At 36.8% G+C, this 72,089-nt stretch overlaps 2 protein-coding genes and 1 long non-coding RNA gene across 5 annotated transcripts in view; all 3 read right to left on the bottom strand.

Annotated features, from left to right (window-relative positions):
* Window positions 1–282, bottom strand: part of LOC140156347 (uncharacterized) — a 5,309-nt gene extending 5,027 nt beyond the window's left edge. The window contains exon 1 of the long non-coding RNA XR_011859532.1: window positions 151–282. This is a non-coding gene — a long non-coding RNA (uncharacterized lncRNA). The remainder of the gene's footprint in view (window positions 1–150) is intronic.
* A 24,450-nt stretch (window positions 283–24,732) lies between these two features.
* Window positions 24,733–31,329, bottom strand: LOC140157054 (uncharacterized). The gene is made up of 4 exons (XM_072180119.1): window positions 31,225–31,329; window positions 30,648–30,907; window positions 27,027–27,109; window positions 24,733–25,776 (listed from the first exon to the last, which is right to left on the bottom strand). Exons 2-3 carry the CDS (start codon window positions 30,892–30,894, stop codon window positions 27,027–27,029), a joined length of 330 nt encoding a protein of 109 aa, XP_072036220.1. The 5' UTR covers window positions 30,895–30,907; window positions 31,225–31,329; the 3' UTR covers window positions 24,733–25,776.
* A 20,004-nt stretch (window positions 31,330–51,333) lies between these two features.
* LOC140157057 (uncharacterized) lies at window positions 51,334–58,100 on the bottom strand. Of its 3 annotated transcripts, none has more exons than XM_072180124.1 (5): window positions 58,004–58,100; window positions 56,314–56,582; window positions 54,404–54,488; window positions 53,109–53,127; window positions 51,334–53,070 (listed from the first exon to the last, which is right to left on the bottom strand). In XM_072180124.1, exons 2-3 carry the CDS (start codon window positions 56,567–56,569, stop codon window positions 54,406–54,408), a joined length of 339 nt encoding a protein of 112 aa, XP_072036225.1. In that variant the 5' UTR covers window positions 56,570–56,582; window positions 58,004–58,100; the 3' UTR covers window positions 51,334–53,070; window positions 53,109–53,127; window positions 54,404–54,405. The 3 variants fall into 3 exon arrangements, with proteins under 3 accessions (XP_072036225.1, XP_072036224.1, XP_072036223.1); XM_072180123.1 differs by adding an exon at window positions 56,788–56,962 and having other exon boundaries at window positions 51,334–53,127; window positions 58,004–58,028; XM_072180122.1 differs by having other exon boundaries at window positions 51,334–53,127.
* Window positions 58,101–72,089: the final 13,989 nt, after the last annotated feature.

Here is a 72,089-nt window from a genome sequence, read left to right on the forward strand (position 1 = left end):
AAGTGTCAGGAAAATAGTACAAAAGTACACTGGAACAATCAGCCCAGAGCAATATAAACTGTGTCTTTACTCAATGAAAGCAAATTATTGTAACATTTAGCTATTATCAGCATAACGTGTGAAAACCAGATAAATACAGTATGAGCTTACCTCAGTTTCGATTCGTAGAGAAAACGAAGAAGTGTCTTTCGTTCTCGTTAATGCCTTAAGTGATACTCAGCACCAACAGCTTCCCTCAACCAACTTATATTCTAAAGCTCTTCATGGGCCACTACCTTTCAAATTAAAGAGTGGTGTGATGCGCATATGTTTAATTAAAGAGATTAATAACACCGAGCCTGACGGAGGGAGCATCGTCCAAAGTTGCGCCACGAGCCCCTGTGACGCCAAAAAATTGGCGTGAAAACCTTCTTATCTTACAAAATGGATGATATAGTAATTAATATCATTACTTTGCCAATTTCATAAGCAGAGCTCATTTCTTTAAAATTAAAAGGGCAGTGATTTATAGTGCGTTCACACAGGCATCGAGTCAGCAAACGTTACTTTTATCATGTTTATACTCATTCATTTTAAACCGAGAGATAATACCCGTCACCTCTGAGGTTGAGTGCTCCCCGATTTCATTGCACTATATTGCAGAAATTAATTTGTATGTTAATCAGTCGAAATCACCTACTTAATTTTCAGTTTCTATTTAGGAACATATTACGTTAAAATTTCAATTCAAATCTGTCTAGAAGCTTGAAATCCAAGTTTTCAAATGATACGAGTATCACATACGGTATATTACTGACTTTTACCCACCCGAAAATTATCAACACATAATCATGATAATCAAGTGAACCGTCAGGCTTCACACCCAGACAGTCAACCCTAACAATGTTTCTTATGGCGTCCGATCACATCCCGAAAAAAATATTTCACCTGATGTTCCCATGTCGTCATTGGCTAAATAAGTTTTTATCATGACGAAAGGACTTTATCGAGAATGTGTGTTGATTAAAACGAGCATTTACTTCTTAAAACAAATAAATGTTTTTGTTTTTTTCAAATCACTGTACTTATCTGGAGCTAAATCCGAAAAGTGTACTCAGATACCAAATAAAAGTGAATTAATTTTGGATAAGGCACATCATCTTTTTTGGTCCTATACGCCGTAGAAGTGACGTCATAATCGGATTAACTACCATAGCAATAGATGAATACAATTTTTGAATATACCGCGCTGCACTGCAGCAGGTTGAACTCATCACCTGTCTTCAATCATATAATAGATTGAATACAATACCGCTCTTTTCAAATAGACTAATCTTACAGGTGCAATCTATGGTTCAATGCATCGGTACCGCATGAACGTTGTAGTGCGGGGCGATATAGCCAAAATTGTATTCATCTATTGCTATGGTAGTTAATCCGATTAACTACGTCACTTCTACGGCGTATAGCGCTATCGGTGCCCGAAGAGGTACCGATGACACTTTCTGTCGTACCCTGAACTTTGTATAGTGCATTCGTTTTTTATTTAAATGAAAAACAATAGCACTATGCAAATTGTTAATTATTATGCTTGATACAATATATTACATCTCCAGGTAGTGATGTTAAGAGTCATCGGTACCAAACCGGGCTCCGATAGTTCTATATGACCAAATTGGATATGGTGCCTAAGTCGGTTTCACTATTGAAGCAAGACAGCATTGCGTGCAAACTTTTAGGCTACGTGTACTCAAACGCCAACTGTTAATCATATTGCCGGTAAAGTTACTTCACTTTTTATCATTTTGTATACGGATTGAATACGACAGTTGATAAGTTTTCAGTATACTCCGTTACACTAGGAGATAAAAATCTGTGATCGGTTAAAAAAAATCCGTGAAAAATCTATGATCCAACACAAAAAAGTGTCTCCTAGTGTTAATAAGCAGATGCGCTACTATCTTACGATATAATATTTCATAGTAATACCCTAAAGATAGTAATGGAAGATAGTTTCCCATCTGCCAACAATAGTAATGTCATTATATCCATTATAAGTATCCTTCACTTCCTTCACTACTATCGTTTTCATCATAATTGATATGAAAGTGCATGTCAGGAAAATGTTGATTAATTAAAATTGACATGGCATTGTATAACCTCAGCCCTACCGAATTAAACTGCAATTCGCTGTCGAAGTGACGTAATAATCGGATTAACTACCATAGCAATAGATGAATACAATTTTTGACTATATCGCTCTGCACTACAACGTTCACGCGGTACATGCATTGAACCGTATCATTCTAATCACTCGCTCCAGTGAGATAAGTATCTTTGAAAAGAGTGGTATTGTATTCAATCTATGATTGCAGACATACACAGGTGATGAGTGCAACCTGCTTGTAGTGCAGGGCGATTTAGTCAAAATTGTATTCATCCAATCCGATTAATTACGTCACTTCGACAGCGAATATCTATGAATATAGATGAATCTCATTTCACGCATTCCTACACCTCACTGGCAGCCATAACTGGGTCCCCGTCGGCTACAATTGTAGCCGACGGGGACTTATGCACCCAAAATGTGAAATGATTTGGCCTTGGCGGGAATTTTATACTACGTTCCATCACCCGTTTTATGCACTGCGGCAAAAACACACGTAGACAAAAGAATGGTGAAAGATAGAATTCCCTTCGACAAAACACACAGCTTCTACATGGTCTATTGCCTTTTGCGTTCGGTACAAAGAAAATAAAGTCATACACCATATCAAACGCTATTTCAAATGGATGTCTAGTACTTGCGAACAAAATGACTATGCACTCTGAACGCTGGTCAACCGATTCTTTTGTTGGGCAAGCCTCACTCAGTCATTTAATGAGGCAATACAAACGATCGAATTTGGTATTGAAATGAACAAAATTTTGAGTTACACCTTTTCAATGTAAAATTATTTTTCTCGGCCAAATGAAAAGCAATAAGTTTCAATATTGCAGTAAATGGCAGGAAAAACTATAATGCTTGATACTGGTATTAAACTTAGACCTGAAACTCAGTTATTTAGTATAAGATTTTCGATTTTGATAGGCTTCAACTCTGTCCACGAGCTTTTGTTTTGATCAACCTTTTAGCTTTTCAAAGTAATATAGTTCGCTAATGAAGGATGTTTCCCAACTTTAAACGCACATCACCGTAAGCGATATGTCATAGTTTTGTCAGAATTTCCGTTTTGATTTCACCATTTTTTACTGACGGCTGGCGTGCCGTAAGAAGATTGTGGCAAAGCTACAGTGTTGCCAGAACTTCAACATTGGAAATGAAATTCTCAAGCCTAATAATGACACTGACCATGTTGATCACGATGAGGATCTTTCATCACTATTTGATTTCATCATCACCGTGATCATCGGACCAATGTGTTCAAATTTGCCTCTCCTCAAATCAACTTTGCCCAACGTTTGGTAAAGAAATTCAACTATCTTACACGCAATTGAGAAATATTTTAAACAAAACTTTCATTTACAAAACATATATATAATACGCTGTAGGCCTATGTTTTATCAAGCAAACCGTTTGAAACTCACTTCGTACCATCCAAAGACTTTCGTTATTTAAACGCCAACGGTAGCATATCAGCGATGAGCGGCGATGAAAATGTTCCTGATGGCCATAATTTTTGGCCTGTTTTACTGGGACAATTGCGCATGAAGCGCGCAAAACCTTTCCATTTTATACTATTTTAGCACAAACAAAGGTGATATGTTGTGGTAATTTGCAACATTACACTATTTTTGCCCCAAATTAAGGTGTTAAACGGTATAAAAAAAAGAAGGTGCACAGGGCAATTCTGGACAATTTCTGTCCGGTATATATGTTGCGGATTTTCTCGTCCAGTGGCTTTCCCCCACAGTGACCAAAAAATTGGGAGGAAAGGGCGTTGTTCTTGATTTCCCCTGCCAATTGAATGTTTGACTGATCACCACAAACTATACAATATAGGATTTCCCGACTAGATTAGTCTTACTTTGTGGAGGAACTTTTTTAATTTCTTAGTAATATTTCGGGCTGAAACTAGTATAGACATATTTTAATCACGGATTTTTTATTCTCCCTACACGGATTTCTATTCTCACTGCACGAACGTGCCAGGAGGCACGTTAAAATAACCCCTGGGCCCAGAGTAGCCAATGCAATCACATTGAATAACTGCGACGAATCCTTGTTGAGGAATGGAATACTATTCTACAGCAACGTGTGACAGGTTGATGAGCCCAGAGCAGCACGAGGAGGAGGTGCCTGACTATCGTGGCTTCATATGGTTTTTCCACCCGCTATTGGGGTTAGTGCCTAGTGTTACGTTGTTTGAGCACAGAAAAATGGTCAATTTGGCACATTCACAAGACGTGTATTCGGGCGTAAAAAGGGATTGTGTTATATGTGGTGTTATTGAAAAGGAAATAACGTAGCTATCCATTAATATGAAACACAATAATTTATGAACATGTCACAAATAATCTGAGATATAGATGCTTGAAAAAACTTTCTAAACTTTTATTGAGGGGTTTATTTAAAATAAAATGCCATACCTTTAAGGGATCTGGAGCTAAATCCGAAAAGTGTACTCAGATACCAAATAAAAGTGAATTAATTTTGGATAAGGCACATCATCTTTTTTGGTCCTATACGCCGTAGAAGTGACGTCATAATCGGATTAACTACCATAGCAATAGATGAATACAATTTTTGAATATACCGCGCTGCACTGCAGCAGGTTGAACTCATCACCTGTCTTCAATCATATAATAGATTGAATACAATACCGCTCTTTTCAAATAGACTAATCTTACAGGTGCAATCTATGGTTCAATGCATCGGTACCGCATGAACGTTGTAGTGCGGGGCGATATAGCCAAAATTGTATTCATCTATTGCTATGGTAGTTAATCCGATTAACTACGTCACTTCTACGGCGTATAGCGCTATCGGTGCCCGAAGAGGTACCGATGACACTTTCTGTCGTACCCTGAACTTTGTATAGTGCATTCGTTTTTATTTAACTGAAAAACAATAGCACTATGCAAATTGTTAATTATTATGCTTGATACAATATATTACATCTCCAGGTAGTGATGTTAAGAGTCATCGGTACCAAACCGGGCTCCGATAGTTCTATATGACCAAATTGGATATGGTGCCTAAGTCGGTTTCACTATTGAAGCAAGACAGCATTGCGTGCAAACTTTTAGGCTACGTGTACTCAAACGCCAACTGTTAATCATATTGCCGGTAAAGTTACTTCACTTTTTATCATTTTGTATACGGATTGAATACGACAGTTGATAAGTTTTCAGTATACTCCGTTACACTAGGAGATAAAAATCTGTGATCGGTTAAAAAAAATCCGTGAAAAATCTATGATCCAACACAAAAAAGTGTCTCCTAGTGTTAATAAGCAGATGCGCTACTATCTTACGATATAATATTTCATAGTAATACCCTAAAGATAGTAATGGAAGATAGTTTCCCATCTGCCAACAATAGTAATGTCATTATATCCATTATAAGTATCCTTCACTTCCTTCACTACTATCGTTTTCATCATAATTGATATGAAAGTGCATGTCAGGAAAATGTTGATTAATTAAAATAGACATGGCATTGTATAACCTCAGCCCTACCGAATTAAACTGCAATTCGCTGTCGAAGTGACGTAATAATCGGATTAACTACCATAGCAATAGATGAATACAATTTTTGACTATATCGCTCTGCACTACAACGTTCACGCGGTACATGCATTGAACCGTATCATTCTAATCACTCGCTCCAGTGAGATAAGTATCTTTGAAAAGAGTGGTATTGTATTCAATCTATGATTGCAGACATACACAGGTGATGAGTGCAACCTGCTTGTAGTGCAGGGCGATTTAGTCAAAATTGTATTCATCCAATCCGATTAATTACGTCACTTCGACAGCGAATATCTATGAATATAGATGAATCTCATTTCACGCATTCCTACACCTCACTGGCAGCCATAACTGGGTCCCCGTCGGCTACAATTGTAGCCGACGGGGACTTATGCACCCAAAATGTGAAATGATTTGGCCTTGGCGGGAATTTTATACTACGTTCCATCACCCGTTTTATGCACTGCGGCAAAAACACACGTAGACAAAAGAATGGTGAAAGATAGAATTCCCTTCGACAAAACACACAGCTTCTACATGGTCTATTGCCTTTTGCGTTCGGTACAAAGAAAATAAAGTCATACACCATATCAAACGCTATTTCAAATGGATGTCTAGTACTTGCGAACAAAATGACTATGCACTCTGAACGCTGGTCAACCGATTCTTTTGTTGGGCAAGCCTCACTCAGTCATTTAATGAGGCAATACAAACGATCGAATTTGGTATTGAAATGAACAAAATTTTGAGTTACACCTTTTCAATGTAAAATTATTTTTCTCGGCCAAATGAAAAGCAATAAGTTTCAATATTGCAGTAAATGGCAGGAAAAACTATAATGCTTGATACTGGTATTAAACTTAGACCTGAAACTCAGTTATTTAGTATAAGATTTTCGATTTTGATAGGCTTCAACTCTGTCCACGAGCTTTTGTTTTGATCAACCTTTTAGCTTTTCAAAGTAATATAGTTCGCTAATGAAGGATGTTTCCCAACTTTAAACGCACATCACCGTAAGCGATATGTCATAGTTTTGTCAGAATTTCCGTTTTGATTTCACCATTTTTTACTGACGGCTGGCGTGCCGTAAGAAGATTGTGGCAAAGCTACAGTGTTGCCAGAACTTCAACATTGGAAATGAAATTCTCAAGCCTAATAATGACACTGACCATGTTGATCACGATGAGGATCTTTCATCACTATTTGATTTCATCATCACCGTGATCATCGGACCAATGTGTTCAAATTTGCCTCTCCTCAAATCAACTTTGCCCAACGTTTGGTAAAGAAATTCAACTATCTTACACGCAATTGAGAAATATTTTAAACAAAACTTTCATTTACAAAACATATATATAATACGCTGTAGGCCTATGTTTTATCAAGCAAACCGTTTGAAACTCACTTCGTACCATCCAAAGACTTTCGTTATTTAAACGCCAACGGTAGCATATCAGCGATGAGCGGCGATGAAAATGTTCCTGATGGCCATAATTTTTGGCCTGTTTTACTGGGACAATTGCGCATGAAGCGCGCAAAACCTTTCCATTTTATACTATTTTAGCACAAACAAAGGTGATATGTTGTGGTAATTTGCAACATTACACTATTTTTGCCCCAAATTAAGGTGTTAAACGGTATAAAAAAAGAAGGTGCACAGGGCAATTCTGGACAATTTCTGTCCGGTATATATGTTGCGGATTTTCTCGTCCAGAGGCTTTCCCCCACTATTGTCCGAAAAATTGGGAGGAAAGGGCGTTGTTCTTGATTTCCCCTGCCAATTGAATGTTTGACTGATCACCACAAACTATACAATATAGGATTTCCCGACTAGATTAGTCTTACTTTGTGGAGGAACTTTTTTAATTTCTTAGTAATATTTCGGGCTGAAACTAGTATAGACATATTTTAAGCACGGATTTTTTATTCTCCCTGCACGGATTTCTATTCTCACTGCACGAACGTGCCAGGAGGCACGTTAAAAAAACCCCTGGACCAAGAGTAGCCAATGCAATCACATTGAATAACTGCGACGAATCCTTGTTGAGGAATGGAATACTATTCTACAGCAACGTGTGACAGGTTGATGAGCCCAGAGCAGCACGAGGAGGAGGTGCCTGACTATCGTGGCTTCATATGGTTTTTCCACCCGCTATTGGGGTTAGTGCCTAGTGTTACGTTGTTTGAGCACAGAAAAATGGTCAATTTGGCACATTCACAAGACGTGTATTCGGGCGTAAAAAGGGGATTGTGTTATATGTGGTGTTATTGAAAAGGGAAATAACGTAGCTATCCATTAATATGAAACACAATAATTTATGAACATGTCACAAATAATCTGAGATATAGATGCTTGAAAAAACTTTCTAAACTTTTATTGAGGGGTTTATTTAAAATAAAATGCCATACCTTTAAGGGATCTGGAGCTAAATCCGAAAAGTGTACTCAGATACCAAATAAAAGTGAATTAATTTTGGATAAGGCACATCATCTTTTTTGGTCCTATACGCCGTAGAAGTGACGTCATAATCGGATTAACTACCATAGCAATAGATGAATACAATTTTTGAATATACCGCGCTGCACTGCAGCAGGTTGAACTCATCACCTGTCTTCAATCATATGTGACCGTACAGCACGAATGAGCCGTAAATGTCCTCAATTGTATTCTTAGTTACAGTGTAAAATGGGCATGAAGGTCGTATTCATAGGTACCTCAATTGGGTGCTACGTGTACCTCATTTAATGAGATACACGTAGCACCAAATTGAAATACCTATGAATATGACCTTCATGCCCATTTTACACTGTAACTCAGAATACAATTGAGGACATTTACGGCTCATTCGTGCTGTATGGTCACATATAATAGATTGAATACAATACCGCTCTTTTCAAATAGACTAATCTTACAGGTGCAATCTATGGTTCAATGCATCGGTACCGCATGAACGTTGTAGTGCGGGGCGATATAGCCAAAATTGTATTCATCTATTGCTATGGTAGTTAATCCGATTAACTACGTCACTTCTACGGCGTATAGCGCTATCGGTGCCCGAAGAGGTACCGATGACACTTTCTGTCGTACCCTGAACTTTGTATAGTGCATTCGTTTTTATTTAAATGAAAAACAATAGCACTATGCAAATTGTTAATTATTATGCTTGATACAATATATTACATCTCCAGGTAGTGATGTTAAGAGTCATCGGTACCAAACCGGGCTCCGATAGTTCTATATGACCAAATTGGATATGGTGCCTAAGTCGGTTTCACTATTGAAGCAAGACAGCATTGCGTGCAAACTTTTAGGCTACGTGTACTCAAACGCCAACTGTTAATCATATTGCCGGTAAAGTTACTTCACTTTTTATCATTTTGTATACGGATTGAATACGACAGTTGATAAGTTTTCAGTATACTCCGTTACACTAGGAGATAAAAATCTGTGATCGGTTAAAAAATCCGTGAAAAATCTATGATCCAACACAAAAAAGTGTCTCCTAGTGTTAATAAGCAGATGCGCTACTATCTTACGATATAATATTTCATAGTAATACCCTAAAGATAGTAATGGAAGATAGTTTCCTATCTGCCAACAATAGTAATGTCATTATATCCATTATAAGTATCCTTCACTTCCTTCACTACTATCGTTTTCATCATAATTGATATGAAAGTGCATGTCAGGAAAATGTTGATTAATTAAAATAGACATGGCATTGTATAACCTCAGCCCTACCGAATTAAACTGCAATTCGCTGTCGAAGTGACGTAATAATCGGATTAACTACCATAGCAATAGATGAATACAATTTTTGACTATATCGCTCTGCACTACAACGTTCACGCGGTACATGCATTGAACCGTATCATTCTAATCACTCGCTCCAGTGAGATAAGTATCTTTGAAAAGAGTGGTATTGTATTCAATCTATGATTGCAGACATACACAGGTGATGAGTGCAACCTGCTTGTAGTGCAGGGCGATTTAGTCAAAATTGTATTCATCCAATCCGATTAATTACGTCACTTCGACAGCGAATATCTATGAATATAGATGAATCTCATTTCACGCATTCCTACACCTCACTGGCAGCCATAACTGGGTCCCCGTCGGCTACAATTGTAGCCGACGGGGACTTATGCACCCAAAATGTGAAATGATTTGGCCTTGGCGGGAATTTTATACTACGTTCCATCACCCGTTTTATGCACTGCGGCAAAAACACACGTAGACAAAAGAATGGTGAAAGATAGAATTCCCTTCGACAAAACACACAGCTTCTACATGGTCTATTGCCTTTTGCGTTCGGTACAAAGAAAATAAAGTCATACACCATATCAAACGCTATTTCAAATGGATGTCTAGTACTTGCGAACAAAATGACTATGCACTCTGAACGCTGGTCAACCGATTCTTTTGTTGGGCAAGCCTCACTCAGTCATTTAATGAGGCAACAAACGATCGAATTTGGTATTGAAATGAACAAAATTTTGAGTTACACCTTTTCAATGTAAAATTATTTTTCTCGGCCAAATGAAAAGCAATAAGTTTCAATATTGCAGTAAATGGCAGGAAAAACTATAATGCTTGATACTGGTATTAAACTTAGACCTGAAACTCAGTTATTTAGTATAAGATTTTCGATTTTGATAGGCTTCAACTCTGTCCACGAGCTTTTGTTTTGATCAACCTTTTAGCTTTTCAAAGTAATATAGTTCGCTAATGAAGGATGTTTCCCAACTTTAAACGCACATCACCGTAAGCGATATGTCATAGTTTTGTCAGAATTTCCGTTTTGATTTCACCATTTTTACTGACGGCTGGCGTGCCGTAAGAAGATTGTGGCAAAGCTACAGTGTTGCCAGAACTTCAACATTGGAAATGAAATTCTCAAGCCTAATAATGACACTGACCATGTTGATCACGATGAGGATCTTTCATCACTATTTGATTTCATCATCACCGTGATCATCGGACCAATGTGTTCAAATTTGCCTCTCCTCAAATCAACTTTGCCCAACGTTTGGTAAAGAAATTCAACTATCTTACACGCAATTGAGAAATATTTTAAACAAAACTTTCATTTACAAAACATATATATAATACGCTGTAGGCCTATGTTTTATCAAGCAAACCGTTTGAAACTCACTTCGTACCATCCAAAGACTTTCGTTATTTAAACGCCAACGGTAGCATATCAGCGATGAGCGGCGATGAAAATGTTCCTGATGGCCATAATTTTGGCCTGTTTTACTGGGACAATTGCGCATGAAGCGCGCAAAACCTTTCCATTTTATACTATTTTAGCACAAACAAAGGTGATATGTTGTGGTAATTTGCAACATTACACTATTTTTGCCCCAAATTAAGGTGTTAAACGGTATAAAAAAAAGAAGGTGCACAGGGCAATTCTGGACAATTTCTGTCCGGTATATATGTTGCGGATTTTCTCGTCCAGTGGCTTTCCCCCACAGTGACCAAAAAATTGGGAGGAAAGGGCGTTGTTCTTGATTTCCCCTGCCAATTGAATGTTTGACTGATCACCACAAACTATACAATATAGGATTTCCCGACTAGATTAGTCTTACTTTGTGGAGGAACTTTTTTAATTTCTTAGTAATATTTCGGGCTGAAACTAGTATAGACATATTTTAAGCACGGATTTTTTATTCTCCCTGCACGGATTTCTATTCTCACTGCACGAACGTGCCAGGAGGCACGTTAAAATAACCCCTGGGCCCAGAGTAGCCAATGCAATCACATTGAATAACTGCGACGAATCCTTGTTGAGGAATGGAATACTATTCTACAGCAACGTGTGACAGGTTGATGAGCCCAGAGCAGCACGAGGAGGAGGTGCCTGACTATCGTGGCTTCATATGGTTTTTCCACCCGCTATTGGGGTTAGTGCCTAGTGTTACGTTGTTTGAGCACAGAAAAATGGTCAATTTGGCACATTCACAAGACGTGTATTCGGGCGTAAAAAGGGGATTGTGTTATATGTGGTGTTATTGAAAAGGAAATAACGTAGCTATCCATTAATATGAAACACAATAATTTATGAACATGTCACAAATAATCTGAGATATAGATGCTTGAAAAAACTTTCTAAACTTTTATTGAGGGGTTTATTTAAAATAAAATGCCATACCTTTAAGGGATCGTAGGAGCCATATTTTTCAGTGTTAACCATTTAATTAAATAACTGTTATAAATGGTAAAAGACAGAAAAGGCATTTTAACAGTAGGATTTTTTAATGTATATATCCAAGCACTATGTTTTTAACTGACATTACTGAAGAAAAAAAATATTGCTTTATATTTGACCGAGCAAATTAATTTCATAGCAAAAAGGTGTATCTCTGAATTGTGCTGATTTTAACATGTATTGATCGACTTTTATCACGACTATGCATAACAAAAGAATCGGTTGACCAGCGTTCAGAGTGTATGTATGAATAGATGCGACGGGATTACCTGCAGAATTATCTCTATTGTATTCTATTAACCCTCCTCGTCCTTCCATCTTCGCTAGGCGTTTGGTGCAGCGGGGACCCAGTAATGGCCGACTAAATCCTGACCATGACTTGGCTCGTGAGATTCGTCTATATTACAAAACATATACTGTCTTCATTCTTATGAGATATCTATTGACCATTATTCCGTGCAGCAAGATGCAATCTAGCCCTACTATAGGGCCTTTTAAACACACCCGAAAATGGGGAAGCAGTCACTGGGTTAAGCAACTCTCTGAATATAGCCACGTTTTATGATTTTTATGATATAGCATGGTTTTGGATCACCACAGTCAAAAGGCCCTATACTGGTAGGGCTACTGCAATCCCAGATTTCGAATCCGCAATCTGGGACGTAATGCAATCCTCCAAGATGACAACGCTACCCCCTACAGAGCCAGGGTAGTCAACGAATATGGGAGTAGAGGGAATGGAATGGCCTGACCTAAACCAGATTGAACATGAACACCTGTGAGACCAGTTTGGTCGTGCAGAGCAGCGCGAGGAGGAGGTGCATGGCTATTGTGGCTTCATATGGTTTTTCCACCCGCTATTGGGGTTGGTGCCTAGTGTTACGTTGTTTTGAGCACAGAAAAATGGTCAATTTGGCACATTCACAAGACGTGTACTAAGCCGTGAAAAAGGTGATTGTGTCATATGTGGTGTTATTGAAAAGGGAAATAACGTAACTATCCATTAATATGAAACACAATATGAAAAGGTCACAAATTATCTGAGATATAGATGCTTGAAAAAACTTTCTAAACTTTTATTGAGGGGTTTATTTAAAATAAAATGCCATACCTTTAAGGGATCGTAGGTGCCATATTTTTCAGTGTTAACCATTTAATTAAATAACTGTTGTAAATGGTAAAAGACAGAAAAGGCAAAAAGACAGAAGTTATAAATGAGAGAGTTGACAGAAAGTTGTAGTAGTTCGAGTTAGATTGTTATGAACATGATGGGTGTAGGCGCAAAAATGTTGAAGGTCAGATCAGGGTCATCAAAGGTGAACTGAGTATAGATTGTCAGAAAAAATTCTTATTTCTTATGGGGTGGTGCAATAATTATGTGTACCCTCGGTCTGGTGAATTATAGGGGGGGCAAAGATATTTAGGCAGGCCAAAAGAAGGGGACAAGCATTTTTGGCAGGTCGAAAGGGCGGTCAAGCGATTTTTGGCAGGTCGAAAGGGGGGAAGCGTTTCTTTATGGTTAGGAAATTTACCCACTATAAAAATCTAGCGACTAATTTTGTACGTTTGCTAAATAATCGCATGCGGGTGATTGTCCTGCGCATTTTGACACCTCAATCACTACTCTACGGAACTCCTGAGAAAAGATATGATTGTTTAAGTAACACGAGGTCAAAAAATGAAAATTGCAAAAAGGTCTATTCATGTTTTTAGCATAAAAGAACACAAAATACAACAAACATGCAGATAACATTGTTTGTTTAATTACTGAGCACATTTCAGGCATCATACTGCCGCTTCCAACTACACTTGATATTAATCTCTTTCTTTACCAGTCTTTCAATACTTTGTGTGTCCACCGTTGGCTTCCCTTACAGAAGTCACGCGGCGTCTCATGCTCCTAATGAGGAGTCGAATGTTACCTTGCTCAACCCCGTTCTTCTCGTTGATAACGATGCGACGCAATCCCACCAAAGTTGTATATGCCTTTATCTTCTTGTTGACTCGTCTCTTGTGTTGATCCTAAAGGTTCTCCATGAGATTAAGATCAGGGCTTCTGGGGGCCACTCAGGTGTCTCAATTCCTTCTGCTTCCAGGAATGAAGCTGTAATCATTATCTGTTTTGAATCCCTTTTCCAAATCCATCTCTCAAGACGTAAATGTCTTAGTACCCACTCACCTTTGTGTTTGATCATTCATCTGCACAATAAGCAAATGATTATCTCACATGCATCAATTAAAATGCTTTAAATTTAAATTGAAAAGGCGGGAATAATGAAACCGTCTTGGATCAGTGAATCAACTCTAAAACCATTGAATAGGCTTCTTTGCAATTTTCAGTTTTCGACCTCGTGTTACTTAAAAACATGCATATCTTTTCTCAAGAGTGACGTAGGGTAGTGATCGAGGTGTCAAAATGCGCAGGACAATCTCCCGCATGTGATTATTTAGCAAACTTACAAAATTGGTCTCTAGATTTTAATAGTGGGTAAATTTCCTAACCATAAAGAAACTTTTTTTGCCATGATGCAGTCATGTCTACAGTAGAATTCATCTCGACCTTTGCAGGACTTAAACCCCATTAAAAGCTATTAAACCAAGATAACACTCATTGAAACAGCTCAACTGATTAAATCGGATCTTCTCTGGTTGTGCACATGTGTCTGTTTTATATGTGCGGTATCGATATGAGGTGCTATAATACAGCTTCAGTTGGGTAACTGATTATAAAGGAAACGCAAGGAAACAATGGTATGTGGACTTTTGTTCACGAAATGAGACAATGGCCTGCTTTTTGTTAACCAGCATTCTTGAAAATGAGCAACATAATGATTGTTGACTTAACACGGTTTGGAAATAATTTCTTCATATTTTTGGTGTTATCTGTCGTTTACATATCCTTCCTAAAACACAAAAGTGCGACTATTTCCAAACACCTAAATTAGCTAAAAATTTAGAACATGTTACAAAACTATATTTTCTAGAATTTCATAGAATAGTTTAAATGTAGCTTGTACCGTTTTTGTGTGGCATCCTTCAAAACGGAGCGGTCCGTTACCAATATAGCTCAATATTTTCGGTCAAATCTCCATTCAATTAACACGGGGAGTTGGCTAGCTATGAGCTAGCTATGCTTTGCCCTCACTCATATTCTACGAAAGTGCGACTATTTCTGAACATCTAACCTAGCTGTAATTTTAGGTCATGTTAGAGAAATATATTTGCTAGAAGTTTGGAGAATAGTTTAAATATTGGCCGGTTATTTTTCACACAGTGATGTTAACTAGGCAAATGCAATATACTTCTAACATATATACATTTGTAAAGGTCGCGCGTCAATGGTGAGAGCACTGGGTATTGTGTATAGGAAAACGGACAGTAACTGCAGTATGCGTAGTTTATTTGTCGCGGCAGATTGCAATCATGCTTTTGTTGAATGCATTTGAGTAGTCCGCCATATTAGGTCAAATTAGGTCACCGCGTGACCGCTGCATGCGGTTCTCATGAATATAATGCCTATATTTGACAAACAGGCCAATGGTGCTCTAATTGTATTGGCTGTGGGTGTAAATTGGGTGATGATGTCACAGCTCATTATAGTTTGTCACTCTGTCTGTGGTAACTTGTTGTAATGTTTTGTCCCCTGTGAAAATCCAAATATTAAAATATTTTGACCTGTACATCGGAGATAGGTCAAACGGCTATACTTTTTCTGAATCCTTTTGATGAGAGAAATAAAAAAAAAAGATTTGACCAACTTTTTAAATTTCACTCCATGCATAAGCGGCCATTTTGGATTTATGCAAATTATGCACTGTTCCATCCACCACTTGGATTTTCCGGGTCTTTTGATATGTTTTTGTTAGAGCTTTTGGGAGATGTACGCATATGAAATGGATTCTGTTGTAAACATGTAAACAGTGGTAGGTAATTTCATAATTTGACTGAGCTACGCGCCATACCAATCAATAACACTGCTGAAATTGATAGTTTTATTCAAATGAGAATAACTCATGTTTGGTAAAAGCAAATACGACCATTCTTATTTGAGAATTTATCCCGGAATTTATACTAAAGAGTGTACTTCATTTTGACTCAGCCTGTATGTAAGTGATCAGTCGTATAATAATGAAGATGCTATGCGCTGGCGAAGTAACGTAATAATCGGATGAACTACCATAGCAATTCAGTATCGAAGTTACGTAATGTTACTATGCCAACGGGATCACGCACCAGAGTAATGAACTACGATCGAAACAATCACCACACAAAGTATATGGTACTCGAAGGATATCAAAATAGCGTGATCCGGTAACCAAGAGAATTACGTAACCACTTCGATGATGAATAGGTGAAATCAATTTTTGAATATACCGCGCTGCACGGATATGTTCACGCGGTACCTCTGCATTGAACCATATCATGCTGATCACTTGCACCTGTACTGGTCTTTGAAAAGACCAGTATTGTATTCAATCTTTGATTACAGACATACACAGGTGATGAGCGTAACCTGCTTTTAGTGCTGGGCGATATGTTCAAAATTGTTTTCACCTATTGCTATGGTAATTAATCCGATTAATTATGTAACTTCGCCAGCGTATTGCACATGGTATACGCCGTAGAAGTGACGTAGTTAATCGGATTAACTACCATAGCAATAGATGAATACAATTTTGACTTTACCGCCCTGCACTACAACATTCACGCGGTACCGATGCATTGAACCATAGATGTCAAAGAAAGGCTGATCTCTCGCACCTGTAAGATAAGTATCTTTGAAGAGAGCGGTATTGTATTCAATCTATGATTGCAGTTATACATAGGTGATTAGTGCAATCTGCTAGTAGTGCAGAGCGGTCTATTCAAAAATTGTATTTATCTATTGCTATGGTAGTTAATCCGATTATGACGTCACTTCTACGGCGTATAAACACAGAGCATACCTTGACAGGGATCGATATAATGGGATAGGCATCGTAGTATTACGTAACACACCGAAATATGTAGTTTAACTCTAGACAATAGGCGCCATATTGCAGGAGGGTTAGAGTTCATAGAGGAAACGTTAAAGGTTAGTAGATTAGGTCACCCAGGCACATCACTAATGTGTTTCACGAGTTGTAATACCGACAGGTAAAAACATTGATTTTGTAAAATTCTCCCGATTTTTAAAATTACTAAATAAGGTTAGTACTTCAAACCATTCTTTGATGAATCTATGCAATATGACGGTAATTTTTGAAACATCTAAGAATCAATCTTAAACATCTTCATGATATTCATTTTTTTGCGCATGGTCAAAGCATGCTCTTGCGCTATCCACAGACTATCCGGTGGAAACTTCAAAGCAACGATCATGCGTTAATATTTACAAAATGGCGAATGATGTAGTTTAAGTCGAACAATAGCGTGACCGGCGTGACGTAGTTTTTGGCATTGTTCCTATATGCACTTTCACCCTCCTGACCTTGAGAGGACACTTGGCTCATTTGCATGGCAGTCGGACTCTCCATTGTATTTGTTCATTTGTGTATGGAGAGCAATGGCGACCCTTCATTATATTTGTTCATTTGTGTATGAAGAGCCATTCTTGGAGCCCATGGGACTCAGGCTAGGTCCTCAGGTAGAGTCAGACGCTGTATGTACTAGAAACGCCTATTCTTAATTCCGCGTTTATTCAATGTTAGCCTAAATTTGTATTGCCCGGTGGCCCCGCGCAATAGAAAAACCTGAATTTGTTACATAAAAAGAAATGAAAATTAAAAAAAGTCGGGTTCCACCTGAGTACATATTAAATGGGTGTAGAAATTGTTCTCAAAATATTAATTAATTTAGACAAACATACGGGATATAATGAACCTTTGACTTGACAAGATTTTATTAGTCGTTTTATATATCACCTATACCGTGTGTCATAATTCCAGTATTTGTAATTTTATATAAGAACTAATATTTTGCATCATAAATGCGCAGTCCATATGCACAAACGAATACTAATCTTCAAGATATTAAGCTTTAGAAGACTTCAAAATAACATGTCACTAAGCAGGTCATAGGTGCTGGCCTTGTCCTATTGTACTTGTTCATTTGTGTATGGAGAGCTCACTGACCTGAATAGAGGTCAATGGGAGAGCTTCTTTATAAGGCACAACTCCATCGATTTCAGGGCGTAGTTCATTGAACTCAACGGGCTGTTATTTGAAGTGCTTTTATGTTATTGCAAAACGGATCGTGGCGAAAGCTAATAAATAATTCATACCAGGGTTTAATTGATCCTGGGATGCAGACATTTCATTATTCGCAAACAACCGGGATTCGATATACGTTTGCGTTGTAAATAAACATGTGAATAAGAGTGTCATCCCCTCTGGTATAAACCGCGGGCATAACGCCCGCAAGGCGTCAAAATACCCTGATATCTACAGCCTGTCTCAAAAAAAAATTTGCAAGTGAAAAGCGCCCTCTATGGCAATTAGAAAATACCGTTGTGACATGATGCTTACATCAACGTCAAGGGTGCAGTCTTAGCTGTCAACTGCCGTTTGTTTTGTTCAATTTGCTTGTTTAAATCTTGAGATATGTTTAGTTAACAACGAAAGGGTAAAATCACAATTGTGCCACTTTTACTATAGGGAAAGGGCTGTACATGTTTATTAATCAATGATAGCTGATATTGATGCGTCGAATGCACTCCCCCACTTCGGGGCTCGTGCATTAGATGCATCAAGATCAGCGCGCGTACATTATTTTGTCTAATTTCTCTCCAACAATTAATTAATACGCGTTCATTAACCTATAAGTTTGCAATATTTGTCTTTTAACATGTCCTTGAGTGACAAAGAAAACAGTATTTACCATGATAAAATCATTGACATGCACATGTATTCACAATCGTAAAATCACAATTGTGCCACTTTTACTATAGGGAAAGGGCTGTACATGTTTATTAATCAATGATAGCTGATATTGATGCGTCGAATGCACTCCCCCACTTCGGGGCTCGTGCATTAGATGCATCAAGATCAGCGCGCGTGCATTATTTTGTCTAATTTCTCTCCAACAATTAATTAATACGCGTTCATTAACCTATAAGTTTGCAATATTTGTCTTCTAACATGTCCTTGAGTGACAAAGAAAACAGTATTTACCATGATAAAATCATTGACATGCACATGTATTCAATTTTACAGCAGAATGTGAAATATTTAGTTACCTTTTAATCTGTTTTAAGTGGAAAAAGAGAATTATGATACGTGTATCATGATAAAACAGTAAAAACAGTAAAAATATTTTTGTATTGTTGTGTAATTGATGCATTCTTTTGATTTCACGAAGGAACTCTTGATAAACTTGATACTATCATTGATGTACAACACTCTTCCCTAGTAAAAGTGGCACAATTGTGATTTTACCCTTTCGTTGTTAACTAAACATAATTATCTTGAAATTAAAACAAGCAAATTGAACAGAACAAACGGCATGTGACAGCTAAGACTGCGCCCTTGACGCTGATGTAAGCATTATGTCATAACGGTATTTTCTAATTGCCATAGAGGGCGCTTTTCTCTTGCACATTTTTTTTATAGACAGGTTGTACGTCATGCCGCGGTGTATGCAAAGTAGCTATTTTGCACACTACAAAGTATAAAATTTTGATAATAATGTCATGATTATATGCATGTAATGATCCTTAATGTACCGAAATATTTGTTTTGTTGTTGTTTCTGCAACCATAATAAATTTATTCTGGAAGCACTGTAAAACTATTATTTTCAAGCGGCATATTAGTCCCGTTTTAAAATCAAAGCTGAATTCAAGTGTCATATTATACAAAACTTTTAAATGGGAGACTGATAAATAATCGTATAGTCGCCCAAGTTTTGGTTCTAGGACATACCGTTCTTGAGTTATATCCGAAAAGGTCAAAGGTCACGTTTTTGACTCTATGGGGGGGGGGTCAAAAACATCAAAGAGCTCCGATTTTGCCAATAAGCAGCTGTCAAATTGTTCGTTTCAGTAAAACTATTCAAGTAAGGAAAGGATAGGATTGTACCATCTACGATGTTTTGTTACCAAAAACAATCAGGTTTGAAAAAAATTAATCAATTTCATATTATACGCTCTTACATTATTGCTTTAAGGTTATTTTAACAAAAATTGTTGCAAAACTATGATCTATGTATCCAATGAATAGTAAATAAAACAGAGACAAAATATGCTATGTAGGAGTGTCAGTATTACCTTCTGAACCTTCTGAAGTTGTAGTCAGCAGGGCGAAAACCGCAAATCGCTAACTATTTGGTGACCGGCAAGCTAGAGGTTTTTCTTGAAAATATCTAAAGATGTGGCTGATATAGTGGTTTGAGAGAGGGAGTTCCATGCCCTTCCAGTTCTCAGGAAAAATGAGTTTTTATAGACGTCCTTCTTGATGAATGGAATTTCAACATGTAGGTGGTGGTTTCTTCTCAAACCCGCAGCAGAAGAAATTTGAATATAGGCTTCTTTGTTGTTGATTCCTACCAACTCATTTTGGATTTTGTAAAACATAGGTAAACGATTTCTCTCCCTTCTGACAGCTAGAGTGTCCCATCCGAGATCTTCCAGCATTTGAGTGACACTACTTTCTCTTTGGTAATCCCCTGTGCAAAATCTTGCAGCTTTTCTCTGCACACTTTCAAGCTTCTTTATGAGTCCTGCCCTGTATGGGTCCCATGCACAGGCAGCGTACTCTAGGACTGGACGCACTAACGTTAGATATGCAGTAGACTTCGCTTCCCCTGGACAAAACCACAAGTTTCTCCTCAGAAAACCCAATGTCCGGTTTGCTTTGTTAACTGTGTTTGTAACATGTTCTCCCCAGTCCAGCTTGTTATCCAGCTGCACACCTAAGTAAGGATTTGAGTTTGGCTGCTGTAAAACTTGCCCGCAGAAAATATAGTCTCTGTGTGGAGGGTTTCTCTTCAAGGAAATTTCCATGACCGTGCATTTGGAAGGGTTAAAGCTCATCTTCCAGGTCTCCTGCCATGTTTCAAGAGATTTTAGATCAGCTTGTAGAGAGTCCATGTCCCTTTCATCTGACACTGTAGAGTACACCAGGCAGTCGTCTGCGAAGAGTCTTACTTGGTTGCTCAACATGTCCGGGAGGTCGTTTATATAGGTTAAAAACAACAACGGCCCAACACCGTCCCCTGTGGTACTCCTGAAAGGACCTCTCTGGGTGATGAAAAGTTGCCCTCACATGCAACTCTCTGGATCCTATTTGTTAGGAAACTTCTGATCCATTGATGAAGGTTGTTTCTAATCCCATAATGATGAAGCTTATTCAGAAGGCGTTCATGAGGAACCTTATCAAAGGCTTTGGATAAGTCTAGAACTGCCATATGCACTGAATCCCCTTGTTCCAAAGCTCTTGCAATATCATCAACAGTTAAAATGAGTTGAGTTTCAGTGGAGCGCTTAGATCTGAAGCCATGTTGTGAATCAACCAAAATATTATGCTGCTCCAAGTGATCCATAACAAGAGAATGTATAATATGCTCCAGAATCTTGCAGCTGACGCTTGATAACGAAACGTGTCTATAATTTTCAGGCACGGCTTTGTCCCTTTTTTTAAAGATGCCACAAATGTTTGCCTCCCTCCATTGATGGGGGAGAGTCCCTTGATCAACAGAAGCTTGGAACAAGTCTGTAAATATCGGCGCAAGTTTCTCAGCAAACATTTTGAGAAACCATGGAGGTATCTCATCAGGTCCTGCTGCTTTATTCGGAGACAGTTCCTGGAGTTGCTTTAAAAAACCCTTTTCATGAATAGTTAAATCCGGAATGTCTTGAATACTGCTACTGCTAAGTGTAGGAATCGCTTCCTTGTCTTCCCTTGTAAAGACACTAGCAAATTGTGCGTTCAATGCCTCTGCTTTTTCCTTCCCATCGCTAATGATATTATTGTTAACTTTGAGATCTGCGACACCGCTTTCACTTTCACTTTTACTATTAAAGTCAATATCATTTGAAAGTTATGGAATACAAACTAGAAATCCACTGATGTATTCGTTATTTTTCTGTATTTAGCATTTAGGGCTGAATTATTGATCTAGTGATTTTGTCTAGAAACACTGGTATGAGGTAGGCAAAAAAGTCATTGCCATGAGCAAGGAATCACATATTCCAAATATGAAATGATTTGTCCAACCTGGTAATTTTTACACGGTGTCATTCTATTGAAATGTTAGATGTTAAAAGGAAGTCTCCGGCAATCATAACATTATAACTTATTATGTTAGAAAAAATAATTATTAAAAACGAATCACATGGTTTTATTTAAACTCATATTGACCCTAAAAAACTAATGAAAACAGCCGTTTCTCAACACGCGATATATTCAAAGTTCCCGGGCGCCAACTGTCTGGTGCCATGGTTATTTGTGCTCAATTGTCGTTAGCCTTCATTGTATTACTGGGACGTCATTGCACAAGATAATTTCGGTGCCCGGGAATTTTGAATATCGCGTGTTGAGAAACTGATGTTTTTATTAGTTTTTGTGGTCAGTTTTGCTTTAAATAAAGTTAATTTTAAGTAAATTCACGTGATTTGTGCTTGATCAGTTGATAATTATTTTTTTTACATATAAGATATAATGTTGTGATTGCCGGAGACTTCCACACACATGCCAAATCGTTTGCTCAGTGATCTGGTGATACATACGTACGTATGAACGGGTTCTGCCAGCAAACACAAAAACGTTTTAAAACGTTTTAAATAAGTTATATTTTGGCTTTTGGTTTAGGTAAAAACGTTTTAATAACATTAAAATGCCGGGTTATATAAAGGTCATGATAACTTCTTAAAACGTGTTGTATGAAAACACACTACAACAATATTTTTAAATGTTTTCAAAAAATGTTATTGTAAACTATTTTTACAAACATTTTTGCCAAATATTGTGTCAATACTTAAATAACATTATGTTAAAATATTTGAACCCAGCAAACACAGAAATGTTCTTAAAATGTTTTTTCAAAACCTTTTAATAACATTTAAATGTCGGGTTATACAAAGGTCATGAAAACGTTTTTAAAACGTTATTGAAAATATTTTGGGCAAACATTTTTTGCAAAATATTTTTCAACCCCAAAATAACATTCTGTTTAGAATGTTTTGTATCAAGTTTTCAAGAATGTTTTTGGAATGTTATTCAAACGTTTTTATACCCTTTATATAACCCAACATTTAAACGTTTTCTGTAAAACATTTGTGTTTGCTGAGCAGTAGATTATCAAAAAATGTTTTTTCAGGTTATGAAAACGTTTTATACTCTTAATATGCCCTTTATATAACCCGACATTTAAACGTTTTCTGACAACCTTTTATAACCTTTTGCGAATGATGTCGAAAACGTTTTGTGTTTGCTGGGTCTACTCATGACCCATTTTTAAGCTAATTTGTATGGTTAATTTGGAAAATTTTAAACAAATGAAGAGCTTATTTCCAAACCGTGTTAAGTCCACCCACCTTCAAAATTGAGATTTTGATGAAAATGGGTAGTGAGTAACTAGGGCTATCCAGCAATGTGTTTGTTTTTTCCCAAAATTTGTCAAGTTCCGAAATATTGACACACAAAGTATCGATTTTTTTCCAAAACGTGTTAAGTCCAATCCAGTTTTGTAGCAAACTGTGTTTAGTCCACGAACAATGCCCTTGTGGGTAGCTTGTAGGCAAGTAGCACGGCATAGGGCTTCCAATAGTTAATCGCCAACGTTCTTGTTTGGTCCTGAGACTAGTATACATGAATTTGGTCTGCATAAAAAGTTGTTGTTGTTGTTTTTGTTTTATATTAGTAGGCTTAGTTTGTATGGGATTTCTGAAATATTTGATAGATACCTCCAGAAAGACATGAATAGGGTGGGAAGGGGAGAGGGAGAGGCTGTGATGGTACAATTAATGTTAGAGGATGGTGGTAGAGTTAGTTTTTGATATTATTATTTTGTATGATTATCAAAATGTGCTACTAAATTCAAGGTATAATTTTAAAGTTAAAGGTATAACAAAACTAGAGAAAAATATGGTTAGTTCTGTGTTACGTTTTGTGTCAAAATGTGTTAAGTCCATGCCAGAAATTGCGTTTTGTGTCAAAACGTGTTAAGTCCATGCTATTTTTAAAACAAATTAATTCATTTAAAAAAATCAAAAGTCTCTAGATTTTAACTTAACATGTTTTTATGGTCCTATTTATGTCGCCTTCACTTCACTGTAATTTTATAGAAATCGAACTTTTTTTCATTGCCATAAAGAAAATTCCTGATTTTCTTCAAAGTGAATCTTGTGGACTTAACACGGTTTGAAAATAAGCTCTTCAAATAGAAGATTAGTCCATTTTTACTTCATATCTACTCATGACCCATTTTTTTAATTGCCCAATGACCCACTTTTTTAAACAACATTTTATTCTGATAGGCCCCTACTTCCCGACGCCGGTAGATACACACCCGTCACTTTTAACATTTAGTGGGGAACGGATACACGGTCTCTTAGCCGCAATCTGCGGGCAAAGGTTAATGGGTAATCTAGAAAAAAAATCTTTGCCCCCTCCATTTACCATGCTAATAATAGATAACACTAGCTGAACGAATGTGAATGCGGTACGCTGGATGTCACGTTATGGCACTCTAACCAATAGGCACTTATGAAAAGCATCAAATTGACATCATGGGCACGTTCACGGTAGATCACCTAGTGCTGTGAAGTGGTTCTTCTCCACGTCAGTTACATTCATTGACAATGTTTCTTACACCCCCATACCACACCCCCATCCACACACTATGAAAAAAGGCAAAACTCTTTGCAGTTAAAATTTGCGCAAATTTTATTCTTATGGTATTATAAATCAAGTAACTTGGAATTATTTATCTCTTCCAATTCTAGTTACAGCTCATGAATATTGCCCTGGGTATGATTACGACAGGATTCACAGGAGGGGCATGAAGACCAGCACGGCCCTGGTATATTGAATTTTTTAAAGTAAAATGCTAATACCTATCACAATACATCCAAAGGTCCAGTGGCATCGATGAGGTGTCACTGAAGATGGAACATACACGTAATCACACTAAAAAAATAAAAAAATATTTCTCTTTTTTTTTTTATCACAAAACTGCTTTTATGACAATACGGTAACACGAAAGTGACAAAATTGATTAAAAAGGTGTAGTCGTACATTTTGTGTAGAGTAATGATTAAAATTGAGACAAGTTTGCTATTGACCCATGTATATTTATAAGCGCCGCAAGACTTATAGAACACCAAAAAAGTTTTGGAAATTAAATCCTCTGTGGCAAACTTTTAGCATAACTGTCGCTTTCCCAGCATGATATTATTAGGATTATGGTTGATATGTAAAGTAATATTTTAAGCTCCTCCCATTGTAAAAACAGTTGGTACATTGCAAGTGCATTTCAGCTGTGAAAAATGCCAGCCTATTGCTGACGAAGTTTAGGAATATCACCTCAAACCCCCAAAAATATGATAATAACAGGACAATGTAACATAAGGTTCTGGAATTCAGCACCCTTAAAATCCATCATTTTAGGCAAATTTACAACATTATGAGCACCACAATGTAAACGAATGTATCTATCAAACAATGATTTTACACCATCTCCCGACACACTGCAAATAATACTCAACTCGTGCGGTTTATGCAGAACCCTTTCAAGCTAGTCTTGGCACTTCATGAAGAAATATTCCATATTCAATGTCAAATCTGTGTAAGGTTGTAAATGTAACTAATTATTTCTTTGATCAAATAAATTGGGTGTTTTTGTTTTGTTTTGGCGTCGGTTGAGAGAGACTTGGAATGGTACGTTGTAAACTAGGTAGCTTGGTTAACATTCTAGAGAAAAGAAAGAGAAAGAAACAAGATATATTGTTACAAATAGTGTATGAAACTTTATATAAATGCATTCACGCACCCTGCATACCCCAACAGGCAACATGCAACATACACATACGCTCACCCAACACAAACGATCAAATAAGAATTATATTGCACATACATTAAAACATACATTTAGTCGATCCGGGGGGTCTGGGGTTCAAGTCCTCGCACAGATAGGTAAGTCTCGCGGTTTTTCTCAGGTCTTGTCTATGTATGCTATGCTTATATTGCAATTTAATGTTTAGAATGCTCTAGTGCAGTGGGTGATGCGTGGTTCATTCACGCCCGGGGGGGGGGGGCACTCAAGTATGATAGTGTACGCATGCGTGACCAAATGTTATTGAAACACCACCTTAACGAGTTTTACCATACCAGCAAATTTAGCCCCTTAATAATGTAATTGAATATAAAATTTACCCCCTAATGAGTTTTTGGCTAGTAAAAATTTAAAAAACGCATTCTTTTTGGACTTGTAATTACCAAAAATATGAAAAGGTACCCTAACCAAGTTGCTCAGTTTCAGAAAACTACCCTTATTCTTGAAAATCAGTGTGTTTTAGACCCTAAATGCGTCACTCGCGTAACTTGCCTTGCCTAAAAAACACCCCTTTCTACATGTTCTACTTGGTTTTTTTTGGTCCCACATGCGTACAGACCATTTATGTGAGTGCCCTCCGGTTTTTCACGATATTGACAAATGTGTCTCTACTACATGGCTGATTTTATATCTAAACGCAGCTGTGCTCAGGTTTGTCGACTTCAAGAAAGATTTCGACTCCATCACAACGTCCAGGATCTTTCGTGCCTTATATGATCAACAAGTCGGTCATATTTTCAGTGCTTCAACTTTAATACTGGATGCCTAACGTTGAGGTCAGTGCATCCAAGTGCTCTACAATGACAGTGCCACTAGGTGGAAGTATCTCTGAGCCTTTCCAATTAAACAAAGGGTGATGTGTTGGCGCCATTCCTGTTCGTTATTCTGATTCTGGCAGACTACTTTCTGTAGAAATCCTCTTCAAAAGACAACTTATTTACAAACACATTCTCCCATCCCACCCCAATAAAACATACATTCACACCTCCACACCCCCCCCTACACCTACACACAGCCCACACCGCTACACACCCCAGGGACCCCCGTTACTCAATCCCCTTGCCACCCCACACATCCCACCCACACAAACGTATACATAATCACGTACCTAATTGCAACTGGAAACGAATCTCTTGTCGTTTTGTGCGTATTTTGCATTGCAGACGCAGTTATTCAAGGGTGGTGGGCACACTAAAAGAAGAGGGAAAAGAAATTATATAGGTTAACCCGATTTTTACAACACAAACTATGAAGAAGGGGGTTGTTGCATAAATTTTATTCTAAATATCATATGCCATTTTATTTGGTACTTCTATCGAGTAATACCAAACTCTAGTTATACTCATTTAAAGTACAAAAATTCCCACATAAGGAGCTGTGCAAATATTATGAGCCCTGGGGAAGGGTAAAATTATGGGGCAATTATTTTGTGGCCAACAAAAGGGGGAACAAGCATTTTTGGCAAGCTGAGAGGGGGGCAAGAGATATTTGAAATAAAATAAAACGCCCTAAAAAGGCTTAAGAAAAGAGTATGGAAACGCTGATATATGCACATTTTCCTGCTCACAGCGCTCGCAGTATATAACTATAATCCTTATGCCTTCCTCGAGTATTTTGAGATTTCTTATATCCAATTTTTGCAAGAATCTGTTATGCTATTTTCCTTTTTGAAAATGTATACTTTTATATACTTCTCATCAAAAAAATTGGCATGTGAAAAGTAGGCAAAGACTTTTTGGCAGGCCGAAGGGGGCGGAGCAAGCCATTTTTGATTGGCCGAGAGGGGGTAACAAGTATTTTTGGCACGCCGTTTGGAAATAAGCCCAATCGCCATTCTAACTTCCGGTTTTTGAGAGCAGTTTTGGGACACTTTGACCTCTGACATATCGGGAAAATTAACGTAATTATTATTAATTTTCTTATTATTGTCATAATTTTGATCATTAAAAATACCATATAATTAATTTATAAAATACTAATATTTTTCATATTTGTTTTAAATATTGTAAAACATTTTAGATTATATTTTGTACGTACAAAAACCCAATATTTCTGAATTTTCTGAAAGGTCAAAGGACAAAGTGTCCCAAAACTGCAAAAACTGTCCTACAATGCATTGCAAACTTCCAATGCCGATTGGGCTTATTCCCCCTCACAATTATTGCACAGCCTCGAATATCGCTCTAACGTTTTTATGTGAGTATTCCGTCGTAATTTGGAAAATTCTGGTTATGTACAAAAGTATGGATAAAATTGATTTTTGCGAAAATGCGATTTTCATAAGATTTCCTCCTAAATGAATGGAAATGGCTATTTCAACCTAACTGCCACATAAAAAGAAGATTACTCTTGGAATAACTTTACAAGAGCAAAAGGAAAATTAAGCATTTTATTGTTTAAATCTATGGTGGGTCTCACCAACCAAAGTATTCTAGAATACTTTGCACCAACCACCTTCTATGGTAATTTTTAATGGTCGGCCCTACCCCCGGATACAGCGCTGGGGTAATACTTTTATCACTACTATTAAGTGGTTTAGACGTAATCACGAGCGTTAGGCAATAGAAACAAATTAGTTCGATCTTTCGATCGACCATCGATGCTTGGTCGAACCTTATTATTTATGAAATCAATTAATTAACTATTATTAATTGTGATAGGATATGAATCCTAGTATGTATTGATATTATTCTCATTGATTGCACTCATAGAAATGACTTGTTCGCCTTGTTGGCGCAATTCAAAAGGAGTAAGTTTGGACAACTCAAAAATAGTGTAAAAGTTGCCAAAACAAAATTCATTTTAGTTATCCAAACTGAAACTTAAAATATGCTGAAAAAGCTCAAAAAGTTCCGACAACTAATCAACTTTGTTGGCATTACTTAAAAAGTTGATGTAAGTTGTTGCGTCAACTTTTTAAGTAATGCCAACTTCTGAATTCAAGTTCAGGGAACTTAGAAAAATAAACAAGGTTCAAAGAACCACTTAGTTGAGTTATTGTAACTCAACATGTAAGTTGATGTAACTCGCAAAGGTTACTGGTACTTATTGTTTTGAGTTATTCCAATTTGGTACTTTGGTACTTAGTTCACGTAATTGGATCATTTTCTGCACAATTAGCAGTATTCAACTATTTATTTTTGTAATCAGTGCAAAATTTTGTATACTATAGCACACCTCTAGAAAATTATGCTAACCTAGGCTAGTTTCATTTTCTGAGTTGTAACAACTCAATAAAGTAAGTACAAAATGAGTGCGACCAACATAATGATATCGAGTCAGCGTTACTCAAAATTGTACGCGTTGGCATTGCTCGGAAAGTTGACACAACGACTTACATCAACTTACTGAGTAATGCCAACGAACAATTTCTATGAGTGTAGTTATTGGTTTATTAATAACAAGCATCGAAGTGGTACAACTTCTTTCGTAGTAATAGTGTTATTTTAAGTATCAAAGATGTAAAAGAAGGCATGTGTAGCGATCTAATGTTAAATTTTAACCTAAATGAGTTCTTAGGGATGAAATCAACACTAGATATGCGGTTGACCGGCGGTTCTGTCCGGTTCCGCCCGGTTGCTGTTGTTCTAAACAATGGCAACCGGACGGAATCGGACGGAACCACCAGTAGAGTTTTGATGCCACCCTTTATTATCGTTTGATTCCTACTACTCTTCTTATATAAGTTTCAAAAAAAATTACCACAGTTACCACCTGTGCATCTGCTTAAATTCAAATATCAATAAAAACAATAATTATTAAATTGGCACAATTTTTTCCAAGTCATGTTTTCCAAAGTCCGAATTTTTGAGCAATACACGAAAGTCGGCAAAGTGGTATAATTGCATTCGGAGTTACATGTATATTTAGTAATTAGTGATAAATAAAAATAAAACGGCGCTGTTAAGAGTAAAAAGAGGAAACTGTTTGTTAAAATCGGGGGAACGTACGTAAAAAGGGAAAAACTTTTATAAAAATCGGGGAATTAATAATAAAGGATGAATTTAGCTGAGATCAGACACCGTACGATGTTCATCAGCATATATGCGTTTTCCTTTTCAGAACCAATAACCCGCGTTTTTCTTCACACGCATGCTTACAACATTTGCACATCAGTGGTCCTCGGAGAAATGATACTGAGGCAAATTAAATGAGGAATGAATTGAATTGTTTGTATTTATGAAAAACTGTTTTAAAATCACTGCAAACTGCAAAGTATAAAAATGTGCGCATTATTGAGCTTTAATGCTTTGATTTTTTTCTCTCATTGTTTTATATTTTTCTCATTGCAGTGATTATATTCTAATGTGCTTGCAGTGCATTCGTCAAGATAGTCGCTACGATGAATTAGAGTTAAGACCTAAACATGTGCATGTCGGGAACACGGTCAGTTTTATTAAAGAAAAGGCAAACATTGATGTTGAGATGTTGATCGTGTTAGAGACACGTACACGCTTCGTCATACCAGGTGTAACATTGATGAACCACATACTGGTCAGGTACGGATCCAAATTTTGAAAGGGGGATTGGGTCATCATGAAAAACCTATTACGGCTCCTTTCGCTTGCCAAATTTTACGTCAAATGCGACTGGGGTAGAGAGGGGTATCCCGTCGGAATCAACCTTTTTTACAAACATTAGGCTTTAATTCGCCTATTTAGAGGGCCTCCCTGAATCCGGCCATGCACTGGTTTATTGTGATTTTAACAAAAAAATATAATACACTTACTCTGCCACTTGTCCTTGCCCTTGCCCTTTCCCTTTCCCTTTCCCTTCGCACGACGTTTATCCATCAAATCTTCAAATTCCTCTCCTTCTACCCCGGCCTCAATATCGCCACGCTTGCTTGCTAAAAGATTCATCACATCAAAATCGCCGTCCTCGTCATCATCTCCTGCCTCAAGATATGGCGCTGCAACAGCTATCGCAACAAAGAGGCTGAATGCCATCAAAGTGAATAGAAGTTTACTGGCCATCTTCAAGGTGTGTCTGTTAGTGTATAAAAATAAAGCACCTGTTGTATCATTTTAGATATATATATATGATCAGCATGATTCCCACATGTCCGAACTTATTATACACTGGAACAAATAATGAAAATCACTCAACATCATACAACAAAATAAAATAAAACAGCGAAACCTACATCCTGTAGTAAGTCAAAAACTGAAAGCAAGTAATATAGAATTCAGTAGCAAACAAGACAAGCCCAGAGCATAAACTATATCTTCACTCAATAAAATCACATTGTAACATTTATGTCAGCATAAACGTGTGAAAACCAAATAAATACAGTACGAGCTTACCTCAGTTTCGATTCGTAGAGAAAACGAAGAAGTGTCTCTTGATCTCGTTAATGCCTTAAGGGATACTCAGCACCAACAGATTTCTCTCTTCCAACTTATATTCTAAAACTCTTCATGGACCACTACCTTTCAAATTAAAGAGTGGTGTGGTGCGCATGTGGTTAATTAAAGAGATTAAATATCACAGAGCCGTATTGAGGAAGCACCGTCAAAGGTTGCACCGCGAGTCCCTGTGGTGCCACAAAAAGGTAGAAAACATTTTGTTCTTACAATGGAGGATATAATAAGTTACCATTGGCCTGCCAATTTCATAATCAGAGGTCAATTCTTTCTTAAAACAAAAAACATGTACTTTCAAATTGCAGATATGGAACTAAGTCTGATAAATGTACTCATATGCCCAGTAACAGTGAAACAAATTTGGATAAGTCGGTTTCAATATTGCAATATAAGCAATACAGCATTGCCTTACAAACGTACGTAAATCTTAGGTGCCAACTGTCAATCATATTGCCGGTAAGGTGACTTAAGGGGGTACTACACCCCTCGAAAAATCTATTTTTGCATTTTTCTCAAAAACTAATAACACACTTGTAACAAAAGTTATGTATATTATAGGGGCAATGAGTCCAATTACTACACTTGACACAAGACAAGCGGTTCATTATTTATGATAAGAAATAAGGTACCGCTAGGACAAATACCTCATTTCGAATCATATATAATGAACCGCTTGTCTTGAGTCACTGAAATTTCAGTGTAGTAATTGGATTCCTTGCCCAAATATACATAACTTTTGTTACCAGTGTGTTATTATTTTATGAGAAAAATTAAAAGTAGCCACAAATTTACCACAGGGGTGTAGTACCCCCTTAACATTTTGTCATTTTGAATACCTGAAATAAATTATCCATTATAATTCCTGAAATAATTATCCATTATACAAAGCTGAATTTCCGTGTATACGTCGAATGGCTCAGTAGATATCACCAAGTTTCGCAACAAATCATTAATCTAAACATCTCAAAAAAAGTAACTGACCCGCCTTAAATAATGACCATTATTCAAAAACGGGTGATTGTATTACAAATCTGTAAAATACGTTGGAAGCAGAATATATTTCTGCACATTTTTATACCTCATTTATAGCAATTGACTAAATATTGACGTCACAGCGTACATTTAAACCAATGTAGCCCCATATTTGAAAGTTTTGCATTCAGTGTATTATATATGGAAGGAAATCTGTGTAATGATTTCCGAGTGTTTTTGTATTGTAAAAATTTGTATGTAAGTGCAACTTTCAAATCTGGACCTCACTACATTAAATTGATCGATGTTTTATTGTTTTCTGTGCTATCGTATCAAATGAGGTGTCAAAATGCGCAGAAATAAGTTCTACTTCCAACGCATTTTACAGATTTGTAATACAATAGCACTTGTTTGAATAATGGCCATTATTTAAGGGGGGTTAGTTACTTTTTTTGAGATGTTTATATATGCACTGTTTTCAGTGTATTCCGTTTAATAAGCAGATGCGCTACTATCATACGGTATAATGTTACATGGTAAGGAAATATAATGTTCTAATGATGGTAATGTAAGATACTTTCCCATCTGCCAACAATAGTTTTGTCATATATCCATTATATCCTATACCTCTTTCACTATCATCGTTTTCATCATATTTGATAAGAAAGTGCATATTATGTGAATGGATCAAAATAGACATGACAATAGACATGCGCAAATTATATTGGTATTATTAATAAATCATAAATTATAAATTATAAATAAATTAACAAAATCAGAGAATTTTCAAATTTTTGTACCCTGTGGAATCCAAATTTTGACATTTGACCTTTTCCCCTATAACTCAAGAAATGTACATTGTAGATAGGTCAAGCTATACTTTTTCCGATTCCTTATGATGAGAGCAATACATTGGTTTGAGAGCTTTTGACAAGATTTGACCAACTTTGAAATGTCACCCCTGTTTTAGCGGCCATTTTGGATTTATGCAAATTAGGCATTTGCATTGCGGAAATTTTGTTATAATGGTATTATTAATCAATAATCTTGCAATTATTTCAATTCCAGTGACCTTATGCATATTCGCCGCAGAAATGATGATGTAAGAGGATTAACTACCATAGCAATAGGTCAACATTTTTGACTATATCGCACTGCACAAGTACGTTCTCGGGGTACCTCTGCATTGAACCATGTCAAAGACGTCCTGGATCGTAATTCTATAGAATATTCATTTCATTCTGATCACTCGCACCTGTAAGATTTGTACCTTTATAAAGGCGGTATTGTATTCAATCTGTGATTACAGACATACACAGATAATGAGTGCAACCTGCTTGTACATGTTGTAATGTTGTAATACAGGGCGAAATATTCAAACATTTTAACTACTATTGCTATGGTAGTTATTCCTGTTATATCATCACTTATACGTAAGATGAGCACAGGGTTCACAGGGGGGCATGAAAACCAGCACGCCTCTGTTTTATCATCACTTCTACGGCGAATTGTCCTGGGTAGGATTAGGACAGGGTTCACAGGGGGGCATGAAAACCAGCACGCCTCGTATCTGTTTTATTGGTTTTTTCAAAGTAAAATGCTAATACTTTGTATTTTTTATTGAGATTTAGGTTTTGGGCTTTGTTGACGTCTGAAGATGTCAGACGTGAGAATTTTGTGTGGTGTATCGAGAAAAAATAAAACAGCGGATAAAACTGAAATTTACTCAATCCAGCGGGAATATCGCGAAAAAAAAAACCCCGGGCGATTTTACTAATACGCACGGGGGCTTTGGGACGATTTATTACATCAAGATGGCCTTAGCACTCTGAATACTAGATCATCGGTTGATATTTGAATCGGCGGAAAGTCTTGAAAATGAGGGAGTTTCGTAAAATTCTTTTATTTCAAAAATGGAGCGGAAAATTGTCAAAGAGTATGTGATTGCTGATTTATTCCTTAACCACACCAAGTATCTAGTTATGTTTAGTTGTGGCGTTAAAATATCCAAACAATTAAGTTCCCGACGATACAGTTCTTTTAGGGACACCCTGTATGTTGTACATTTGATGGATCAAATGGAAAACAAGTTTACACTTTAATAACCTATAAAATATATTTATAAGCGCCACGAGATTTTTGAAGCACCAAAACAAAATTGTTTGAAATTCAGTTAACCGTTGCAAACTTTTAGCACTATTACATTTCCATGATATTATTAGGATTTGGGTTAGATTTTAATAAGGTTAGAATTAGAATTACAGGGGAGTAGTGTGGCGACCACTTTGCTATAGTTGCTCTATATTCCTGTGCAGGCTTTTAAATAACCAGCATTAGTGTGTTTGCCCGCTTCCATTTTGTCAGAATTTTCTGCTACCCCACATGTGTTGCATGGGGGGGGGGGGTAATTTTGGTTTTATTGACTTTTTCAGCATCTCAGTATTAGTCAAATGTTGCTTCACTGCTCGAGGATGAAATCAAGTGCAATATTTTCATTTTATTCTGAATATAACTCACAAATCTGTTTTACCTTTTAACATATTATTTTTGATGTCTCATCTGGTTATCTATGTGGTTTTGATGCTTATGATGTATGTGCAATAATATTATATTTTTCATGTATTATTTAATCTGAAATTGTATGCTTTTGTTATCCATGTTGATTATAAATGTTTCTTATTGTTTTTGGGTTTTTTTGTGAGTGAAATAAAAAATACAATTGCAAATATACAAATACAAAATTTACAGAGAAAGTTACAGACACGAACTCGTTTGTAAGTGAATCTGATCAATTGCCCTCAGTTGGATGAGCGTAATAATATCTGCAGGAGATCACGTGTCAGAAACGAATACGATTGACCAATCTCACCAACATTTTATTACATTTACTTCTTTATAATCTTATTAAGATATAAATATAACTAATTGTTTCTTGATCAAATAAAGTGTTTGGTGTTTGTTGGTAGCGATGGAGATAGAATTAGAATGGTACATTGTAAACTGGCTAAGCCTGGTTAACAATCTGGAACAAAAGAGAAAGAAACAAGTTATTTATTATAAAATTGTGACATATAATGTGTATGGAATTTACACATTTGCATGCACCCTTTACATAGCCCAACATACATCATATAGCATACACACGTCGCAAATAATCAAATAAGAATTAAATTGCCCATACATTAAAACATACATTTAGTTGATCCGAGGGTCTGGGGTTCAAGTCCCCGCACAGGCATGTACATCTGGCGATTTTGCTCAGCTGTTATCTGCCAATGCATGTTGTATTGTTACGACAGTATTGACTATATTCTTGATCTTTTACTGAGAAGCAACCAGGCTGGTTTTGATCTAAACGAAGCTCATGTGGGATTCTTAGTCAGTGGCTATGGGTTAGCTTGTTAGCGCTGAATTTCGTTGGTTTCTGCATGCCGTCTATCACACGGTAGACGGCAGCATACTCGCGTCGTCACGAAAGCGAGTACGAGGGTATGCGCGTTCTATAACAATACGCGGACGAGATCGCAGTATCCGCAAAATATGTAAAGGTTAGACTACAAAAACGATTCTCTTATAAATGCATCTACGCATAGTTTCCACCTCGATACACCCGAGCAAACAGTTATTTCCTGCACAGTCTAGTCTCTGTGTTGATACTACACGGTTGAGTAAATAGCATCATAAGAGCTGTGGATGATCTAATGGAAAATAGGCATCTGTGATTAGTTTTTGTCAAACCTCAAGTGTTCCCTTCATCCAATCAGAAAACGTTTTATATCGAACAAAAGCTAACACTTCCCCTAAAAACACGTTTTTTCATTAGGTCAACAGATTCAATGTTTATAGCAAGGCGAATGTGGGAAATCTCTTGAAAACGACCTATCCCAGCACAATTTTTGACCAAAAAAAGTCAAAACCTGAAGTGTTCCTTGTGCAAAAAGTTACTTTTTTCGCCTGTTTTGTCCTACGGTTGTAAATTCAATGAACTATGACTTTGTTAAAGAGCGCTTACAAATTGATATGCTAAAACGGTAAATTTTCGTTTTGTCAGAGAAGGGTGAGTTTTAGTCATGACGGTAACTTTAATTTTTGCTGAATAAAAAAATAATAAATTAAAATAATATTTAACTAACTAAGATTGAGAATAAACGATAGAAATTGTTGATCTATTCTTACTATCCTCTACCGACTAATATACGGCAGGCAGGTCCAATATTTTATAGTAGTGCAGCCGGCATCCGCTACTTAAAATATTGGACCTGTCTGTCGTCTATCACACGGTAGAGGATAAAAGAGGTAGAGTATAGTTGAGATTATGACTCCATCACACCAGCGGACAGCGTCAAGCGCCTTTCATACCTGAGGCGGTCAACACTGTGTACTTTCATTTGAACATGCCTACCTCATAGAAAACTAAGGGGCGCACCATTAGATTTCCAGGGGGTGGCATGGGAGTTTTTGAAAAAAAAAAACTTCGCCCACTCAAATTTTTGCTGCTCTCGGAGGCGAAAAAAAAATCAGCCGGCTTCGGCGGCGAAAAAAAATCTGCCTGACCCAAACTCCCATGCCCCCCTGAGAATCTAATGGTGCGTCCCTAAGTCCCAAAGAACACCAAATTGCCTCAAGTTGTCGTATAGTTTTTACCAGAACTCATCACCATTGCACTTTTGGCACATTGATTTGGGGTAATACGCCCGTATGCTAAGTAAAGATTTGTTCCAAGTCTATCAGGTTTTAATACAGATAATAATAATAATAATAATAAACTTTTTAGACTCCGACAAGTCTCCACTAAAACATTGCATCTGTATGGATAATGGTTTGGAAATTCAAAATCATTTTGCCACACAATGTGAATTTAAAAAAAAAATGGACTTAATTTTGTTCAGAATGTATACAGTGTTGATTATATTTTCATCACTCCAACATTACGGCATAAGGTTGTGGTCAGTGCCATGCATGTGCTCTACAATGACTCTAACCATATGCCTTGAAGGCCTATACTCCAACAGTATCTTTGAGCCTTTCCAAGTAAACAACTGGGGTTCCAGAGGGGGAGGGGTGTTGGTACCATTCATGTACATTGTTCTGGAATTCCAAAACACACTCACCCCTGCACACACATCCCTCCAAACCCCATTCACCTAAACCTCCTTGCCACCCCATTCCTCCTCAAAGCACTCACACAAACTAATAAATAATCACGTACCTTAACAATTGGAAACGTATCTCCTGTCGTTTGGTGGGTATTTTTCATTGCAGACGCAGTTGCGATTGTGTGGGCAAACTAGAAGAGGGAAAAGAAATTATATAAGTTAACTCTTGTTCTACTAAGCCACTTTTGTTTAAAAAATACGAAGAGGTTATAAATGTCATATGCCATTTTATTTGGTACTGATGTAAAACTATGTGTCCTCTAAGTTATCCAGTGATCCCAGAATAAATACAAACATTCCCCACATAATGTTGCTCTGACAGTATAATATGATTATGCCGTCACAAGATTGGGAGATTCTGGTTATGTACAAATTAGTATGAGCAGAATTAATAATGTGCCCCTCTCTGACGAAACCCGCCAAAAGTCGCACTCGGCCATTTCGAGCTACGGCGCGCGAGTCAAAGTTGGTAAAGGGGTGAAAAACTTTGCAGATTTCGTTTTTCAGTTTATATTATTTTTTGATTCCTTAATATGTTTACTTTAAGCTACCATTGAAAACAAAATATTATTTTACGTCCAAAGTACCCTAATCTAGCATTTTCTGAGTCAAACCAAGTCCTTAACATGTCATTTTACAACTTTAAAGCCATTTTCTTGCATGTGCCTTTTCTTTATATGTCGCTTCCTCCTTCCCGTTGACAAACCGTAGAACATGGACCACATGTCATAGAAATATAATTTGGGTATCAAATTAATGAAAGCTGAAGACCTATACTAAATGATGATATCAAAAACTCAAAAGAAAATGAAAATCGTGGACTTTATACTGTAGAAACCTATGGTGGGCCTCACAAAAAAAAAACTCTGGTCATTTGTGATGGTCGGTTCTAAAATTAGTGCAAAGGATGGATCTACGATCTGCTTTAAAAGGGCATTTCGTATTCCACAACCTCATTCCCCCCCCCCTCCCACTTTTTAAAGAAAATAAAGTGCATTTTTTATAACACTGGAAACCTCTGGCTATATAACTTTTATGTACAAAGAATTGTATTCTTTTAGCAAAAATATCGCAAAATCTGGATGACGTTCTGGTACACCAGAACGAAGTTAAAACAGTGGAGCAATGTAATACACATAATCACTGCATAACTCGCAAACGCAAAATCGGGATCAACTGAAATCTTGGGAATAAGCTTTTTCGTGGATATCTACTGAAAATGTCATAAAAAGAGGATGCTGGGATCACAAAATACTCATTTAAGTCGTTTAGACATAATCATGCCGGACGAAAACCCTCAAGGGTGGTACAACCCCCTTCCGCCCACAGAGACTCAAGACACATTATTCATTGTTGGAACTAAGGCGCGATGGCCATAAAACTTTGGTTGTAAATGTACAGATAGTGGATGGAGCACAGAAGAATTGTGATCGCAAGGATCAAGAAAGCGCGCGGAGCGCACGAAAATTTTGCATTATATATTATAAATTTTTGAGTCACCAGCCCTTAATAATTGTATAACCCAGTCCCCCTATTTTTGGTTTAAAGAAATTATGACCAGTGGCGCGCGGCATTTCAGAGGGGGCATTGAGGGGGGGGCAAAGTGAATTTCAGGGCCGGAAAATCAACAAAATATTTGGGGAAAATTCCCCCTTGCCCCCCCCCTAGCACCGCCACTGATTATGACCGCCCTATTTTTGGTTATAAAATTAATTATGACCCCCAGCATATTGATAACCCACCCCCTTCCAAAGAAAATTACAGCCCCTTCTTGTCCTGACGTGCAAACATTATTAAATAACATCATCGGCAGCTACAGAGTTCTGACCTTAATGCCCGTAAGAATATCGTCTGTATTACAGACCATGTACCTATATTACCCATAGGGAAAGAAACTAATGGTTAGTACACACTCTCGGAAGCCATCGCCGCTTCGCGGCTCGCACTCACCGCTCACCCCTTCTCGATCGCGAGTAGTCTTTGACAAAGACTAGTAAGAATCCCATTACGTCATTGATATGTCCTATTGGCACAAAACAATGAACGTTTTCATATCAGCTACATCTAGCTTTTCCGTCGTTAATAAATAGTTTATCTTGACACTAAACATGCTAAATGCCACTATTTTGCTGGGACAATTTTCCTTGCAACCTGTCATTTACTTTTGTTTTACATGTGGAGTTTTAGTATATATCCGGATCTTTGACTATGGTATGGCGACTTGTAGATGTCACGTGCGTATTTATAAAAGCATTATTATTTATTCATTTATAAATATACCCAAAGTACACTACTCATTGCTTTATATTTTCTTGAAATGTTACCATAATTAATCCGCATTGTAGTTGTTAGATTCTCATATGATTGCAGTGCATTCGTCAAGATAGTCGCGACTATATAATTATGAATTGCCGGTGTTTGCCGGAACTCGAAAGGCCCAAGTGCATTTCGGGAACACGGGTAGAATATAGAAAAGGCAAAAATGTATGTGAAATGTGCTAGCGACACACGCATCTTCACACCAGGTATTTATGAAGCACATATTGTAAAAATACTCGTCCATACTGAGCTTTACTGCACTGGTCCGGTGACGGATCCAGGTTTTGAAAGGGGGAGGGGTGCTCATGAAAAATTTATTACGACTCCCTACGCTTGCACAAAATTTATAGCAAATGCTACTGGGGTAGAGAAGGGTATCCCATTGGAATCGAATTTTATTTCAAACTTTGGGATTCAAATCGTCAAAATTTTTATTAACAATACGGTAAAGGTAAAGGAGTCGAACCTGTATATAAAAAGTGAACGGAGTGCCCATCTCTCTTTCATTGGCAATTAGGCCAGACTCCTCTATGTAATGCTGTTGTGGGGGATCGCTATACCTCCTCCACAACGAGTCTGTTACCTTCCTAGCATGCCGGTACCCAATTATACACCTGGGTGAAGAGGAGTAAGTGAGATAAAGTACCTTACTCAAGGACACAACACGATAGCGTCGCCGTGGCTCGAACCCGCAACCTTCCGATTATGAGTCGAAGCCCGTTCCGCTCGGCCACCGTGCTCCCATTATTAACAAAAATAACATAATAAAACACTTACTCAGCCACCTGTTCCTGCCCTTGCCGCTGCCCTTGCCCCCCTTCGCACCACGTTTATCCATCAAATCTTCAAATGCCTCCCCTTCAAAATCGCCGTCCTCGTCATCATCTCCATCATCAAGATATGGCGCTGCAACAACTACCGCAACTAGGCTCAATGCCATTAAAGTGATTAGAAGTTTACTGGCCATCTTCAATGTGTGTCTGTGTTAGTGTACGAAATAGAAACACTTCTTGTATCATAATAATAATTATCAGCATGATTTCAACATTCACGAACATGAACTTACTTTTACTGGTCCCTGTGGGTTATGAACCAATAAAGGCTAAATTCTAACATTTCCATTCAAAAATGGGTTTTTATTATTTTCACAAAATGATACTTTTAACTATCAGATATTTTGTCATTAATTTAAAAGCCGAACAAAGAAACTCGCTATTTCTACCATCCCAGCGCCTATCACCAATGCGTATATCCGGTCCGTCGCTAGTTGATGAGGTCGGTCAACCTATTTTAAACTATTCCGATTTGTTAGTTCACAGCATCTTGCAAATGGTAATTGGCCTTGTCAAAAATTGGACTTATCATTTCATAGCGAGAATTCAAATATCACAGATATACTTTTGTAAGTCCTGTGGTTCTTGAGTTACCGTAAACGTTCGCCTAATGGTGCACCTGGGCTTCTTTGCCTTGTGGTAAATTTCATGTACAAAGAGAGAGCTCCCTCCTCTAAAAATCCTAACAAGAGTTAAGGGTATGTGCCCTTATTTGTTGGTGGCATTTTTACGGGAGGGCACTTTTAGTTTGTGTCTTAAATTCATGTCAAGGGAGCCGATAACGCCATTAGGCGAACGTTTACGGTATGTTGTAAAAAGGGCTGAAACAACAACACTTTTGTAAAACGTACATAACCCATTAACAACGATAAATCAAGCACGTTTTCAAAGTATTTGATGTGTAGAATGGACTTTTGCAAAACATCAAAATGTTATTTTTCAAAAATATATTGATTTAAATAATAAAAATTGATACTTTTTTGGTTGTTTCGACCAATTTATACGCCGTGTTTTGTCAAAAAAAAAAAAAAAAAACATTAATGTCATATATCCATAATATCCTAACCTCTATCATTATTATCGTTTTCATCATATTTGATATGCAAGTGCATGTCAGGTTAAAATGTTGATGGATTAAAATAGACCTGACATAAATATAAATTCAGTCCTACCGAGTAAAACCGCAATATCTACGAACATAAAAACATACACTTTCTTTCATACACATCTTATTTCTTGTGAGATATGTTCTACTCACCGCGAAGTCAAAATCCATAATCTTCAAAATACATGTTTTATAGGCCTTTTATTATTAATGGTTTTTCAATTTCATTTTTATTGAAAGTTCGTAATCTAGAGTAATGTGCTGGCGACAATAACTAATAGCTGGTGATAAAACAATACCGTGGTAGCTAAGGATAACGGTCTCTGTGTAGCAACGAAAAGAATATAATAGACAACGTATAAACATTGATATTAGAGAGATTGCGAAGAGGCGTTCACTGCAAACGCCATACGGGTTACGTATTACGACATTGTGCGGTAGAACGTCATAGTGCCGTTCACATCCAAACTAGTCTCCTACACAGCCAGTTTGTGTCGGTCCTAACGCTCGTCGTTCCTAGTATGTTCGTGATAGCCTCATAAAGTCTGACTGGAGACCATATCTAAACGCAATTGCAATAAGCTTATGGTGGCGCTATGCTGAGACAAATATATCTAAAGATATAGGAAGCACCAACGCTCTGCAGGGTCTATTGTTCTATTGTTTCCGATTAGAGCGCTGACATATTGGAAAATGTTGCCAATCAATATTCATGAGAGTGTACATTCAACGTCCAGTTTTCGAAATTGGGTGACTTGTGTTTGGCAGGTGTGAAATACATCTGACTGAGCGTTTTAATTAAGTAACGAATACAGGCATTGACATCATCGAATGGCTGCCCAGTGCTGTTATGTGTTTAGTTATTATATAGGCCTAATATTATTATTAAATGTAGTCATCATTTATTTCTTTTCCCTTCTTTGTACTTATTCTTTCCTTTGTCTTTATTATATCTCTTCATGTCTTCCTCTTTCTCCCTTCCTCCAGCCCTCTCTCATTCTCCATATCCCCTCTTTCCCTCTTACTCCCCCCTCACTTCGCAAGACTTCTCACAGGGTGAATTTGCCCCTCCCCAACCCCCTCCTCTCTTTGGGTACGCCACTATTTCCATACCAATCTCCTTCTTATATATCAATATTAATAATAATCAAAAATATTAACATCAATATATCAATAATGATCAAAAATATTATCATCAATATCAATAATAATCAAAAATATTAATATCAGTATCAATAATAATCAAAAATATTAACATCAATATCAATAATAATAAAATATCAATGATAATCAAAAATATTAACATCAATATCAATATCAATATCAATAGCAATAGCAATAACAATAAAAAATATTAATATATTTTGATTATTATTGATATTTATTTTTATATGAAATTAAAAATTGCATCGAGCCGGACAGTCTATTGAAATCAAACTGACGTCAAAAAAAGTAAAAAGTAAAAAAGTTTAAGATAGTGGACCATCGTTTAAAAATCGTAACCCATCGCAGACCACCGTTTCAATGCCGCAGGTACTCGCAAACGACCCGCCATCAACAGTCAACATCCGTCACCCTCCAGACAAAATTCGCAAGTCACTGTCGCACCAAGATCGTTACAATTTCGTTACTTGCCACAATGTGTCGTCAGGGTTCGAGATGTGACGTCACTTGCCGTTGTTTTTTCGTGAATGGTCGTTGACATTGCTCGATTAAGGGATCTAGAACGAGCGTTTATTGCGTTTCGACAGTATTTTTTGTGGGACATGAGAGTACCTCAGACCTATCGAATTGCATTCTGAATACGAAGCATGTCTTTCTGATATCAAATAATTTTCATTTTTTTTAAATCACAATATAATACAAATTTTATGACAAATTATGAAAATTTGATATTTTTCAAATTTTGATATATAACAGTCCTCGAAGTAAATTATATAAATCTAATGATATATTCTTAAAGTGTATGTAGCTGGGAGGAAAAGCCGACGGTCAATTGAAAATTTTGACCTTTCATATTGAAGATATGGATTTTTTCCCAAAAAGACCTAATTTTTTTGGTGTTTTTGGAAAAAAGTCCATATATTCAATACGAAAGGTCAAAATTTTCAATTGATCGTCGGCTTTTTATCCCACCTACATACACTTTAAGTATAAATCATCAGATTTATAAAGTTTACTTCAAGTACTGTTAAATATCAAAAATATCAATTTTTAATGATTTGCCATAAAATGTGTATTAAATTGCAAATTTCAAAAAATCAAAATTATTTGATATCAGAAGGACATTCTTCGTATTCAGAATGCAATTCGATATGTCTGATGTGCTCTAATGTCCCAAAATAAATACTGTCCAAACGTTCATACCCCAGCCCTTAACTACCCACCAAACACAAATATATTACAGAAAACGGGACATGTCGGGTAAAAGGGTATATGAGGGTCAAGGGTTTTTCTTTCTTTTTTTTCAAAAAACGTTTTCTTCAAAACTTGCTGCATAATAGACTTTTTAGTGTGTACTTAAAAGTACACACTATGTTTGGCAAATGATATTTTACTCTAGCATTTGGAATTTTTGTTTAAAATGTTGTATTATTTTTTCAGTATAACACATTAAAAAAAAATTATAATTAGAGAGGGCGGCCTATCTGCTGTGTCATAGCATGACATCAGTCAATATGAGACAATAAATATTAAATGCGAGGATCCAGCGGATACATGCCTGAGAAAATATATAATAATTACAGAAATGGAGCTCAGACAAACTGGCATTATAATAAAGGAGAGAAAAAATCAGAACCGTTCGGATTCGAACCAGCGTGCACTAACGATTACATGTCGTTGGCTCACCACCACACGCCATAACAGCTCATGGCGGATCAGCCGGCGAATTGAACATGTAATGATTTTATTCTCTCGTAAATGTCGCACGGCCAATGTAAATTAATTATAATTAGAGAGGGCGGCCTATCTGCTGTGTCATAGCATGACATCAGTCAATATGAGACATTAAATATTAAATGCGAGGATCCAGCGGATACATGCCTGAGAAAATATATAATAATTACAGAAATGGAGCTCAGACAAACTGGCATTATAATAAAGGAGAGAAAAAATCAGAACCGTTCGGATTCGAACCAGCGTGCACTAACGATTAAAAGCTCACCACCACACGCCATAACAGCTCATGGCGGATCAGCCGGCGAATTGAACATGTAATGATTTTATTCTCTCGTAAATGTCGCACGGCCAATGTAAATTAATTATAATTAGAGAGGGCGGCCTATCTGCTGTGTCATAGCATGACATCAGTCAATATGAGACATTAAATATTAAATGCGAGGATCCAGCGGATACATGCCGCTGGACATTTAAAAAAAGAGTTTTCATGATAAACCAAAATTGATATGTTATCAAAATATTTAAACTAAAACCAAAAACATATTCATGATCATGTTTTAAAAACATTTTGGTGTTTGCTGAATAGTATCCATAACCAAGCACTTTGACAGCTGTTTAATGCAACAAAATAGCAATGGCGAAAAATAACGTTGCACGAACTGCTGTCACCCGTCCAAAACAGATAATTCTACCGCATTATGTCGTAAGACGTCACGATCTTGCCTAAAACGCCTCTTCGCAAGCTGAATTTTGGACGGCATGCTTTATAATGCGTTGAAACGTCATTTTGCTACCAACCGCAACGTAATCGCCTAACGGTAATTCCACGATTGACCAATTCACAATAGATTTCACCCTCTAGAGGGCATACTAACTGATTTTGGACTAATGTAGCTTGCCGTTGGCGTTCCCGCATCACGTTTCACGTAAAAATCTCTCTATTATTACCTGAACTTTACTTTAAGTACCCACCGAGTCCAATTTAGAAGAGCCCCGCACCTAGGTATTTGACCTTATTGGTCTTGTGGGTCGCTTCTAAATTGGACCCACATCACATGCAGGGCGCACACCACTAAATAATCGTCCCATTGAAATACACAGCAAAATAGTAAAAGAAAGTAACTTTGTTTTTCTACCCCATGTAACAACATTTTTAATATTTTGATCAAACCAACGTCTTAAATAAAGATTACATTTTTATTTAAATTTGATTTTTTGCGACAAGTTAAGACAAGCTTGAGAGATACGAACTCCTGAACAGCGCCCTCCCGAATTTCAGCCGACACTCTCGCCTCCTTACCAGTTCCGGTCATGATATTGTACCATGCACATTCGATTCGGAACATTTTCTGAACCGATTTGTAATGTTGAGCTCCTATTCTATCGTTTTTTATCAAAACAACCAAGAGTCACTCAAATTTGGTTACTTCGGGACGCCGATATATTTCGCATAGGCGCTATTTTTACCGGAACTATGAAGGGTTACACCAAATGCGGAAAGATTTAGTGTAGTGCACCCAGCATTAAAGTAATCAACGAGTTGCGGGCTTTCTCTAAAGGAATTAGCATTTTTACGTTGACTAAATCCTGCCTAATCTTAACGCATTTACGTTGTGTAACCTTAATGTTGGAAGCATTGTTGGAAATACGCCAAACTGAGACCCTCATAGTGAGTAGCCTATTTTGTTGGGGGGATGTGCTGTAGGAAACTAAAGACGAAAAATACGATGCACTTCACGGGGACTCGCTATATAATAATGAGGTTCTTATTATATGTTATCTGTTGTGCAGTTCAATTTAGTAAAATTGAAATTGAGAACTTTTTTTAAAGAACTCTTGAGGCCCATTTTGAGAGCGTGGTGTAGCCCAGATATATATACTCAAAATCAAACTTGCCATACAACTTTATATTTCATCTGAAATAGCACTAGCCCAGTCAAATTAAGAAAAATGAGGGAATAACCCACTTGCAACAAAATCTATTTAATCACCTTTAATTTCAGAGAAGCATTATATAACACAACAAAAGCCCCCTAAAAACCAAGCAGTAGAACAGTACCTAATTTGCATTAATCCAATATGGTCGCTTATGCAGGGATGAAATTTCAATGTTGGTCAAATTTTGTTGCTATACCAATATATTGCTCTCATTAAGCATGTTAAGGATTTCGAAAAAGTATAATTTGACCTGTTCAAACGTACAGTTCTTGAATTATAGGCAATTTTTTCCAACTGGTCTCAAATTGTTCCTTTGGCAAAAAATAAATAAAATGAGAAAAGTTGCATTGTTTTGGATGTTTTATAACATAGGTAACATCACAAAATAGGTCAATATCAACAGTGCGCAATGGATTTTCTTTGCCATGTCACCAAATTTTGTCCCCTGTGAAAATTCAAATATTAAAATATTTTGACCAAAAACTGTCAATCGGAGATAGGTCAAACGTCTATACTTTTTCTGAATCCTTTTGACGAGAGAAATATAAAACAAGATTTGACCAACTTTGAAATTTCACTCCCTGCTTAAGCGGCCATTTTGGATTTATGCAAATTAGGCACTGTTCCACCACTTGGATTTTCGGGGTCTTTTGAGCTTTTGGGAGATGGACGCATATGAAAGGAGTTCTGTTATAAAAAAAAGTGCTGGGTAAGTTTATAATTTGACTGAGCTACACGCCATACCAATTAATAACACTCCCAAAGTGTGTAGTTTTGTTCAAATGAGTACAACTCATATTTGGTAAAAGCAAATACGACAATTCTCATTTAATTTAAACGTTCATACTCTAGTCTTTCGAATGATATTTTCATTTACAGCGAATTCCTTATATATTTTATACAAAAGGGTGCACTTCATTTTAACTCAGACTGTATGCGTGAGATTAGCCGTATAAAAATGAGGATGCTATTGTACATGGCATAAACATAAAGGCTGATTTCTACCGAATACCGCGGTGTATTCAAGTTGACTATTTTCAACACTACAAGTATAAAATGTTGATAATAAAGTCATGATATATGTAGTGATCCTTAATGTATCGAAAAATTAGTTTTTTGTTGTTTCTGCAACTATAATATTCGTTTCGGAAAGCACTGAAAAACAATTAAATTTAAGCGGTATGTTAGTTCCATTTTAAAATCAAAGCTGAATTAAAGTGTTGCATCATGCGGTTATTGTTATCTACATGTATGCACACAACACAGGGGCACTCACAATATGTAATTGAACCCTACTGGTAGCGATGTGTTGTAGATATAGGAGATGAACTAGTTAGCGTCATTGATCAAAAAGTATAAAAGCTATGATTTTAGTACTTGCTTTATGTTTCAATTACTTATTTTTTTCAAAATATCTGAATTTTCAACCCGGTAAGTTTTAATAACGGGGGACCATACAATTTTATGAGAAAAAAAATCCTACGATCTATCCAAACTCCCGTGTTATTCCAGTGCACATTTTGCTTCACCGGGCTTGGTCGTATTTGGAAGATTGGTGTCACGAAACCGTAATAGGTACAAATTTAGTACTTTCTGTCAATCAAGTATGGTTTGTTCTCTACATGTCAATCTTTAAACAATTAGCATAGTCCTTATAATAACGGGGGACCCGCCTTGATGAGTAAATGACAGCAAACCAGCAACACAAGGGCACTCACAATATGTAATTGAACCCTACTGGTAGCGCTGTGTTGTAGATATTGGAGATGAACTAGTTAGCGTCATTGATCAAAAAGTATAAAAGCTATGATTTTAGTACTTGCTTTATGTTTCAATTACCTTTTTTTTCAAAATATCTGAATTTTCAACCCGGTAAGCTTTAATAACGGGGGACCATACAATTTTATAAGAAAAAAAATCCTACCATCTATCCAAACTCCCGTGTTATTCCAATGCACATTTTGCTTCACCGGGCTTGGTCGTATTTGGAAGATTGGTGTCACGAAACCGTAATAGGTACAAATTTATACTTTCTGTCAATCAAGTATGGTTTGTTCTCTACATGTCAATCTTTAAACAATTAGCATAGTCCTTATAATAACGGGGGACCGCCTTGATGAGTAAATGACATCAAACCAGTGAAAAATACCCCAAAACTCGGTCAGTGGAGCTCCGCTCGTACATGTCAATAGCGTCATTATTCGATCGCTCATTGGATTAGTATTATCACGTAGTAATAAATTTGCATTGGACAAAAGATTACTATAATGGTACTGCATATAGTATATATATATATATATAGTACTGCATATATCGGTTTAATCTTCACTAAGCGAGTTTATGGCTGGAAAGGTCACGGTAAATTTGTCGTGGACATAACTGCACTATGGTATAATTGAAGACCAAATTAAAAAGACTAGTTTGGTTGCTCACCTGCGCAGTACAGCAGTTTTTGGTGTAGTTGACAGGACATCATATTTCTTCATTGACCTTTTTCTAAAATATATGTGGGTCTGCATGATGTATATTATAGTCCAATAGATTACCGTAACCATCGCGCAAATCATGTTAAATTTGCCATATTTGGCGGTACTTATTGAGCTAATCATTATAGGGCTATGGAGCCATTTCAGCAACACCCATATTTTGTGGGAAAAGGTCATTGGACCTTTACACGGTGGTCAAGTTCAAAATTGATCGGACTTGGTTAAAAACAACAATAATGTGTTCAACTGGTCATCAGGATTCAGAAAAAGAATAGTTTGACATATCTACGACGTGTGGTTATGGAGTTATGGGCAAATAGGTAATATTGTGACGTCATAGATCGCAATTTGGCTTCACAGGGGCGAAAATGAAAACTGCTCCGATTGTTTTGCCATGAGAAATCAGACAAAGAATAGTTTGTCGTATGCAGGATGCTTTTACCTTTGTAATATAGCAAAATAGGACAATATCCACTGAGTCACATTGAATTCTAAATCAATTTGACCTTGACAACTGTTATAATGATAATTGTTATATTATAATGATATTATTAATAAATCATAAATTATAAATAAATTAACAAAATCATAGAATTTCCAACTTTAGTACCCTGTGGAATCCATAATTTAACATTTGACATTTTCCTCTATAACTCAAGAAATGTACATCGTAGATGTCAAGCTATACTTTTTCTGATTCCTTATGATGAGAGCAATACATTGGTCGAGCTTTTGACAAGATTGACCAACTTTGAAATTTCACCCCTGTATTAGCGGCCATTTTGGATTAATGCAAATTAGGCAAATTTTATTATAATGGTATTATTAATCAATAATCTTGCAATTGAATATATGAATAGACCACTTGACAGCAATGTTTATCAACAAAGGCGAGGGATTGGTCTTTCGATATGCTCGAACGAACCGCTTCACTGTTCAATGGCTTTCTTGTACTGTATGAAATGTGGTGGGAGATTTAAAATACACATGCCCTGAGCAAACTACGATGCGCACGCACACTGCAGGGCAAAGAACAATGGAAAGTGCCATAATGCGTGCGCATACTGTCGGCACGCATGTTGGTCTATACAAAACCCACCCAAGTCCTTACGTTGGCCAAAGTGAGTTAAGCATGGACAAGTGTTGCTATACATAGGCCTGTCATATGTATGAAAGAACAACTCAAATTCATCATCTGTGTCTATTGAGCATGTGAGAAATAGCATGTATGAAAGAATCACCCAATTCCGTTATTTGAGTGTTGTAACACATTGATTGATATCCAGTATGTATAATAAAAGTCCACTTGTAACACATTCATTGCTGGAGAGTGACTTTTGAAAAAAAATGGGTTTAATTAAGGAACGTGTGTGGTTTATATTACATGGCAGAATGCTTATCAACATAATACATACCTGTGTGCTTTATTTTGTATTATCTTACGAGTGGTAATCTCATTCCAACGTTGTTGTCTTTGTATATGATTAAAAAAACCACCCAAGTCCAAAATTTAAAATGAACCCTACAAAGTCCCTGAAATGCTAATCGTCATACTTTATACAGTTGAATACACTCATTTGCACGTAAAACTTACCATATTGACCGGATAAATCTAACTTAAGGAATTAAACTGATACACAGGTTTTTCTCTCAAAATCACTTCCCATGGACTTGGGTGGGTTTTGTATTCATGTATTCAATTATTTCAGTAACCTTATGCATATTCGCCGCAGAAGTGATGATGTAAGTGATGATGTAAGAGGATATATTACCATAGCAATAGGTCAAAACAATGTTTGAATATATCTCACTGCACAAGTACGTTCTCGCGGCACCTCTGCATTGAACCATATGTCAAAGACCAGAGATAAAGTCATGGATCGTAATTCTATAGAATATTCATTTCATTCTGATCACTTGCACCTGTAAGATTTGTACCTTTAAAAGAGCGGTATTGTATTCAATCTGTGATTAGACATACACAGATAATGAGTGCAACCTGCTTGTACATGTTGTAGAACAGGGCGATATATTCAAACATTTTAACCTATTGCTATGGTAGTTATTCCTGTAACATCATCACTTCTACGGGGAATTGTCCTGGGTAAGATTAGGACAGGGTTCACAGGGGGGGCATGAAAACCAGCACGCCTCTGTTTTATCATCACTTCTACGGCGAATTGTCCTGGGTAAGATTAGGACAGGGTTCACAGGGGGCAACCAGCACGCCTCTGTTTTATTGGTTTTTTTTTATGTAAAATGCTAATACCTAATGCATCCAAAGGTCCAGGGGAATCAATGAGGTGTCACTGGAGCAGATAATAACAAGATACATATACTCACATTTAAATTGTTTAATTTTTTCATAAAACTGCATTTGTGACAATACGATAACACGAAATTGGACATTCTATTAAAAAAGTCAAGTACATGGTGCCCCTGAATGAACTGTATCGTCGGGACTGATTTCTGGGTATTTTAACGCATAAACCAAACGTAACTAAATAATTGATAATGTTGAGGAACATATTAGCTATCACATACTTTTTGAATTTTGACAATTGACCGCTCCGTTTTTTTAATAAAAGAATTTAACGAAACTCCTTCATTTTCAAGCCTTTCTATCAATGACAACAGACACATCATGCGCTGAAATTGCGCAGTGATTAGGCCTTCTTAATTTTTAATCTTAATAGTTCGTCTCAAAGCCCTTCCCAAGTTAAAACCTAATACGGCATGTGGTTTTAATTTATTGATTTATTTTTTTTAACTTTAATTTTGTGTATCTGTGGCAAGAATATACCACCTTTTCATCTCTCAGCATGCTCGCTCATCAGGAAGGTTGCACTGTGGTCAAGATGAAGTATTTTTTTTATTGAGATTTAGGTTTTGGGCTATGTTGACGTCTGACGATGTCAGACGTGAGAATTTTGTGTGGTGTATCGGGAAAAAAATAAAACAGCGGAAAAAACTGAAATTTACTCAATCCAGCGGGAATAACATCATAATGACCTAGCACTCTGAATACAAGATCATCGGTTGCTATTTGAATCCGCCAAAAGGCTTGAAAATGGGAGTTTCGTAAAATTCTTTTCTTTCAAAAACGGAGCGGCAAATTGTCAAAATTCAGCCGATTTATTCCTTAACCACACAAAGTATTTAGTTATGTTTAGTTGTGGCGTTAAAATATCCAAACAATTAAGTTCCCGACGATTCAGGGACACCCTGTATGTTGTACATTTGATGGATCAAATGGAAAACAAGTTTACACTTTAATAACCTATAAAATATATTTATAAGCGCCACAAGTTATTCGTTGCAAACTTTTAGCATAACTGTTACCTTCCCATGATATTATGGTTATATTTTAATAAGGTTAGAATTAGAATTATAGGGGAGTAGTGTGACGACCACTTTGCTATAGTTGCTCTATATTCCTGTGCAGGCTTTTAAATAATAAGCATTAACGTGTTTGCCCGCTTCCAATTTTCTGCTACCCCACATGTGTTGAAGGGAGGGGGGGGTAATTTTGGTTTTATTGACTTTTTCAGCATCTCAGTATTAGTCAAATGTTGCTTCACTGCTCGAGGATGAAATCAATGTGCAATATTTTCATTTTATTCTGAATATAGCTCACAAATCTGTTTTACCTTTTATTATTATTTTTGATGACTCATATGGTTATCTATGTGGTTTTGATGCTTATGATGTACCGGCATGTGCAATAATATCATATTTTTCATGTATTATTTAATCTGAAATTGTATGCTTTTGTTATCCATGTTGATTATAAATATTTCTTATTGTTTCTTTTTTGAGTGAAATAAAAATACAATTACATTAATACAAATACAAAATTTGCAGAGAAAGTTACAGACGAACTCTTTTTAGAGTGAATCTGATCAGTTGCCCACAGTTTGATGAGCGTAATAATATCTGCAGAAGATCACATGTCAAAAACGAATACGATTGACCAATCTCACTAACATTTTATTACATCACCTCTTTATATCTTGTTAGGATGTAAATGTAATTAATTATTTCTTGATCAAATAGAGTGTTTGGTGTTTGTTGGCAGCGATTGAGATAGATTTAGAATGGCACAATGTAAACTAGCTAGCTTGGTTAACAATCTGGAACAAAAGAGAAAAAACAAGATATCTATTAAAAATGGTTACGTATAGGTGAGTTGATCTCAATGTTTATCAACAAAGGCAAGGGACTGGTATATTGATATGCTTGAGAAAACCCCATGCAACCACTACATTGTTCAATAGCCTTATTGTGATGTGGCGGGAGTTTTAAAAACACGACCCCTGAACAAAATATGATGCGCGAGCACACTGCAAGACAAAAAACAATGGAAAGTGTGATGATGCGTGCGCATACGATCAGGCATTGATGTCTGAAGTCTACTCATCTATAGTGTATGGAATTTAGGGGCTGTGCAATAATTATGAGCCCACACAGCCCCTTACAAATTTGTATGCACGCACCATACACACCCCAACATACAACATATACATACGACACAAATAATCAAATAAGAATTAAATTGCCCATACATTGAAACATAAATTTACTTGATCCGGGGGTCTAGGGTTCAGGTCCCAGCACAGACAGGTACATCTGACGATTTTCCTCAGCTCTTACCTGTCTTACCTGTCCATGCATGTTGTATTGTTACTACAGTATTGACCATATGTTTGATCCTTTACTGAGGAGCAACCAGGCTGGGTTTGATCTAAAGAAGCTGTCCTCAGCAAATACACATCTTGAGGAGGTCATGGGGGATTCTAAGTCAGTGGCTACTAGCGCTGAATTTCATTGATTTCTGCATGCGGTCTATCACACGGTAGACGGCAGCACAATCGAGTCGTCACAGAAGACGCTTGTCGAAGCGCGAGTACGAGAGTATCATAGCGCATCTATAATAATGCACGGACGAGATCGCAGTACGCGCAACTAAAACGGTAAACAAGATTCGTTCATTCCAGAAAAGGGTGGGTTTTAGTCATGACGGTAACTTAATTTTGCCTAAATAAAACAGTGTTTAGTTTTTAAAATAATATTTAACTTACTAAGATTGAGAATAAACGATAGGAATATTTGATCTTACTACCGAGTAATAGACGACAGACAGACCCAATATTTTATCGTAGTAGATCAATCTGTCGTCTATCACACCATTCCTGTTCATTGTGGAGAAGAAATCCTCGTAATTCCAAAACACACTCACGATCACCTACCCACAAAGCGTACATACACACCCCACACACATCAACCTACGCACAACCAAGACCCCCTGCAGACACACCCCACCCAACCCCATTCACCTAAATCCCTTGCCCCCCCCACACACATCATCAAAGCACTCACACAAACTTATAATTACAAATAATCACGTACCTTCAATTACAATGGGAAATGAATCTCCGGTCGTTGGGTGCGTATTTTGCATTGCAGATGCAGTGGGTATTGGGTGGTGGGCAAACTAGAAGAAGAGGGAAAAGAAATTATATAGGTTAACCCTTGTTCTACTAAGCTACGACATGTACGAAGAGGTTATAAATGTCATTGTCATATGCTCTTTATCCAGTGATACCAGAATAAGTACAAACATTCCCCACATAATGTATGCTCTGACAGTATAATATGAGTATGTCGTCGCAAAATTGGAAAATTCTGGTTATGTTTTCGGCTAAACAATTTTACGAACATGCGATCTACCAAGTAAACATTCGATTACTCTTGGACTAATTTTACAAGACGAAAATGAAATTCGTGGAAACCTATGGTGGGCCTCACAACCCCCTGGTAATTTTTGATGGTCGGTCCTAAAATTAGTGCAAAGGATGGATCTACGATCTGCTTTAACAGGGCATTTCGTGATCCACTGACTCACCCCCTCCCCTACTTTTCAACACCAAAAAAAGTGGATATTTTTATACCACTGGAAAACTCTGGCTTCATATAGTGTTTATGTACAAAATATTTCTTGCATATCAATTCGTTTAGCAAAAATATCGGTAAATTTGAATTACGTTCTGGTACACCATAATGAAATTACAACAGTGTCCTATGGAGCAGTGTAATACACATAATCATATGTATATCAATTCGTTTAGCAAAAATATCGGTAAATTTGAATTACGTTCTGGTACACCATAACGAAATTACAGCAGTGTAATACACATAATCATATGCATATCAATTCGTTTAGCAAAAATATCGGTAAATTTGAATTACGTTCTGGTACACCATAACGAAATTACAGCAGTGTAATACACATAATCATATGCATATCAATTCGTTTAGCAAAAATATCGGTAAATTTGAATTACGTTCTGGTACACCATAACGAAATTACAACAGTGACCTATGGAGCAGTGTAATACACATAATCACTACATAACTCGCAACGCAAAATCAGAATCAACTGCAATTTTGGGAATAAGCTTTTTTCGTGAATATCTACTACTTAAAACAATGTCATAAAAAAGTGGATGCTAGAATCACGAAATACTCCTTTAAGTCGTTTAGACATTATCTTGCCGGGTGAAAACCAAAGGGTGGTACAACTCATGTGTAGCGATTTAGTGATACGGGAGTTTTCTTTCCACAATTTTTATATTTTGATTAAACTTAAATTTGTTCTTATTATCTTGTCATTTGATAAGTTTAAAAATGCTTGAAAATTAAACGAACGAATGAATTGTTTGTATGTCTATGCACTCTCCTTATTTATTTTTTAGCCATTCCCGTGTTTATCTATGTGTTTCTTTAATCAATATGCATGCCCAATTTTCATTTTATTATGCGCGTACATACGCAACCCGCGGTCGTCGCCAACACTCGCAAACAGATACGCGTAAGCAGTGATGCTTAAGATAAACGCGATAGCTTGGTAACCGCAGTAACTTTTGGACCTGGATAATGTATTTTAGGCTGTTTTTGCTCATGTTTGGACTTTAATCGCCGAAATTGAACAAATGAGCTGAATATGCAGTGTAACTCGGTGTATGATTTGCTTTGCCAAAAGGCAATTTGCAAATGCATCACCACCGTTCGAGTTTTTATCACGAAAAGTTTTCCAACTCGGTAATTTGGTATAGATACTCGTCCATAGCTTTACTGCACTAGTCCAGGTACGAATCCAGGTTTTGAAAGGAGGGAGGGCATGGAGGGGCGCTCATGAAAAACTTGTTACGGCTCCCTACGCTTGCCCAAACTTTACGGTAAATGCAACTTGGGCTAGAGAGATGTATCCCATCGGAATTAGTTTTTTATTAACAAAAATAACATAATAAAACACTTACGCTGCTGCTTGTTGCCCTTGCCCTTGCCTTTGCCCTTGCCTTTGCCCCTGCCCTTCGCACCACGTTTATCCATCAAATCTTCAAATTCCTCTCCTTCTATCCCGCCTTGGTGGATAGCGCGCTTGCTTGCTAAAAGATCCATCAAATCAAAATCGTCATCCTCGTCATCATCTCCTTCCTCAAGAAATGGTGCTGCAACAGCTATCGCAACAAAGAGGCTCAATGCCATCAAAGCGAATAGAAGTTTACTGGCCATCTTCGATGTGTGTCTGTAAGTGTATAAAAATAAAGCACCTGTTGTATCATTTTAGATATATATATATGATCAGCATGATTCCCACATGTGCGAACACAAACTATAACTCGTCCCTATGAATTATGAACCATTTAATGTCATATTGTAACATTTCCTTTTTCAGAAATCTTTACTTTTAGCTATTCGGATATTAATTTTTACCGAACAAAGAAACTCACTATTTCTATCAGCGACTTCAACCCCCAGAGCTTCCGCTTGTCTGGTGGACGCTCTAACCACTGAGCTACACAGACTGTCCTTGATAAAAAAGGGCTCAAGTCTGGTACTTGTGGATATTATTAGCAGTCAGTAGAAAAGCTCAAATATCTTTGTGTTGAAGAAGAAACCTTCTCCCTCCGTTTCAGAAAAAGAAAGCCAAATGTTAATTTACATATCCGTGTATATCTCAAAACTTTATACAATTCAGTAAAAATATTAAAAATATACGGGCTGTCTCGGCTTAAATTTAACCTGTTACTTTTAATCCAAGTCACACCAAAAAACAAATCCTGACTTGGCCGACACCATTCTATACACCAACAATGGAACGTGGAAATGTGGAGAAACAAGTAAAATTCAAGCTAGAGAACGTATGCAGAGGGGGACAAAAACAACCAACAAATGTAGGAACAGAAGTAGGTAAGATTCGATAGGTTAACACTAGCAATTTTCAAAGAAGTGTCAGGAAAACAGTACAAAAGTATACTGGAACAAGTGATGAAAATCACTCTGCACATAAAGCAGGCATGCAGAAAAAAAAAAACGTTTCGAGCAGATAAACTGCTCTTCTTCATGGACATACAACCAAATAAAATAAAACAGCGAAAACTACATGCTGTAGTTTAAAAACTAATCCAAGTTAAAAACTGAAAGCAAGTAAATATAAAAAAGCGCAGTGATTTATAGTGCACTACACACAGGCACAACGCCTAGACGTTGATCCACAAGCCTCAGCACACTTTACAGGTTGTTGCTGACCATTACGGCCCACAACATTCCATAAACCATTACACAGCAAATCAGGGACTTTGCTGCTTCAAGAGCGCACACCCTAGACATTCCACAAATAACCATCGCAACCAGGATCAGCTCCCCGAGTTTCGTACGGGTAACAACGAGACAATTATCAGTAAGTTCATTGTCCAAGGGAAATTCAAGCCAGCTCAATTTTTCCACGAGAGCGTATTAGGCACTACCGGGGTTCGAACCCGCAACCTCTCGCATCATAGTCGAACGCCTTATCGATTGAGCAAACTTGACTGCTATATATAGAACTCAGTAGCAAACAAGACACCAGCCCAGAGCATAAACTGTGTCTTCACTCAATAAAATCATATTGTAACATTTATGTCAGCATAAACGTGTGAAAACCAGATAAATACAGTACGAGCTTACCTCAGTCTTTTGTTCTCGTTAATGCCTTAAGTGATACTCAGCACCAACAGATTTCTCTCATCCAACTTATATTCTAAAAATCTGCATGGGCCACTACCTTTCAAATTAAAGAGTGGTGTGGTGCGCATATGTTTAATTAAAGAAATTAATATCATTGAGGGGGCACCGTCAAAAGTTGCACCACGAGCCCCTGTGACGCCACAAAACGGCGGAAAATCCTTCTGATATTACAGATGGAGAATATAATAAGTTAATTAATATCATTACCTTGACACTTTTTAGAATGGCAAAGACTCAAAACAGGTTTTTTTAAAGATTTTTGACCAACTTTGAGATATTTGCACAAAAAATGGTCAAAAAGTATCCAAAAGAATAATGCTCTCTGTCTGCTGAACAGTTTTTATGGTTTTATAGCACTAACATGGCAGTGGCATGTACTTTTGTGTCGGGGTGGGCAAACAAAACAATGGTCCAGTGAGCATTTCTTAGGCGGGAATAATTTTACGGAAATATCTGCGCCAGCACCAACGAAAACATTTTAAGTTTTATACTCTTTGTAGTCAAATTTGATATACAGATAAATAAATAGTCGAAATCTCCTACTTCATTTTCAATGTCTATTTAGGAACACATTATTTTCTTTAAAAACAAGATAAAGAATGCAAAATTGATGAAGTCACACACTTCAAAATGTCAATCATTTTTTTAGGGATTTTGGTAAATTTTTCAAGTGAACGGTCAGGCTTCACACCCAAACATTTAACTCTAACAATGCTTCTTATGGTGTCCGACCACAACCCGAAAAATATTGATGTGGGTCATCATTTTGGCGCTGTTATTTTGGACCTGATCTTAGGAAAATATTTCACCTGATGTTCCCATGTCGAAATTGGCTAAGTAAACTGTGGAATTTTTCATTCGTCATCTTAGAAAATATGAGTTTTTATCATGACGAGAAGACTTTATCAAGACTGTGTGTTGTTTGTAGTATTGTATGTTTCATACATGATTGGCTAGCAACTCAACATAATGAAATGTGTCTTTAATATTTTCTATATTAAAACAAAATTACTGTAATTGCAGATCTGGAACTAAGTCTGAAGTGTACTCATATGTGATGCGATCAAGCAAAATCAGTCGGAACTCGGAAATATCAAATTTTGAGTTTCTGATAGGATAGTAAAAAGCATTTACAAAGCTGGATTTTGCAGAAAACCCCATTGTAATTGAACAACCAATTCCAAAGATATGGGCGATTAAAGAGTTTCCAAAACAATAGGAATCAAAAGGAAATATTTCCTTTGTTTGTCTATATCTCAAAATCAATATTTGCGAGTTCCGACTGATTTTGCTTGATCGCATCACATATGCTTAGTGAATAAAATTTGGATAGGTCGGTTTCACTATTGAAGCAATATTGCTGTACAAACGTACGTAAATTTTAGGCTAAATGCCAACTGTAAATCATATTGCCGGTAAGGTATGGGTTGAATGCGAGTGTCAAGGCCCTGGAAATACCACGAAATAATTATACCATAATAGAAAGCTGAATTTCCGTGTATACGTCAAATGGTTCAGTAGATATCACAACCACCAAGTTAACGACACATCATTAATGTGATAGTTTTTTAGTGTATTCCGTTTAATAAGCAGATGCGCTACTATCTTGGTACAGAAATATAATACTCTACTGGTGGTAATGTAAGATAGTTTTCCATATGCCAACAATAGGTATGTCATTTATCCCTTGTATCCTTCACCCCTTTCAGTGCTATCGTTTTCATCATATTTGATAAGAAAGTGTATTTCATGTTAAAATGTGGATGGATCAAAATAGACATGAGATTGTATAAGCTCAGCGAGTAAAATCGCAATATATGTTATCCCAAAGCCACCATTCCTCTCATTATTAGGATTCAGAAAAAGTATAGTTTGACCTATCTCCGATATACAGTTCTTGCGTTATAGGCATAAAGGTCAAATGTCAAATTTTTGGTATTCATAATTGTCCACATGAGTAAAAAAAATTAAAAATGGTCCGATTATGATATAAAATTGGATCGGTTGAGCCCATATTTATTGGTCGAGCTATGAGTTTTAAAATATTGGACGAGACGTAGTCGAGTCCAATATTTTACAACTCATAGCGAGAATTTGATTTGGTTGACTGGTTGCAGTTCATTCCAAGTTTCATAATCGCCCACCGCTTCCTAAAGTTTGTGTGTATCTCAATATAGTTAGTCCACATTATCTATTTTATAATCCGACGGTGTTACATTATTCATGCTTTCACTGAAGATGAATAACAGTTTGTCCGAGAAAACTTTGATTTCTGCAATTGGAAGATTCCAACTTAAATTCTTTGGTTGTGCAAATGTGTTATTTTGTAACTTTCCAAAGAACATTTGAGCCACGAATGACAATGATCAAGTGCTTACAGCTTTACGTGTGATTTTCGATACCATGCAACATTACTGTTGAAGTTTTAAAAGATTTAAACTTTGCATTATAATTCCTGGAAATATTCCAAAAACATTAATGTGTGTGAGACATTTTTTAAGCCGTCTGGAATTCTTTATGCAATAATTTTTTATGCAACATTTATATCAACATTAACGAAAAAGATATTTACAAGTACCGGGCATCGTCTTACATGCAAGCTTTCATTTTCAATATCGTGCATATTTTCAAATTTGAACACAACTTAATTAAATGTTTTGCAAGAAACATGTTGTTTAAAAAGAACGAAAAGGATTTCACCGAACAAAATATGAAACCCATTAACAGTTAACCACTAGTGCGCATTGTGTCGAATGATCTTTCTTTCAAACTTGGAATGAAGTGAATTTACGCATGCGTTATGTAATCGCTCATTTCTTCACAATCAGTCAACTGATTCCAATAAGAATCCAAATTCACGCCTTCCTACACCTGACTAGCAGCCTTTAGTTGGGTCCCCGCCGGCTACAATGCATCCAAAATGTGTAATGATTCGGCCTTGGCGGAAATTTTAAACTGCATTCCATCACCCGTTTTACACCTTCCGCGAAAACACAGGTAGACAGAAGAATATTTACAACACAATACAGTTCCAACAGTTGTGCAAATACTTACACCTAAAGAAGGTCGAGGAGGGTTAATAGAATAATACAATAGAGATAATTCCGCAGGTAATCCCGTCGCATCTATTCATAGATGTACAAAATTAATGGATGAACAAAAGGACTATGTATGCATAGATGCGACATGATTACCTCTATTGTATATATTATTCTATTAACCCTCCTCGTCTTTGCATCTTCTCCAGGTGTTAGGTGGCTTTTATTTGCACAATCGGGCGCTCAAAACCCCAAGTTGGTGCTAGCGGGAAACCAAAGATGGCCGACCAAATCCTGACCATGACTTGGCTCGTTGGATTCGTCTATAAGATGCAGAATGAGATGGGCTACACGATGATTTTTAGATTTTTGGATTCTGATGTCTATTTCTCGACTTACGTCCAAAATTATTCGCCCGGTAATTTTTATGGGACACACAGTATATAACATATCTAAATATTTTGATACATTATCGGGTGGATAATGTGAATTTGATGGGAAATTTGACCATGTGATAGAATGAAAGTAAGTTTTTGCGTTTTTCTCGAGATTGAATTTTGCACGACATGACTAACTGTGGGACATTATTTTGTGTTTATTCAAATGCCATGAAACTTGGCATGATGACTCTATAGGGTATTCTGCATGTATTGACTGTTTTAGATTTTTTGAATTATGCTGTACAATAGCTTTGACAAAATTGAAGAAAAACTGATTTTTAAGAATTATGCAAAATTGAGATTGAAAATGCAAACACTAAAACAGTAAATACATTAAGAATCCTTTCAACATTATACAAGCCCAATTTTAACTCTATAGGTGGTAGGGTTGACGTCCCCTGACGTCCCAAAAAATGTCTCATTTTCGCCCTTCCGGCGGCCATATTGAATAATTTAGCGAAATCGCTTAATTTTTGTCAGTCATCTAATTTGGGCCAAGAAAGAAAATAACCAGACTTAAGATAAAGAAAAAAGTTTTTCAGCGGTTTTCTACCTTAAAACTGTATAACATAACATAAAATGTTATCCCTTTGAAGCATTCGTGCAAAAAGATCATTGAAATACAGCGTAACACTGGTAGTCTACAGTGTTTTTATTAATGGTTATCGTCTTGATCATTTTATAAATTGATATCAAATAAAAGATCCTATTTTACTCATTAACATACTGAAATTAGGAGTTCCAAATTTGTGTATTTCCGCAGATATCATCAAACAAACTATCACAATTGAGACTAATTCAACAGTTTTTTGACGATTTCTTCGGAACTATACCGATTTGGAACGCCTAATTTCAATATGTAAAATGAGAAAAATGTGAACTTTCACCTGATATCAAAATCTGCATTTTTTTGATAGAATAAAGTTGGGGATGAGTATGTCAATCAAGCTTTCATGCTTCATGATCACGTATTAATATTGAAAATAATGATCAGAATATTGTAGTATATAAAGGTCGTGACCGTTTTGGACATCATCTTGGATTTAGGGGTGACAGAAGTAAATGTGCAACAGTAAACCAAGCAATTATTGTGTCATTATGCAATAACAGGCGATTTAATCATGCTAATGAAGTTTACTTGTACGCAATGGGCGCAGTGGGCGTGTACAATTTAGCCATATGGCCCTTCGATTATCAGCGTAATCATGTTCCATTCGATCAACACTATCATTGTTCATCATGTTCATTAGTATAATATTAGTCCAGGCTAAACACGTTGCTGATTGACTCATTATTATTATTATTATTTATTTATTATAACCTCGTTATTGGTAAAATAACTCAAAGCCTATATTTCTTCTTTTTTCATTATAATTTTACATATCCTTTTTTCAGGTACAGCTCCAATAAGAAATTACATGTCGTCACTGGGCGGGAAAACCTCATATGTACTTTTGGCCCTTGAACATGGATGAAGCAACCTCTTCAATATAAATTTTATACATGCAAGGCTTTATCCATGTTCAAGGGCCAAAAGTAGATACGAGGTTTTTCCCGCCCAGTGACGATGTTAAATCAATGTTTTGTCTTCAGGCCATTTCGTGTTCCAATTTACATTTTACGACTCTTCGTACTGTCCAATTCATTTCAAATCTTATATTACGTATATATGATTTAAGATCAGAAATCATATGTTCATGTCCAACAAAATGCGACAAAAAACAACAGGTTAAAGGCCCATTCAGTGATTTACTCATCCGGACAATCGTAAAAATCATCAAAATTCAGATTTTTGGTACCTTTGTCATTGTCATAGATGTGCTAACATTGTCTGATAGTGGTTCAGCCGAAAGCCGCGTATTTAAGACAAAATACGGCATTTACATGAAATCTGTAATTTATATACTGACAGTATATAAATTAGCTACATGCATTTGAATGGGGCCTTCAATTTGACAACAATGCCGCTTTCCTCATATTTTGCCAAATCTTTTCATTTCCAAAATACCTTAAAGACTTATCCGTCATTTTTAGGCAATTTACTTCTTTCTTTTTTTCGCTGGGATCACTGAAAGGGCCTTTAAGTTATTTTTAAATAACCTCGTGATCGTAATCAAAAAGATGTTTCGAGGTTCGAGGGTTGCAATATTTGTAACATAACAACCTTGACATTTCTAGGCCTTAATTCACCTAACATTGCCCCTCATGTGAAGGAATTCCAACATGAATAGCGAGGTCCAATTCCAGGGCTGTATGTTTGTCTGCAATTTGGACAATGACAAAATGAAGCACATGCGCAGACAGAAGTTGGATCAAAGCGGTAATATTAACAAAAATGTCTTCACGCAATTTATATTACATCATTGAGCGATAGCGATTGGTTTTGAGTTAATGATGTAGAGCGCTTTTTGTTACGTTGGGGAAGGCGCGATACTTCATAAGGACATCAGACGTCCTTCTGATATCAAATAATTTAGATTTTTTGAAATTCGCAATAATACAAATTTTATGGCAAATTATCAAAAATGGATGTTTTTGACATTTAACAGTCCTCAAATTAAAATGTATCAATCTAATGATAAATAAATCCAAGTAAGGTAAATCATCCATAGTAAAGTGCTCAACCAGGAAGGGAGCTGATTTAAAATAGACTTGGTGGTTTATAAAAGCATTATTTACAACGTTGTTTCATGCATGGCAGGCGAAGCTGACCTACACTCATCAGAATATGCTATTCACTGGAAACTGATTATGATGCCCCGATTTCTAGCGCGGAGCGCTTACACCACGAAGCGTCGGCGACGGCGATCGCGCATGACCGAGCGCGAAGCCCGTGGGGCTAGTGCTAGATATTTAGACAATTCAACTGGCATAAAATTGCAATCAAAATGGTTACATAACATTATATAAGTAGGCAATAAGCGGGCTAAGGCCTATACAACTATGCAGACTTTGTCCAGAGGAAAAATACTTCTTCATATTTAAGCCTCATCTCTCTTCACTGAACAAAAGGAATGAACTAATAAACATTTGTAGACACATGAAGAAGCATCTCTTGATTAACTACAACTGAGCAATACAGTAAGTCAAAAAATTAAGGTACCAGTTGTGTTCACCCCTGCATATCCTAAATAAACACAAATATGTCAAAATTAAAACAAGCAGCCAATACCTGTACTCTGTAGCTCTAATTTAAGACCTTACTTGTTGAAATTGGTTGAGAATTAAAGAAACAGTGATCTAAAACCTAATGAAGAAACGAAATCAAAAGTTGCACTTTTGTGTTCTAATCAATGAAAGCACGACGCAAGTTTTAACGTGCTAATCAATGGAAGCACGGTGTCAGTTTTGTTGTTCACGAACGTTTTGTGTACAAATCAATAGGGCATGCGAGGAAGCAAACTGCAACTTTTAAATTGGCATCTTCCTTGGGTTTTTGGATAGTCATGTCTTTATTTCTTGCACAATGTCAACGAATGAGGTCTTAAATTCGAGCTAAAAGATGCGGCTATTGGCTGCTGGTTCCAATTATGACATATCTGTCTTTGTTTAGGATATACAGGGATGGACATAACTGGTACCTTAATTTTTTGGCTTACTATGGCAAGTATTGACTGCCTTCATGAACTTGCCTGCTTATATAATGTTATGTAACCATTTTGATTGTAATTTTATGCCAATTGAACTGTCTAAATACAATGAAATATCTGGCACTAGCCCCACGCGCTTCGCGCTCGGTCATGCGCGCTCGCCGTCGCCGTCGCCGCCGCTTCGCGGTGTGAGCGCTCCGCCCTAGAAATCGGGGCATCATAATCAGTTTCCAGTGACTATGGCTGGCCTGCATGAAACAACGTTGTAAATAATGCTTTTATAAACCACCAAGTCTATTTTAAATGTAAATCTAATGATATTTACTTAAAGCATATGTAGCTGGGAGGAAAAGCCTGCGATCATTTGAAAATTTTGACTTTGAAAGATATACATTTTTTTTTCAAAAAGACCTAAATTGTTAAAGTCTTTTGGGGGGAGAATGTGTATCTTTGATACGAAAGGTCAAAATTTCCTTCCAGCTACATACACTTTCAGTACATATCATTTAGATTTATAAATCTTACTCCGAGGACTGAGCAAAATCTAGAACAAAATATCAATTTTACTTTGCCATAAAATGTGTATTGTATCGCCAATTTTCAAAAAGACAAAATTATTTAATATTAGTAGGACATTCCTCGTATTCAGAATGACATTTGATATATCCGATGTGCTCTCATGTCCCACAAGAAATACTGTTGCTATCCGATCCCTTAATGTACAACTTTTTACGATTTCTGCCAGTAGGAAGTATCTCTCTTGATCTGTGCAAAATATCCGCCTCACGTAAAGTTAATCACGTCGAAACGCACGTCGAAATGCCACGCGAAAACGGGTGCACATAAATCCATAAACAACTGGATTTATAAAATGGTTGAATCGTGGTGTCTTTCCAAGGATGAAGATAAAGTACGTCAATGAGATGTTGCTTTTGGAAAGTGGAACCAACACAGATGGTGGGATATTATAGACGCAAAAATGGAGTATCCACAGGAGAGTAAAGATTGTGGTTGTCAGCAGCAAGGTTTTAGTCATGCGGCTAAGGGTTTGTCGCTGGAAATCACGAAAGTGACCTGGCAGAGGCTGCTGTCTGTCGATTGGCCGTGCTGCCTGCTGTGGCTGTTGAGAAGTTGAAGGCATGTCCAAAGGCGATGGGTTTTCAACACCTGGGAGTGCATTCTTCTGGCATTGTGGCTTCAAAACGGGTGCAATCTGATCTGCAGCCACATCGTCTATGTTGCCGGTATTATCTAGGACTTCCGCATTGACTACTCTGCGTTGTTGGTTACGAACGTGAAGGACCATCTTACTTAGGGTGATGATCAAAACGATGGTTACGATCAGAGTGCCGTAGCCTGCGGTGTAAATCACGATCCGCCAATCTTCGGTGATACCGCATGGCAGCCGAGACCACGTGGGGACACGGATGCTTGCACCAAACCCTACGAGAACTCCGAATATCAGACTCATAGACATAGCTGCCACGATAAGAATGATGGTAGATCGGACTCTCATTCCGGAACAGCAAACTACTAAGAACCTGTTGATGGCAATTAACCCGTGTATCAACGTCGTATAATACTCGATCGTGAAATCAACGCTGTATCCAGATTTGCAAAGCAATTCTTGTAGAGAAATGTCGACAGAATCGTTTTTGTGCTGAATATAACGATCGTACAAACAGTTGCTTACTTGCATTGGTGCTGCGGTTACGGAGTAGAGCAGGTCACCGAAACCTAACGCGATGATCAGGATATCCGCCGGAGTCTTATAAGCTAAACCAAATATAAATGTAACCAGCACCACAACATTAGCGAATAAACTTAGTATACCGAAAAGACATTCGATAACGGCAGAAACGACTTGATACTGATCCTGATGGAAAGTCATTGCTGCACAATTTGAAGTTAACAAATCAGTTCAAGTCCATTACTGACAAAATCACTTCGATGTTTCTACCCAAAGACAACAAGAAATTTCAAAATTGGATTTTTAATATTATAGTTATGAATAATCTAAGGTCATTAAGGAACCAATCAGAGAAAGGAGAGAGCGAGCTTTATAACACTAATTAGTTTAATTGTCATAATTGAACATATCACTTCCTCCTACAGGGTGTCCCAGAATGATCTATACCGAGCAAGTTGAATTTATAAGCTATGAATACCTTTGTTGTTGGCAATATTTTTTGTACACATACTCCAGTTTTGATTTTTGGGTGGGGTTTTTTTTGGTGTATTTTTGATTAAAAGAATATTATCCTGTTTTGACAATATGACACATAGCTATAATAAAAGTCAAATTTTAATATTTGGCCAATTTTAAGAAATAGGGCCAAAAAATACGTGTTTATAGAGTGTTTTCGTGTGCTGAGACAATCACAGTACACGAAAACACGTTACACCAGCGTACGTTTATAACCAAAGTATAATCAGTAGCTTAATGACAGAGAAGACGAGATTTGCACCAAACATTCCTTGAGCAAGTTATTGTCATTCGACAGTAATATGGATAATTTGAGGTAAAATGTATGGTATCTGAGGTCATATTGAAAAGATTAAATTGGCGGTCAAAAAGTTCATAGAACAAGGTGTGCTACTTTGTCGCATGCTAATTGATCTCATTTGAAAGCTTGTTCCTTCAAAACATTACTGCAAAAATATTAGATTTTCGCATCATTTTATATGGGCAGGACACTCCTTGAATTCAAAGGTACTACCAGAAATTAACATAGGGTCATCGTGGAAATTTCTCTCGTCGGTGGTGAAAACTCAAATGAAATTGAACAATGTTCTGTTGCTGTAAATGGTGATGAAGCCCTTGATATTCGACAGGTACTTACAGTTCAAGGATGGAATGAGCGTCCTTGAAGATCATCCAAGTTCCAAAAGACTTGCTGATGTCACTACTAATGATATACATGCTGGTACAGTGGCATTGATAATGCATAATAATACAAACACTCCTAAGAAGATCATGTTGATTTGATATTTTAAGGTGTTTTTTTTTCAAACATGGTACATATCATTCTGGGACACCCTGTATAATATGAAACACTTTCAACGTAGCAGGCGAGCTTATTGACGTAAATATCTGATAATTATGATAGTTAAGGATCTTGACGTGGTTCTCCTTTTTCACGAATATTAAGAATTGCGATTAATTATCATTAATTTGATCTCTTGTACGATGCGTATTGTATAATATACAGTATATTAACATCATTAATTGATCTCGTACGCTTGTGTGTGGGTGTTTTGTACTATTTACCCTGACTGCTCATTATCCATAAATACAAGACTTTTAGCCCTGTTTATCATGTTTATGGTGTAACTCAGTGGTTAGAGCGTCCGCAGTGTAAGGTACTGTTCAGGACATAAAATGTTATTTTGTGACAAAAAAACATAAAATTGATCATATACAAGTCTTTCAAAGATCTTAGATAAAAAATAAAATAAAAATAAAATAAAAGGTAGCCACATATACCACATTTCATAGTTCTGGGCGGTGTAATTTATATGAACATAATAGCTTAACATGCGCTTTTGTTTTGCCACGAACCACCCATAATGGTCCAGGGAGGGGTTTCAGCCATTTTCAGATACTTGGCATTTAGTTACTACACTGTCTATGATTTGATTGCAGCTTTGGAATCAGCAGTGTAAGGTAGCCATGTCAAATTTCATAGTTCTAGGGGTGTAGTTTTGAATATAATACCATCTTAACATGCACTTTTGTTTTACCACGAACCCCCCGCCCCCCATAATGGTCCAGGCAGGGTTTTCACCCATTCTAACACCCAAGCCAAAGATTGACATGCTACATTTCTGTGAATTAGCAGTGTAAATATACCCAATTTAATAGTTCTAGGGGGTGTCCAACATGCGCTTTCGTGCCGCGATGCGTAATTTCGGTTAGATATTCTCCATTTTAGGTGAATTGTGAAACTTCGCACCAATGTTTATCAGATTATTTATTTCATGTAAGCAAGCTTTTAACTATCCAAATAAAGATATTTATTTCTTTTATTTTTTCACTCCACCCTAATGCGTAAGTCTTTTCCCTTGTTTGTATGATATTATATTAGGCTGGCGGGTAAACATCGTTAATTGATCTCGTACGCTGATGTGTTGTGTGTTGTTTGTACTGTTTCCCCTGACTGCTCATTATCCATAAGTACCTGACTTGAGCCCTGTTTATCAGGAACAGTCTGTGTCGCTCAGTGTCCGCCCGACAAGCGGAAGGTCTGAGGTTCAAGACCCCGTATGTCTGGAGTTTTATCTGCCTATGCATGTTATGTTTCCATTGTAATTTCATGTTTACATGGGAACGCTCATGTATATTGATATATTAATAACCACGATTAAGCATCATCAATTTGATCACGTGCGCTATATAGTTCGCAATGTTCGAATATTTCTATGGACCTGTGTACGATGCGTTAGCATTTCCCTTGTTTGTGTAATTATATCTTATTTTATGATTACTATAGAATGATGATTAAGCATAGTTATTTTACCTCATGTTCCAAAGTGTCTTTTAAGTTAAAAGATATGATTACTGTAGAATGATGATTAAACATAATTATTTTACCTCGTGTTCCAAAGTGTCTTTTAAGTTTTAAGTTAAGTTAAGTTGTGATTAAAAGTTCTATAAATGAAACCTGAAGCCATACCATTCCATAGGCAAACAGACATGGAGGACCATTGTGAAACAGACGCCACCATTCAACCCCGTGTTGAAGTAAACGGCATATGTCAAATTATAAACATCTAAAAAAAAGTAACTATATAACCCCCCTGAAATAATGGCCATTATTCAAAAACGGGCGATTGTATTACAAATCTGTCAAATGCGTTGGAAGCAGAATTTCTTTCTGCACATGTTGATACCTCATTTGTAGCAATTAACTAAATATTGACGTCACAGCGTACATTTAAATCAACGTATCCCAAGATTTGAAAGTTGCAGTAAAATTCTATTGATTTGTATTCAGTATAATGGAATGAAACCTGTGTAATGATATCCGAGTGTTTTTGTATTGTTGGAGGCAACGTGGTAAGTGCAACTTTCAAATCTGGACCTCACTACATTAAATTGACCAGTGTTTTATTGTTTTTCTGGGCTATTGTATCAAATGAGGTGTCAAATTGTGTGGAAATAAATTCTGCTTCCAACGCATTTTACAGATTTGTAATAGCCCGTTTTTGAAAAATGGCCATTATTTAAGGGGGTTAGTTACTTTTTTTGAGATGTTTATATAAGTGTTACGGGGAGGAAATACCCATGGCAAAATGACCTCTTCAAAGTTGACGTAAATATACAACAAACACACTGATATATAATTCAATTAATTATTTAGTGAAAGGTAGGGCTATTGTGTGATTGGACAATTAATGCTTTAACATCAAACATACATGTATTTAGTATGGAATATTTTTTCGCAATATTCCACGTCTGGTCTGGAAGGGGACTGCAAAAACCGCACGGTCTAAATATTAATTGGGACGTGTCGGGAGATGGTGTAAAATAATTGTTTGTTAGAAAATGTGCTTTTCATGAGTTTATATTATGGTGCTCAATGGTGGATTTAGGGAGGTTGAATTTGATCTTTGTGGGGGACACAATTTCGGACTTTATGCAATACCTTTCTGTTATTATCAAATTTATTGGGATTTGAGGTGATATGCCCTAAACTTCGTCAGCAATTGGCATTCGTTACAGCTTAAATACACTTTCAATGTACCAATTTTTAGAAAATAGGAGGAGCTTAAAAATATGGCTCTTCAACGTGATACGTACTCAGAAAGTTTAAAGCCCCCTGTATAAACTTACGGTTCAAAAACAACTGCGCGGATTCTTGGGTGTCCAATGAACTCACGCTGTTTCTTTGTGTACAGTTAGTTTATAATATTTGGCCCCATGGGGGAATTTGAACTTTCTGAGTACGTACCACCTTTAACAGACATATTTATAAAGCTCCTCCCACTTTCAAAACTGGTAGATTACAAGTGAATTTCAGTTCTGACGAACACTTATTGGTATTAAGATTCAGTAAATATCACATCAAACCTCAATAAATTTGATATCACAATAATCGTGCAAAATGTCGGGAATTTTACCCTCCACAAAACTCAAATTCAAATTTTAAGCTAATTCACTACATTATCAGCGCCATAATGTAAACTCATGGAAAGAACATTTTAAAAGAATTATTTTACATCATCTCCCGACACGCTCTAATTAATATTTAGTCCGTGTGATTTATGCAGACCCCTTCCAGACCAGTCTTGGAATTTTGCGAAAAAATATTCCATACTGAATGTCAAGTCTGTATTTATATGATAGTATACAAATATTAACTGTCTATGAGTGTGATGGTCGAAATATAATCACGAGGTGAAAGATGGATTGGTCCATTGGAACAATACATCACCGAGTGATTATATTTCGACCATTACACGAATTTAAGACAGTTAATATTTGTTTTATATCACTCATGCATAAATTATATTACTAAAATACTATTTAAGGTAGGAAATACATTTTTTCATCAACATAACACCATGTTTTGCCGTGATATACTTCACATTTTGGGGTCCACCCCATAACTAAATCGGCGAGTCCAAGAGTCAGCGCACGGCTTGGCACAGGCGCACTACGGCAGAGCACTATAATGGTAAAGACTATCAGACGGAGAGGGTGATGGTAAAAATGAGAAATCAACCAATGAACCAATGAATTTGTGTATGAGTGATATAACAATCACTGGTTTAGGATCTTACTTATTACATGTACAACAAAGTGTGACTATCTTTATACAGACTTGACATTTAGTATGAAATATTTTTTCGCAAAATTCCCAGACTGGTCTGGAAGGGGTCTGCATAAACCGCACGGGATAAATATTAATTGGGGTGTGTCGGGAGATGGTGTAAAGTAATTGTTGACAGAAAA

The sequence above is a fragment of the Amphiura filiformis genome, chromosome 7, assembly GCF_039555335.1.
Source record: "Amphiura filiformis chromosome 7, Afil_fr2py, whole genome shotgun sequence".
NCBI classification, from domain to species: domain Eukaryota; kingdom Metazoa; phylum Echinodermata; class Ophiuroidea; order Amphilepidida; family Amphiuridae; genus Amphiura; species Amphiura filiformis.

What these genes read in the sequence shown, in the direction of transcription:
- LOC140157054 (XM_072180119.1), bottom strand. Translation starts at nt 30,894, where the DNA reads ATGGCCAGTAAACTTCTATTCACTTTGATGGCATTCAGCCTCTTTGTT. An exon ending in GGGCAAGGACAAGTGGCAGA is followed by an intron (nt 27,110 to 30,647) that starts GTAAGTGTATTA and finishes CTCTTCTTTTAG; the next exon opens with TGTGCCCACCACCCTTGAAT.
- LOC140157057 (XM_072180124.1), bottom strand. Translation starts at nt 56,569, where the DNA reads ATGGCCAGTAAACTTCTATTCGCTTTGATGGCATTGAGCCTCTTTGTT. An exon ending in CAAGGGCAACAAGCAGCAGC is followed by an intron (nt 54,489 to 56,313) that starts GTAAGTGTTTTA and finishes CTCTTCTTCTAG; the next exon opens with TTTGCCCACCACCCAATACC.